The 71,703-nt window shown below is 41.9% G+C and overlaps 3 protein-coding genes across 3 annotated transcripts; 2 read left to right on the plus strand and 1 right to left on the minus strand.

Moving 5' to 3' along the window:
• Positions 1-800: 800 nt before the first annotated feature.
• On the minus strand, positions 801-25,249 carry shtn3 (shootin 3). Its single transcript, XM_084549970.1, has 16 exons — positions 25,189-25,249; positions 12,939-13,033; positions 11,852-12,050; positions 11,663-11,760; positions 11,464-11,545; positions 10,498-10,592; positions 9,349-9,495; positions 8,563-8,716; positions 6,942-7,116; positions 6,770-6,840; positions 5,930-6,033; positions 5,013-5,027; positions 4,680-4,745; positions 3,384-3,531; positions 2,072-2,342; positions 801-1,853 (listed from the first exon to the last, which is right to left on the minus strand). The coding sequence occupies exons 2-16, from the start codon at positions 13,023-13,025 to the stop codon at positions 1,733-1,735; spliced, it is 1,833 nt and encodes a 610-aa protein (XP_084406096.1). The 5' UTR covers positions 13,026-13,033; positions 25,189-25,249; the 3' UTR covers positions 801-1,732.
• A 7,056-nt stretch (positions 25,250-32,305) lies between these two features.
• gm2a (ganglioside GM2 activator) lies at positions 32,306-38,252 on the plus strand. The gene is made up of 4 exons (XM_084550202.1): positions 32,306-32,541; positions 33,249-33,401; positions 35,179-35,361; positions 35,471-38,252. Exons 1-4 carry the CDS (start codon positions 32,434-32,436, stop codon positions 35,636-35,638), a joined length of 612 nt encoding a protein of 203 aa, XP_084406328.1. The 5' UTR covers positions 32,306-32,433; the 3' UTR covers positions 35,639-38,252.
• A 9,771-nt stretch (positions 38,253-48,023) lies between these two features.
• pcdh12 (protocadherin 12) lies at positions 48,024-64,548 on the plus strand. Its single transcript, XM_084550141.1, has 6 exons — positions 48,024-48,078; positions 48,349-51,286; positions 54,307-54,398; positions 56,209-56,360; positions 62,227-62,397; positions 62,549-64,548. Exons 2-6 carry the CDS (start codon positions 48,416-48,418, stop codon positions 62,806-62,808), a joined length of 3,546 nt encoding a protein of 1,181 aa, XP_084406267.1. The 5' UTR covers positions 48,024-48,078; positions 48,349-48,415; the 3' UTR covers positions 62,809-64,548.
• The last annotated feature ends 7,155 nt before the right edge of the window (positions 64,549-71,703 follow it).

The following is a 71,703-nucleotide window of genomic DNA, read 5'->3' on the forward strand; positions in this document are numbered from 1 at the left end:
GTTTGGAAGTCACTGATTTGTGACTTTACAGCAGGTTTACATTCAGTTTCTGCTTTTCTACCACAAACGTTTCGCTTTCAGAGCTGGTTCTGCTCCGGACTGAGGGACCGAGGTGAAAACCATGCTGCATTTCCACCGAGCGGGACGTCTGACTTGGTTTTGCTCATCTAATAGGCTAAGGTTTAGACTTCTGGGCTACGGCGCCAAACATGATGTGTTCCATCTTTATTGATCCAAAACATTCAATTCGATAATGGCAGAGATGGAGAAGCAGCCGGAAATACTAAAGCAGAAATACGGTACTACCGAGTGGACCAGTCTCAGCTCTTGTGGTCAGTGCGTAGTTACATTTCTAGCTGGGTGCACCTTAGTTACGGCATTAGGGTCCATGTAGGGTCGACTTAACGCAGAAGTCTAGACGGCCTATAAAAGAGTTCAACGTTTTACTGCAAAGACTTTCTTTCTTACGTTTCTACGTGCAGGAATAAACAGTGTGTCAAAGTTTTTATTTTTCTCACGTCTCAGAGGAAGGACAGGATGTGGAGACACATGGTTTGGTTGAGTTTTGTTTCATTTACCTTTTCGTCTACTCTACTAGCATTCACCAACACACACACACACACTAGAACCACTACTGACTGCACACTGGATTTGATTCAGTACAATAAATTAACTTTATTTAAAAGCTGTAATGTTGGGTCTCCACATTTAGCCCCTCCTGCAGTGGGCGGGGGGGGGGGGGGGGGGGGGGCTGTCAATCCTCCATCAGAAGTAAAACTATCCAGGATTTAACTCCACTTGGATCTAAAGTGCTGATTTTGTGAATTCTTTACGCGTTCCTAACCTCGTTTTAGAAGTCGGTGCGTTTAATGATTTGGGATTTATCTGCTTTTAGAGCTGGTTCTGTTCTGGTTCTGTTCTGGTTCTGTAGGATCCATCCTGCATATCCACCAGCAGCTGAGCCACCATCACTACTGAGCCTCCTCTGTTTCTTTCAACAGCGTCTGTTCCTCGTTTTGTTCATCTACAAGCTTCCAACATTTTACTGTAAAGATTTTCTTCAGCGCTAAGCTACACGAGCTACTTATGGATGTTGTACGTGCAGGAATAAACGGTGTGTAAAAGCTTTTATTTTTCTCACGACCCGTCTCAAAAGAAGGACACGTGAATCTTTTAAATAAAGTCTCTCTTCTCTCCTGGACTGATTTACTGGCTGCACGTTTGATTTCATTCAATACAATAAATGAACGTTATTTAAAAGATTCATGTGCGTTGTTTCCACATTTGAAGCTGCGGCGTCGATTCGATTCTTTGAGCTGAGGATGCTTTTGACGAGACATACAGCCGTGATCATTATAGAGACAGATACAGGTTGGGTTTGTGCAGGTGGGGTTTCTACAGAGGCGGGACATGTTCCTGTGTGTTTCTTTTTTTTTTGTTTTTTTAGTTTTTCTTCGTGTGTATTCTTGAGAGTTTCAGGAAGTCGTCTGGACGGAGCGTCCAATAAATCAGCTACTACTGTGATAGTTGTACGTCTTGGTTGCAGGCTCTACGGTTAGTGTAAAAATCTGAGAAACGTAAAATACAAAAGTACAACAAAGTCAACTTTCCGTTCTGGTTCGGACCCAGTGAACAAAAAGGCAAAGGTGTCGTCTGTCGCTCCGTTAATGCTCCGATCCCATCGCTACTCAGGTCGGATTAAAGAAAAGCGAATCCTCCTCGGAGTCGGTCCCTAACACTCGGCGTCTGTACTGCCGTTGACTGGCTCGGGACAGACGGCGGCGAGGGTCAGGTCCTGGCGGGGCTCTGCGTGGTCGACTCCGTTCGACTTCATCTGATTCTCCTCCTGGACGCTGTGGAGACAAAACAACCTCAGTTAGATACTTGATCAGTTTGGGATCTAGTGAATTTGGAGGCCAGGTCAACACCTCCAGAAGTGTCCCAGCAGAACACTGAATTGTCACGAGATGGTTTAAATGTTATTCACTTCTCCTGTCAGTGGTCACAATGTTGTGGCTGATCGGTGTATTGAGGCTTTATAACTCTGGGACATAACACAGTGATGCTCCACCTGTTGATGCAGCCGTTGACCGGAGACTCTGCCGTTTCCTTCTCCGACAGAGAGCTGACCGACCTCCTCTCCTTGCCCGTGTCGGAGTTCTTCCTCCTGGCCACGACGGGAGGCCCCGACCCCCGTCTCTCGGGGCTCACCCTGGGTCCCGCCGGCTCGGAGGGGACGCTCAGGCCCCCGGGTCCCTCAGGATCCTTGCCCGAGTCGCTGCTGCTGCGCCCTCCTCCGTTCAGGCTGTCGGAGGAGGAGACGTGGCTCATCTGGCCTTCGTCTGGAGATAAGAAGGAGAATTCAGAATGAACTCAGGCAGCAGAACAGATACAGACACATAACGTATGACCTCCTCCTCCTCCTCCTCCTCCTCCTCAGACCACGTCAGCAGGCAGCGGTGGTTCACTCTGCAACATGAGGTCAATCAATGGTGGAAAAGCAGATAAACGTGACCTCGTGGTGCATAGCGCCCTCTTCTGGACACAGACAGAAACAAACAGCTCAGATGCATTCAGCCTGAACACATCCTCAGCGGGGGTCAAACCTCTGACCTCTGACCTCTGACCTCTGCAGCGTTCGCTCCACATGTCTGAAAATCGACCGACGCTGTGACACGATGATGAACAGCAGGACTCGCTATGATCCCTCTGATTCAGACCAACTCAGTGAAGCCTGCGTCTGATTTCAAACCTGCAGCAGCTTCGTCTCTGACAATAGGCGCCAACTGCTGTGTTATCTTCACGTTTAATTTAATGAGAGCGCTGGCGAGATAATTAATTAAACCTGTGAACGTGTTCTACTCGACAGCTTCCTCTGAGAGCCTCGAAAGAATATTCAACATTATAAAAAGAAAATCTGACAGAGGAAGTATTGTATGAATTATTACTGATAAAAATGTTTTCATGTATTATTTTATCACTTAAAAATTATTATATAATGTAGTTATTTGAAATTACAATCATGGAAAACACCATGAAATATGTTATTTTCTCTAAAAAGACGGTTTTATTGCAAAAAAGACTAAAGACATTATATAAATTATATTGCTCAATGTTTATTTGGTAAAATAAAATAAAATAAAATAAAATAAAATAAAAAACAAAAATAAAATAAAATAAAATAAAAATAAACATTTTAAAGTTTTGTTTCAAATAAATTAAAATTTATAAAAAAAATAAATAAATTAAATTAAATAATAATTACCATAATATATGGACTATAAATTAAAGCATTTTGCCACCTGTATTTAAATATGTTTTCTAATTTTTTAAGGTTTAATGACAGCTTGTTAACAGGACGCCTCCGTCAGGTCGGTGTTTACCTCCAGACCCGGCCTCTCCAGCCTTGTTGCGTCGGCGTCTCAGGATGACCTCCAGCTCGCTGTCCTTCTTCCCCGGCGGCGACGGCCCTGACGGCCCCGACGGCCCCGACTCCTGGGAGCCTCGGCTGGGGCTCCTCTTCACCGTCTCCTGGAGGAGAACACAGACGTCACTGCTGCAGGAGTTTATTACAAACTAAATATCAGAACAACGAAGACTTTACATCGGGATGAGCTCCAGAAAATAAAACTCTTTTCTGCTGGGGTGGTTTTAGAGCAGCTGTCAGTCAGATGTACTTAACACGACAGAAACAGATTTAGGGAGTAACATGAAGGAGCTTTAACATCTGACTGACTCTGCTTTCTTTTTCCTTCCTTCCTTCATTCCTTCCCTCAGTCTTTCTTTCCTTCCTATGTTCCTTCCTTTCTTCTTTTCCTCCTTATCTCCTTCCTTCCTTCCTTTCTCCCTTCCTTCCTTCGTTCCTTGCTTCTTTCCTTCCTCCTTCCCTTCTTCCTTCCAACCTTCCTGTCTTCCTCCCATCCTTCCTTCTTCCTTTCTTCCCTTCTTCCTTCCTTCCAACCTTCCTGTCTTCCTTCCATCTTTCTTCCCTTCATTCCTTTATTCCTTCCTCCTTTCTTCCCTTCTTCCTTTGTCCCTTCTTCCCTTGTTCCATCTTCCTTTATTCCTTCATCCTTTCTTCCCTTCTTCCTTCCTTCCTTCCTTCCCTCCCTTGCTCCTTTCTTCCCTCCCTTCTTCCTTTCTTCACTTCTTTCTCCCTTCCTTCCTTCGTTCCTTGCTTCCTTCCTTCCCTCCCTTGCTCCTTCCTTCTCTTCCTTCTTCCTTTCTTCCCTTCTTCCTTCCTTCCAACCTTCCTTCCCTTCTTCATCCCTGTCTTCCTTCCTTCCTTCCTTCTCTGAAATAACCACCATCATAAATAAATCAGATCTTAACATGTGAGAGTCTTTCCATCTTGTTCCAACATCTGGATCATGTCTCCAAGTCAACAAGCAGCTGTTGATGGTTCTGATCCAGCGGTAGGTAGAGATCCATTAGAGACAGCAGCTGGTACAATATTCTACTGACCACATGATGGCGCTGCTGATTTACAGACACACAAACTGAGATCAGATCTCAAGTGCTGGCTGTGGACGCATGTGGAGACACATTTATATTAAGACCAGGTCTGAACGGGTCCTTGTTCTTCAACCGGCCCTCCACCAGGGGGCGACTGAGCTGCTGGAAATGAATCTCACCCTGTAACACATCGTTATAATAAGGCAGATAAAAGCCTGTTTTACCAGGATTCCTTTCAGTTCCTCCATGGCGCTCTCCTGCGGTTTCTCCTCAACGACTACTGGAGGCGGCTGAGAGAAAAAAAAGAAAAGAAAGAAACATAAACAACAATTATTATTTTGTTTTTCTGATTTACAACTGATCAGAGCAGGAGGCCGGCAGAGAAGTCAGCTGTTAAACATGACGTGTGTTTAACTGATTAAAGCCAGGGTCTGCAGAGTGTGTGGTGAATTAACGGGGGGTCAGAGGGAGGGAAAGGCCCCCTCCCTCTGACCCCCCCGGAGAGCAACGACGTCGACTTCACATCTCAAGATTGATGCAAACGTCAATATACTCACTTTTACTGCTATTCTCTGTGGCAGCACAAAGGAGAGACGAGGAGAGGAAAGAGAAGAGAGCAATCAGGCAGAGTGCATTCAGACTGCATGAAATATGGAGGCCTGACGCATTAACACACAACTTTACAGGAACCACCAACAGGGAAGTCTTCTCATGGTCTGAATCTGCTTTAAGGTACAGATTGATTTTTTTTTTTTTCCGGATCATTTAAAAGGTCACAGGACATCAGAGAAAGACTCTGACTGCTGACCTCTTCCTGTCGTTGCTTTAGAAATAATGAGCTCTGACGACAAAACGAACCCTCAGAGACAAAAAGGAAAAACACAAAAACAGAGAACAGACAAAACATGACCACAAACAGAGGCAAAACTACAACAGAGGTACAAAAGCAAACGGAAAAATTACCATAACAATGGTAAAATGACACAAAAACCACCACAAAGTGAAGGAAAGGTGCAGCAAAGAAACACACAATTACAACAAAGACACAGAAACAAAACAAAGAAACACAAAAATGAAAATAAAGAAACACTAAGTCGGAGAAAACGACCAAAAAAATAGCAATAAAAGGAAGAAAAGTGACACAAAACAACTTCTAAAATGAAGGAAGACAAGAAAACAAAAACAAAGAACCAAAAAAACACAAAAAAAACACTCAACAAATTACTACAAAGATGTTAAAACGACACAAAGAGACTTTAAACAACTTCTACGTGAACCTAAAGTCACAAGAAAGGACAGGAGACACAAAAATGAGACACAAATAACATCTCTCTGTGGCTGCTTTAGCAAAAACATAATATGACGTCTTCTCCTGTCGTCTCATCCTTTGTCCATTCTGAAAATATGGTCCGAGTCCATTTAACTTGAACAAAACTAAACCAAATAACGTCTGTCCCTCCCGTCTCGTCCTCACCTTGGTGTCCTGACTCTTGACAGGCCGCAGGACGACGCCATGTTTGATCCGCTCCATCATCTCGTTCACCGCCTTCACCTTCACATCGTCCACGCCCTCGGAAGCTGAGAATCACAGAAATTAATTGGACAAACTGAGCACGTGGGACATTTCTGTCCAAAATACGTCTCATTTAAACCAAACTATTCTACTTTGGTCTCATCTGTCCACTAAACATTGTCCCAATAGTCTTCTGTCTTGTCCACATGATGTTTAGAAATGTTCTTCTTGGAGAGCAGTGTCTTTGTCCATCACACCATGGTTGTTCAGTGGATTCATCAACATTAACATCAGCCAATGAGAGAGAGGCCTTTAGCTGCTTAGAAGTTCCCCTGGGTTCCTTTGGGACCTCTCAGACTATTATGGAGTGATCTTTGTTGGTGGACCACTCCTGTGGAGGGGAACAGTCGTCTTCAATCTGTCTGACTGTGGATTATTTGTGGGTTCCAAACTCTTTAGAGATGGTTCTGGAACCTTTTCCAGCCTGATGAGCAACAACAACTCTTTCTCTGAGCTCCTCAGAAAGCTCCTTAGTCCACAAACATGTGTTGTGAAGATCAGACTGAGACAAATCCCTGATTTATTGAAACTGAACCAGGAACTGAACCACACCTGAGTCTCATTACATTGATGGAAACACTTCTGAACACATGGACTCTGATTTAATCCTAGAGGAGCTCCTCTCTGATATGTAATATTGGCTCACTTTCCTGACTAAACTAATACACTATGAGTTTAATTGGGTTCTCTTTGTCTACTTTTAGGACTAGGTAGCTCCAAACAAGTGTAGTAAAAACTCACCTGGAGGCTGCTCCGCCTTCACTGAGGCTTTGGAGCCCTTGGAGGACTTCCTCATGATCGCTATCAGAGAGCTGAGGCGGAAAGACGAGAAGAGATTTATTTGAATGAGCGGACGTTAAACCCTCCGCGTGCTGCATCTCAACCAAACGACGCATGCGCTCGTCATCCTCACCTGAGGGGGTTGCATCTGGAGGGGGGAGGCGGAGGAGGAGGGGGCGGGGGAGGGGGCGGCGGCGGAGGCGGCTGCGGGGGAGGGGCGGGAGGCGGGGCGACCCCAGGTGCAGGGGGAGGAGGGCTCGTGCTGGTCGTCATGGTGACCGCTTTCTGGGTCTCCTGGAGCTCGGCGACTGGAGAGGATGAAAAAAAAACAATGGAGACAGTTAATGATGCTACAACACCTGCTACTGCATTATGGTCTGGACACCGATCACCAGTCAAAGAGGCTTCTGTTCTGTTTTTGTTTAAGGGTTGGACGTCGGTTGGTGGTTTTTGGCTCTGACCCATTTAGAGCTAACTGACAGATGCTTCAGGAGAAAGTCTGCACGCACACGGGTCTATAAATCGATAATATCAAACTCTAACTACTTTTTTTAAGATGCGTCACCTTTATTTCAAACTAACTTTTGCAGGTTTCCTATTAAAACGAGCCTCGTTGTGCTAATTTCATCACGGGCGGTGGGGTGGTGGGGGGGCTTGCTGTCGGATCTAAACGCTGTTCGTTTAGCTTAGTTTTCATATCGTTGCAGCTCAGTTGGCGTGAGGGAACGAGGTCAATCAACGTGCGCCACGCTGGGTGTTAAAGTATTGTCATTAATGGTGCGTATCTGCCCACGTGTGCAGTGAACATGTGAATAATAACACATGTGCAGGCCGACAGGGCTGGAGTCGACTCTCCTCAGTATTCTCAGTATTATCAGAGTGTAAATTAAGATGCATGATGTAGATATTCTCAAAACCTGACGTTACTCAGTGTTTTAATTATTTGTGCTAGTTACTGCACATTTGACTTTTGGGGTAAATGTGCTTCAACTATGGGTAGAGTTCCTTTGTAGCTGTCGTAGCGCTGGGACCTTTAATTGGTGAGGGACACCTGGAATGCACATGTTGTTAATTTCCATTTAAAATCAATGCAGCACTTGTATCTGGATCTCTAATCTGTATCTAATCCCTCCAGAGAATTTTAGATCTACCCCGAGTTCTCCTCCCACCAGGCCACACCTGGTTAACTTCACCAGATGTCCGAACCACCTCAACTGTCCCAGAAGCATCTTCTCTGCTAAAAGTTCCTCAGTTCATCTCTAAAGCTTGGTTTATACACGTGAAAGTATTTCTACCTGTGCACTGGTTTGTCTACACAGTTCTTTAAGTACACCACTAGTGATGCACAACTATAAATTAGGAGGAACCCACTGACCTCTGTCATTACTCCACGTTCATGACCATAGCTGAGGGCTGGAACGTACTAGATGATAAAACGAAAGACTTGTCTTACGCCTCAGCTCCTTCTTTACCACGACGGTTCAATAAAACGTCTGAATTATTGCCGCCGTCTCTCTCTCTTTACCCTAACATACTTAAACTCCTTCCCTTGGGGCAGGAGCTCACTCCCAGCATGGAGCCATCGGGGTCGATAATCGTTCATTTCCGTGTCTTCTTACCAGAGAAAAAACGCTCAGTTTAAAGCGTTTTACATTCAGTTTACTCATGATTGATTGGATACCTGCCAGCAATTCAGAATGAGGCATCCTCTTTTCTATTTCCTGTCATCCTCAACTCCACCTGAAGTTTCCCACCTCTGTTCTCCAGCTCCTCGTTCTTCTTCTCCGCCCGCTCCAGTCGTCCCTCCGTCTCCTTCTTCTCCACCTCCAGGAGCTCCAGCTGCATCTGCAGGGCCTCCAGCTGCTTCTTCACACAGCTCTGCTCCAGCTGGGCCTCCAGACTCTTCACCTACACCCACAACACAGAAGGATTAACAACTCATGTCTCACCAGTCATCGAGACTCAAAAAAACTAGTGGCCTGCAACTTATTATGCAGACATACACCGATCCGCCACATAAATATCCCGTAGGTCCTGCAAGTTGCAAAGGTTGGGTGTCCATGGATCAGACTTGTTTGTCCAGAACGTCCCAAAGATGTTGGATTAGACTGAGATCTGTGGAATGTGAAGGCTTTGCAGAAAGAGGCCTTAACCATCAGGGAATACTGTTTACAGGATGGTCTGCAACAATTGTCAAAGTGACATCCACATGAATCTCAGGACCTAAGATCTCTTAGGAGAACACTCCCTCCACTGGCTTGCAATCGTCACAAATTGCATCTTGGTGCAGATTGGAAAGTTTTAACTGTTTTAATTTCAAAAGCAGCAGAAAAAAAAGGTAATGGGAGGAGAGAGAGGTCGCCGGTGTGCAGAAAAGGCTGCAGGCTAGAATCAAACCGCCATCAATGCAGTGAAGACTACAGTCTTCGTTTATGAGGCACCCTATCAGAAGTTTAACTTTCTGGTCACGAACACGCCATCAGCTCCACCAGTGCAAACGTCACCATCTTGACAATAAAAGCTCTCTGTCTGGGTTTTACCTTCTGCTGATGCTGCAGACGCTCCTCCTCCAGGGTTTTGGTGATGGCAGCGACGTCCTCCAGAGCTTTCAGAAGCTGAATGCTGGGCTCAGCACTCTGCAGCAGCAGCATGCTCTGCCTGTTGGCCTCCTTCTGCTTCACCAGCATCTGCAGGAGACGAAAGGAGGAGGAAGAGAAGGAAGAAGAGGCGTGAGGAAGTCTTTTACGTTTTTCCTTATAACAAAACATCCAAGGTTGTCCCTCGCATACGGCGTCTGCTTTAATCCTGCAGGCTTTTCCCTTTTCAGGTCAGTAAACACCAGATTCAGGACATTTCATTAATCAGCCATGAGGTTATTAACACACACATCAATTACCAACACAGAAATGCAGGTCATTGTTTATCAGTGAAGCTAACAGCGGCCTCACTCTGCAGATTTCAGTTCGATGGGAAAGCATTTAGTTTTATCATCAGACTCGATGTGTTCAGAGAGGTGAGGAGGAAGCTGCAGCGTATGATGAGACAGCAGCAGTAACAGGAGCATTACTAATCAGCTGCTAAAGACCCAGACATTTCCCTCAGGAGTCAGCAGAGAACAATTACAGAGAGTAGACATCAGGTGGACACAAACATTAGTCCAGTACGAGCTTAGTATGTCTGGAGCTGCAATATGTAGTTGTTTTATGATCTGTAGTAGTTTTAGGTTTGCTCATGTCTCTCTGCTCAGGCTGTCAAATTTAACACATTAACGCAAATTCCTTTACATCACAAACTTAATGCATCCACATTTGTTATTATAACCTAAACCCTAGTTTGGGAAATCAGGAAGCAATTGAAGCTTCAGTAACGCTGTGGAAAGCAAGAAGTGCAGTCGTGCAGAAATCCCAAAAGAAGAAACGAAGCAGAAAGAAACGAGCAGAAATGGACTTCTAAAAGAGTCCTCTGGATGATTCAAAGTCCTGACAGACGCTTCCCTCAACAACAACAAAGTTATCTGCATTTATTGTTGATGTGAACGAAGTTTAAAACATCTCAAAACTTTGGAAATCATGCGATCAACCACAATTCAATATATTAATCTACTGGGAGCCCCGGTTCTCTACACTTGCATCGTGCCGTTACGCATGAATTACGCTACAGAGCAACGATTTCATCTTGACCGCTTTTACCTCGTGTGCGTACGTCTCAGCTTTGACTCTGAGGTTCTGCTCCAAATCCAGCTGCTCCTTCATGCCCTCGTACTCCTGAGTCGCCATCATGGAGACTACAAACAAGAGGGAGTAGTATGGTGAGTAAAAAAAACCAAAAGATAAAACATTTTAAACTCTAAATTTTAACTCCCTTCTCCGACTCACATGGCCTGACCGCTAGCTTGTTACCCATGAGTGTCTTGAGCATCTGCACTAGCTTGGTGAGTCGCGATATGAGTCTGGTAACTCTTCATCTTGATTTAATTATGGGGCGTGTTTCAGGTGATACAGAGAAAAACAAAAACACCTCTATATGCAAATGGATGGTTCTCCAACCAATCAGAGCCATTGTGTTGTAAATGAACTCAACTCCACGGAGCTCAGCTGATGGTTTCCAGCCCAAAACCCACAATAAACCACCCAAAATATTAGATTGATATTTAGTTTAGTACGTTAATCACCTAGATTGCTAAAATAAAGCAGCTTAGAAATCATTCAACCAATTACACTCATCTGACTACTACAAAGCCACTTGGTGGTGTCATGTCTTGGGAAGAAACTGAGGTGCTATTTTATATTTTTATTTTTTTAACAGTGTGGCTCAGTGAACATGTAGATAAGTCGGTAGAAACCAACTTCATTAGGTAGTTGAAGGGTTTCTGTGAGCAGTTTTACATTTTAGATGCTTGGAGAAAGTGGCATCGAGGCTGAGTGGCTTAATAAAACATGCACACTGACTAATTTTGAGGAACTTTCTGCACACACACACTGTCTCATCCTCTTTTTATATTTGTATCTGATAAGTGCACTGACTTTTTTAATAATCTGAGAAACAGAACCTTGTGTGAACCTTAAACTGATCAAAGCTCTCGTCTAAAGTCTTTTAGTTCTTATTTTTCTAGATCTCTGAGGTGGTTTCTCTGGAGGAGACTCGTTGCGACTCACCTCTGTTAAATCTCTTGATGGTTTTGCTTTGCTGCTCGACCGTTTCGTGAAGCTGCTTCATCTCTGTCTGATCCTTCTCTGACTGCAAGTGGTGAGAGAACAGAATCAGCATCACACGAAATATGAAGAGGAAGGAATTAGGAATCGGCCTTGAGTGGCAGCGTTCTTCCTCAGCGTTCTTCCTCCTCCTCCTCCTCACCTGTGCCGTCAGCTCTTCTATCCGTCGCTGCTGTTCGTGAATCTGACAGACAAAGTTTTTCTTCTCCTCCAACAAGCTGTTCACCGTCTCTCTCAACTCTGAGAAAACAAAAGAACATCAACATTACATCCTGAAAATGAAAATGTGTGCACTCATGAAAAAACCTGAATATAATTCCACGTCTGGTACCTTTAACCTGCTGCTGGTACTGTGTGAAGGTGTCGGGGCTCCTGTCGGCAGCGTCCGGACCGTCCGGAGCATCCGAAGCGTCCGGAGCGTCCACTTCGGCCTCCAGCACGATGCAGTCAGAGATGCTGGGAAGCAGCTCGTCCAGACAAGGCCGAGACGACAGGCTCAGGTACTTCAGCTTCCTGTTCTCGCAGTTCAGCTGGAAGGTCAAAGGTCACAATGTTAAGAGCAACTGAAGCCGCGTACGTCCTGGTTCTCAAAGTGTTACCCTGAGAGTGAGGAGGAGCTACTATTAGCTGGGAGGCTAGGAGACCTACTATTGGCTGGGAGGTTAGGAGAGCTACTGTTAGCTGGGAGGTTAGGAGAGCTACTGTTAGCTGGGAGGTTAGGAGAGCTACTGTTAGCTGGGAGGTTAGGAGAGCTACTGTTAGCTGGGAGGTTAGGAGAGCTACTATTGGCTGAGAGGCTAGGAGAGCTACTGTTAGCTGGGAGGTTAGGAGAGCTACTATTGGCTGGGAGGCTAGGAGAGCTACTGTTAGCTGGGAGGCTAGGAGAGCTACCGTTAGCTGGGAGGCTAGGAGAGCTACTATTGGCTGGGAGACTAGGAGAGCTACTATTAGCTGGGAGGCTAGGAAGCAAGAAAGAGCTACTATTAGCAGAGAAGCTATCAGCTGGACTACTATGAAACTAGATAGAGCTACTATTAGCAGAGAGGCTAGGAAACCAGAAATAACTGTTAGCTAGGAAGTTGGGAAGAGCTACTATTAGCTGTTCAGGCTACAAAGACATTCTCCTGATTTCACTGTTCTTCACTTGTAACTGAGTATGGTTACAGCACTTTCATTTAATGTACTATGTTTTCAAATGACTTTTAAAGTCTGCATCTTCCTCTAAACATCATTAAAGTTTCATAAACTCAAATGATTCTTGCTGTGGAGATAATGCACTCAAATCGTCTCTATGCAGCGTCATCCTGACTCAGCTCTTCACCAAATTCTCCTGCTAACGCCAGCTGGACGGTGATGATGCTAATTTATAGCATTGATTGTTAAATGTGTGTGTGTTTGTGTTTCTGTGTTTGTCTGACCTTTGTGGCCAAGGCCTCTGCGTTCTCCCGACACGACTTCTCAATCTCCAGCTGAGTCTGCAGAACGCTCACCTCCTCAATCACCATCTGAGACACTGAAGGACCACAACACACACACACACACACACACACACACAAACACACACATAAACACACACACAAACACACACACAGTCAGCTGAGAGGACACTACATCCACTGACATTAATTTCTTTGACACTTAAAGCCGTAAATGCATTTTCAATTATAACTGCACCAATGGACTGAGTCCATTCACTGCACTTACTTTATTATTGTGATTTGACTCTTTTTCATTTCTCTATTTATTTATTTATTTATGCACAAATGAATGTTTGCTTCACAGTCACAGAGCTGGTGGAGACAAATAAATAAATCTCAGAAGCCAACTTGGAAGCCGACTGTTTTTTTAATTATAGTTTTATGTATGTTTCTAAAATTGCAGATTATTATGGTTTAGGTTTAAACATGAAACATTCAACTAAAACTGTGACGGCTGAATAGATCAGGAATTTTAGGATGTTATTCTTTTCGGATTGGCGTCTTGACAGGATCCTGATGTATCTGCAGAGATAAATCATAAGCAGTTCAATATACTGCATTTCACAGATTTTATACAATGTCCGTGAGTAGAAATAGTTAGAAGCAGACGTGTATGCCTTCTAAAATAAACAGAGGTTTGGTTGCAGGTATTTTGATATAATCTTGCCATCAGTCTGTTTCTGTGTTAAAACCCCAACAGCTAAAAAAATAAATAAAGTGAGCCTGAGGTTTTTAGACGCTTGCAGCTGTCGAACTTGTCACCAGAGCTCAGCTACAGCTCAGTTATTTTAAAATGACCCAGATATGAAGACTTTGAGATAATCTAGTTAAAAATAAGGATCTGCTCATTTCCTTTTTCTTTTCTCCTGCTGCATTTGTGTCGATTTCAGGCAGATCACAATAATCTAAATCCTTTTTAAATAGACACTCTTTTTTCTTAACTCTGCACCGTGAATCTAAATAAATTGGTGTGTTAAATTGAGTCTATGCTCAGCTGAGCTCTGATCCTCTGTCTTCATTCATTGTTTCATTGTGGTGACACTTGACTCTTTCAGGCAGCTGAGGCTGGATGGTATTACAGCCAACAGGAAGCTGCAGCTTACAGCCATTAATACGGCCCTTCTCCTGGTCGATGCACAAGCCCCAAATCTGATTATAACGTTCACTCACACGGCTGAGGGCAGAAGGAAACCTGTGCCGCAGACACCGGAACAACGTGGATAAATATCATCCTATAATGTAATACCTCTCAGTCACACAGGTCACAGAATATCTGGAAAACTAAGCTGACAGAACAAGGTCACCTGGACTTGTAAAGTTTCTTGAAGATGTTTCACCGCAGAGGAGATGAACTTGATGCTACTCTCTTTTTAAATAGAGTGAGCGGGGAGAAAGGCTAGTGGGCAGAAAATCTGTGTCAGTGAGATTCCACCGGTGACCCTGATTTTACCTCACCTGTAAGGCAGGTGAAGCTCGCAGGCAAACAGGACTAATGCTACTCTGTCTGCTGATGCAGCCTGGACACGGTTAGTCCTAGAAATGCTTTTAGAGAGCAGACTGTCTTCAGGACATCACGTACATTTGTTTGAGAAAACTGACCCAAGTATATTATTTCATTTTCGACAAACGATGCATTTGAGATTCTATACCATCCCCAACGTGCACAAACCTTTCATATTTTTTTGCCATTTTTTTATAGCAAGTCTGAGCATTTTTCTTTCCAAAAAGAGATGATCCCAACCACTCAGTTGTCAGTTCATTAGGTACATTAGTAAAAGCACTGTAATGCAACATTCCTGCACTAAAGCTTGATATTCAGCATTAGATTCAAATAACTTAGAGCTGTTGCTTCAGCTTTTCATTTTGGAAGCTGAGGTTTTTTGAAGAACTATTGAACTGACACATGTTCCTATACTTTTGATATTTATCTGAAATAAAAGTGACTACAACAGACTAGGCCTGAAAAACTGAAATCTTTCTGATGCCGTTTTAACGGAAACTGAACATTAGAACAGTCATGAAGGGTCATTTGGTACATTTAAAGGTTAAATTATAATGCATAGGTCTTCACTAGTGTACCTTATGTTTTGGCATGTGAGTGTATATCGGTACAGCTGCTGTATTTTATAGTCTCATCATTTTACTACCGTCCATTTAGAGGATGCTGGGGAGGGGGCAGAGGAAGAAGAAGGAAGTGCTCCCAGAGGAGACGTTGCAGTCATCGCTGCAGTCATCTGATCAGTGCGTCTGACTTTATAGTTCGGGAAAAGAATATCTCATGAGTGTGACAACGTATCCTACGATCAATTTCTGCATAGCTGCAGTCTGATTGAGTACAGTGCTCAATGAAGGTTTGAATGAATATGTGGAGTAACATGAGTACGGCTCAGCTAGAAGCTCCATGCGGACGTACCATAGACCCAGCTAAGCGCTAACATCAGCATGCTAGCATTCATCTCATCTCATCGTTTCTTATTGCATGTTATACATTGTATCGTATATCGTATCTCTAGTATCATATCTCATTGTATGACATCGTATCCAATCGTATCTGATGGCACCTGATCACATTGTATCGTGTCTCATCTCATTGTATCATATCATTTCTCATCACATCTCATCTCATTGTATTGTATCTTATCTCATCGCAACTTATCACATCTCGCCACATCTTATCTTATCGTACGTCATCATATCACACTGTATATCAACTCATCGTATCTTATCTCTTGTATCATATATCATCTCATCGTTTCTCATTGCATCACATCACATTGTATCTTATTTCATCGTATCTCATCTCATTGTTTTTCATCGCATCCTATCACATTGTATTGTATCATATCACAACATATGTAATCTCATCCCATTGTATCTTTTCTTATCTCACTGTATCACATCATATATCATCTCGTTTCTCATCGCATCTTATCTCTTGTATCATATCTCATCTCATTGTATCGTCTCGTATCGTATCTTTTCTTATCTCACCACATCTTATCACATCGTATCTCATTGCATCTTATCGTATGTCATTGTATCACATTGTATCTCATCTCATTGTTTCTCATCGCGTCTTATCACATCATATCTCATCATATGTCATTGTATCACATCGTTTCTCATCGCATCACATCACATTGTATTGTATTGTATCATATCACATCATATATCATCTCATCCCATTGTATCTTTTGTTATCTCACTGTATGAGATCATATATCATCTCATTGTTTCTCATCGCATCTTATCACATCGTATCTTATCTCTTGTATCATATCTCATCACGTTGTATCTTATCTTATCACATCATTTCTCATCTCATCACATTGTGTGATACTGCATCGTATCGTATCGTATCTCATTGTATTGTACCTAACCCGGTACATGGACCACATGCCAACAGGTAGAAAAGCACAATATAAATACAAGACCATTCACCATCTCAGCTACATTAAAAGGCAGTATCCCTGCCTGATGTGTTTGCTCAACACTTCCCTCGCTTTAAAGCCCAACTTCTGGAAACAGATGAAAAGCTTAAGCTCCATCAGACATTAAACCAAGTGACATTTGAGAGTCTTGATGGTGTTAATCTAATAGAGGCTGTGGGTTCGAATGAGGAAGCAGCAGTGAGAAAACTGAGGCTGATCCAAGAGAGGAGGAAGAAGAGGAGGAGGAGGAGGAAGGCTCCTGGATCTATTTTTAATCCCTCATTCAATGTTTAATGCTTCTGGATGGGCCTTTGGTGGTGTGATTCCCTCCCAGCTGCAGACTCAGTTAAACCCTCAGCTCTCTCAGGGCTACATTAACCATCCCATCAACCCACATGCCACGGCGGATCGTCCTCTGCACCGCTGCACAATGGTTCAACTGCAGCTCTGTGGGTCAGAGGCAACACAGGAGGATGAGACGGCGGACGGGAGGCCACACTCCGCTATTAATAGCTCTGTTTTTATTTGACTCTTTTTACTAGAGAAACCAACAGCTGGTGCATCTCTGGGGAATAGTCCATTAGATGAAGATGATGATGAGTCAAAGTCAAGCCTCTTTTCCTGTTTAACTCCCCTTTATCAAAAACTAATACATGTTTTGATTATTTGTGCAGATTTTTATTCAAAAAACTCTTTCTCATGAATGTTTCTCCTAAAATTGTAAAGATAAATGAAACGCTAGACACAACCAAACTTGGTGCTGTTGTCCCAGTTTATTTGAATACCAATTCATGGTGTCCCTGAGGGTCTGAGTGGGTTTTTGTCGTGGGAATTTCACCATCAAAACATGTCCACAGGGTCTTTAAATATTTGTTCATATTGTCTGTGTAGACGCTTGTTTTGTGCACGGCATGAAGTCATATTATTAGTACTGTACTCTACATCCTACATCCTATTCTACATCCTCATTCCATCTGTATTTCATTTTTAAAAAGTCTGCTTGTAATTCTTTCTCTACAACAAACTCTAAACAGCTCGCTTCTCTGATGGCAGCCATTTTGTTCCCAACGGAGAGACTCCAGACAAACTTCCACAATATTTTGTGGTCAGGGAAATTCGGGCTAGCTTCCAGGCTAGCTCAGCCCAGACTGGACATTTGGTTTTGGGTAGATCATCTTCCTCAAGTATTAAATGGACTGCCATGGAATATGATTTCTAGATTCTCCACAGAAAACTCTGAGGTCAGTATTTAAATTTGACCAATTATTTCCATCACTTACACGGTAACCAGTACAAATAAACGTTAAGGGTTATCACGAGAAGTTTGTTAGCATACCGACATCAGCATTAAGCTCACGTGCTAGCAGCTCATTCTCATTTCTTCTAAAATCTTATCCTGATATTAATTTGTGATTCTTTGAAAGATTCTTTCCATTATTGACGGCTATTAACGGGCATTAACTTCCAACATTCCAAAGGTCAAATCGACATACTTAAATTGTGTTTTATCCAGTTCACATCCCAAAGCATTTAGTTTAATATAGATTATATATATTTTGGCATTTCATTCTCTCTGAGATATTTTGTCCCACAGGCCTCTATCTGTCTCCTGTCAGAAACTGTTCCGGGACAGAAACGAGTGGCCTCGTGAGATGAATGACAATGCCCTTAAACCCTGCGATGATCCGACAGGCTAAAACCAGAACCCCACTTTTGTTTTCCAGCAGCTGGAGAAAAGCCTCTTTAGTGACGACCCGTGTCATTAACAGATGATTTGGAGGATTAGCCAACGGTAGGCGCCATTCATCCGCAAGTAATGGTGGTGAAATCCCTCCTCGGAGAGAGTTAAAACAGAATTAGACAGGGAATTATAACAAGACGAGGGAGCTGATGGTTCATGTGTTGGCGAAGGATTCTGGTAAACTCGACGTTCAGCAGTTAATATGAAAAGTTCTGGGGAACTTTGTGACACATTAAAGATGGAGACGAAGGATTTACATTTAAAAAGACATTTAAAAAAAAAATATGTCAAAGCTGCAACATCAGCCCTTTAAGCTGTGAACAATAGAAGTAAAAACTTCAAGTGGTTCTAATAGAAACTCTTCCTAGCATCCAAGCTAATACTAGCTCTTCCTAGCTTCACAGCCTCCCAACTAACAATAGCTCTTCTTGGCTTCCCAGATAATATTAGCTCCTCCTAGCTTCTTTGACTCCCAACTAATAGTAGCTGTACCTAGCTTTCCAGCATCCCAGCTAAAAGTAGCTCTTCCCAGCTACCCAGCAATGAGTAGCTCTTCTTAGCATCCTAACATTCAAGCTAATAGTAGCTCTTCCTAGCTTCCTTGCCTCCCAACTAATATTAGCTCTTCTTAGCTTTCTAGCATTCCAGCTAATGGTAACTTTCCCTAGCCTCCCAGTTAACAGTAGCTCTTCCTAGCTTCCTACCCTCCCAACTAATAGTAGCTCTTCCAAGCTTCCCAGCAATGAGTAGCTCTTTATAGCTTCCTAGCATTCCAGCTAATAGTAGATCTTATTAGTTTCCTAGCCTCCCAGCCCAAAATAGGTCCTCCTCGCTTCCTAGCCTCCCAGCTAACAGTAGCTCTTCCTAGCCTCACAGCTAATAGCAGTTCCTCCTAGGACAGTGCTAACCACTGCACCACGTTGTTGCCCTTGACCAAGAAACAGTCCAAAACAAAAAAAAAAAATCCAACAACATTCAAAATAACCTGTCAACTTAAAAGGGAATAATCAATTACTGAGAAAATAGAAGTTTATTGACTTTTAATTGAGGCATCTTTAGAGCAGTGGTTGGTCTGGGCCACATCACGTCGCCGCGACGACTCTCAGGGATAAACTACAACTTGGCTGGACACATGAGCAAGATTGTTAGTCCAACAACACTTGAGTGCAGGGAAAGTGCAGCCACGGGCTTTTATCTAAGTACAGTAGACTGGATAACTGGGCTGCGTGAGATAGCAGCACTACAGGGGATCATTTTGTGAAGCTGAGTGATACCACAGTTCGCCTCCAGCAACATTCAGCATTAGATGATGTGCAGCACTGATGCAAAACGTGGACACTTCACTCCAGGGAACAACTAATTCACTTTCTGGCTTTTTGCTCATCTCACTGTAGTCTGTTTTCTTGTCTTGACATCTTATTTTTTTTTTTGCATATGTTTTTTACATTCTCTTAAACGGCTTCTGTCTCTCTGATCTGAATCTCCCGATTTAGGCTCAGAGGAACGTTTGTTTGACACTCGGCTCCCTTGCAAATAACTTGTTCTGCTCTGGCAGAAAATTACAGAGTATGAGACATCAGCTCCGCCTGCCTCCTACCAGCTAGAAGCCTCTTGAACATCAGACAAAAGACACAGCTTCCACTTTAACACAGAGGTGTTCAAAAAAAAAGTATGCAAAACACTTTCACAGCAAGGTGGGATCAGCGTTTCATCAGTATCTCTCTGTTGCTCCTGCATATGTTTGCATATGTCGATTCTATCAATACATTTATGGAAATAATCTTCCACTTAAACCCATGAATACTATCATGACATCTCTATGTATGTACCAGAGACAGATGAAGTCATCATGTCACAGGAACTGGGACGGTTCAATCCGGGTAGAAATGACTCAGCTGCTGCTTCTCCACACTCGATGTGGTCGTAATGCAGCATTTTGATTTTGATCGTATTTTGTCTGTTTGAAAAAAATTGCAATCCAATCTGGAAATCGGGATGTGGATACAACTGTGAATCAACAACCAAAAATGTGGTTCAGTGGCACAAAAAGTAGGCCTTCATATAATCACCTGAGATGAAACTAGACCGTGGAGTTTAAATAGCAGTTTAAATAGCACGCCACGTAGCTTCCTCTGTTCAGAACAGAACAATAGACGAAGAGATTCGAACAAATGAAACAAATGTTATACTTGTGTATTTGTTAATTCTTGGAAATGAGGCAATATTACATATCAGTGAGCTGCAAGATAAGTGCACCTTTAGGATTACATGTTAAATGTCAAGGCTAAATTTGAGTCCATCTGTTCAGAACCATATGGACAATGCGTCCCCACTTCCTGTCATTGGCCAAACTGACGCTATTTTCCCGGGGATATGGGCGGCGCCATCTTGTGAGTTTGAAGCCAGAGTCTGATCAGTACGGTCTGAGGGCGGAGCCACGTGGAGCCGTGATATCGATGTCCCGCCCACATTTCCTCCAGACTCACTCATGTTTTAGTTTAATTAATACTACGCTCTGCTCTACCGCCACCAGTTACAAGGAAATGTTGGATTATACACTTAATTACTTAATTTTTTTATCTTTTCTGTCCAACTCTCACAGGCTTTATGGAGCGGTTGGCATGGCAACTGGTAGACGCCATTATGTCAAATCCTGTTTCTATAGCATCAACAAAACGAAACTTATCCAAAAAATTGCCACTTGAATATTCATCAACATTATATTAACTACCTAAAATGACAGAAACCATCATTGAAAAAAAATATTTGACTTGTATTTTGGTGTTTTAGTTTGGTCCAAGTCCCAGAGACGTGCTGCGTGCTGATACCTATGCTGCAGCCAGACACCAGGGGGAGCTCTACTTGCTTTGGCTTCCCATTCGAGGAGCTGTTCCTCTGTCCATCTTTATACTGTCTATGTTCAGAAGTGTTTCTGTGAAGCAAGCAGTTCATGTGAGGAAACCCACCAACATCTCAGAACTGAAGTGGTTCTGTTCTGAGGAATGGGCTAAAATTCCTCCAAGCTGCTGTAGACCACTGATCAGCAGTTACCATAAACATTTAGTTGATGTTACTGCTGCGCCAGGAGGTCACAGCATCTATATAATATGTCTGTTTTCTTTGTTTGATTGGCTCCTCTTTTATGTTTTGAATCATTTTTATGCAGAAATGCAATAAATTCAAAAACTTTTAAAGAGAGATCTGGCCGGGTTGGCAGAATTGCAAGTTTTGAACAGGACAATACAACATCACACATCCAAATATAAAAACAAGGTATACTAAAAACACAGTATTGTGAGATGATTCAATGAAATTTATGCAAACAATTCTAAACTTTAAAAAAGGTTAAAATGAGCTCAAATAAAGACGTTTGAGTAACTACAGTGTGAGACTTGTTTGCCATGTTATTAATGTATTCGATTATAATATTAAACTTTATTGTCGTGTGGATTTGTAACCATTTGTGGGGCTAGACAAAGAATTAGGATTCATCATCAGTGAACCTTTTAAATACCAGATCTCACAGATGACAGTCCAACAGTGGCCTATTTACTTCACTCTTTCTGCCAGTGTATTTAAATGTGATCATCCATCATCGAGGGGAGTGTATCATCTCAGGTCAGGTCATGTTTTCAATAGTTAATCTGTGCTGAACTCGCCTCCTCAGGCCTTTGAGATTCAAACAAGCCTGATATCAAGTACCTGCCGACGAGTGTCCCTCATTAAAGCCATTAAAATCAGATGTGGAGGAGCAGGTAGAGAGGCCCTTTAAAACAGGGCCCCTCCCACCCACACACAGTCATCCCCCCCCCCCCCCCAATTTTCTGCTGCTGAATAATTCATACCAGGAGGCTTTAATAATTCATGGGAATAACATGACCAGAGCGACGGCTGTCCTCTCTGGGGGGAAGGCGGCGAATGAATAAATGAGTGAATGAATGAGCGGCTGGGCGTTTTTTTGATAAGAGGAGGAAGAGGAGGAGGAGGAGGATCAGCGTTTCTGCTGAGTCTGCAGAGGATTTTAGGTCCAGTTCTGCTGCTGCAGACAAGTTCTGATGCTGTCTTCCAGCTTTAAAGCTTTATAATGAAACCTTTACCAATAGAGGAAGAAAATCATCTTGGATCTGGCTGTCATCTGAATTTACAACTTAAGTATTTTGGTCATTTCTGTGACCAAAATAATATTTGGTTGCAGATGTTCTGACACTGTTTTTTCATTTAATTTCATTGCAATTTGACTTAATTTTAATATTTTAATGATTTGCATATAGGTTTTTCTATTGGTATTGGATTATGTATGGTATGCTGGGTGCCTGTACTTTGATGCTGCAACAGGGAAATTTCCCACTTTGGGATTAGTAATCTATCCATCTATCTATCTAAACATTAAGTTTTCTTTGTATTAACTTTGTATTAATTAGCAGAAACAAATTAGTTCAATATAAACTGGAATACACGTCCCTCCACCTTCTCTTACATGGAATCAATATTTAATTTCAGTGCAGCAAATATTCAGCAGCATTGCAGTGAAACAAAGTATGAGATTATTCAAGACAGGCGGTAATTATGTCTAGCAAAAAGATAAAGTAAAAATAAAAGATATCTCATCTGTTTCAGAGCCCCAGTAAGTTTTTGAAAAGCAGCGGAAACGTCACACCGAGGTGAAGCTCCAGATGGAGAGCGCCTGGTTCTCTTGTTACCTTCAGAACAATGAGAACTCGCTCAAGTGAAGACGAACAGGTGACCTGACTCTACAGACCTCACTGATCAGAGAAAAAGGTTTTTATGTAACAGTGAAGGAAATAAAAATCATTATCTGATGCAAAATAGCTGCAAGATAAATTACTTTTTACTTTTATTTATATTATTACTAATTGCAGTTTAACCCGTCTAAATGAGCACACGTGGAGCAGGAAGTAGTTTCTGTTAAAGATGCTTTCTCAAGGCGTCTCAGCTACAGACATAGAGGGGATTAAAGCTGCTTCTTAAAACCACAGCTCCTTCTGAAAATAAAAACTGAGTTAAGAGACATTTAAACAACGTGCCTCTAGATCCTGCAAGCTTCTTCTATTTCCCCTCTGACAAAGAACCAGTTGATTATATCCCAGACGCTCGACATCCAGCAGCTTCTACACCTGATAATTATCGATAGAATCGGTTTTCTTACCTCTGTGAATAGTCATGACGGACGCAGGAGCCTCAGCCTCATCAGCTCCTGACTGCTAAAAGTCGGAGGTTAAACTCCCTTAAAAACACAAACCCTCTCCTGCTATTGGCCCTGGGCTGACATAGGGAGTCGTCACGGCAACGGGGGCACCACTCAAACATCAACCTGTCACCCGCTCAGAGGACGAGACGTGGGCGGCGTCATGCCGACGCAGGTGAGGAGGACAGGTGTGAAAGGTGAGAGGGAGGAAGTAAAGGTGTAGGCGGAGTGATCACTGATACCTGGATATGGAGCTGAGTCTTTAAAAGCACGACATGTTTTAAAAAGATAAATATATTTAACTATAAATCTACAGGAGCGTGACGAGAAACAGATGATTTATATGTCTTAAAAATGACATAGATTACTAATCTAGTATTTTATACAGTATTTATATATCCTGTAGTTTCATATACTTATATACTTACTTATAAATATATAGTATATATATTTTTATTTAAACATATCCACTGTGTTCTTTATTTTCTCTATCATTATATACTTTACTGATATTTACACATATATCTTATAAAACCACATTTCTTCATATCCATACTGCATATATATTATATTCCAGTGTATTGTAAATATCTTTGTTTTTTTAAATTTATTAATTTATGTATCTTGTATATTTTTATGTATTTTATTTTATATATACTTCTTCTACCACTATTCTACCTCACTATACTTCTATTTTTTACACTTTTTGCTGTAATTCCTCTTGTCTCTGTGTCATGATGCTACAGAATATTGAATTCATCATGGGATAATATTAAAGCATAAAGTCTGGTCACTAATGCGTCTATTGTGTCTTTATGGGCGATGCTAACTCCGTGTTTGTGCAGCTTTTAAACAAACTGGATTTTTTCGATTTTAAACATGTTAAAGTAAACACGGTTGTTTTTGCTCGCTGCATTAGGTTTGCATTAGCAAAATGGTTGTTCCAGGCAGCTCATTTAAATTTCATTACAATCCATTCCACATATCAGAAGCTTAAAACACCTGCCCGGGCTCGTGTCGTGGGAAAACACATTCAACAGCAGGAGGAAAAAAACGTTGGCAATGCAAAGAGAACAGTACAGAGTTAAACCAACTCCACCAATGGGAACAACTGAAGATCCAAAAGTAGAGTTCCCCAAACATTTACTTGTCCGACATTTTGGTTCCTACCACCAGGTTCACCGTGGTGACAGCGCTAGGCTTGGAGCGTTGGTTGAACCCAGATGGAGCAACAATGGTATTTTCTTTTCAAATAGAATAAGAGTTAGAGTTAGCTACGTTCATACACTAGAAATAGTTTTAATGTTCTGCTTGTTTCACTCAGAAACATTTGGGGTTCTATCTATCTATCTATCTATCTATACAAGAGGGTTACCTAGGCAACCAGAATCTGGAGGTTACGTTGGTTAAGAGACAACTTCCATAGACGAAGGTTCAACGAACGAACAGTTTCTGGATTTATTGTTGGTGCAACCAACTACACAGCAGTGACAAAGTGTGCAAGTCATTTAAACTGGTTTTCTTAGACCATTGCCGTCTTTGCAGTTCACAGGATTGGTTTCTGGACGATGTGTTGGCGATGTCAAGTATAGACATTCACCCTAAACTACAACAACCATATGAGGACGCTTGTTGAAAGTCCAAATTAATACAAAGTCCTCTGGAGAACACAAGTGTCTGTAAAGAATTTCATGGCAATCAAACCAACATATTTACTACCTACCACACTTCTAAAATCAGTCCTACACCTTCATCCTGAACCATACCCTTAAAATATGGGATGGAGGACGTGTCCGAGGACGCGGGACTCACCTCTCTTGATGTGCTTGAGTTGTCTCTCGGCCTCGTCTCTCTCCTCCGTCAGTCTGTTGCACTGCAGGAGCAGACAGCAACGTCAATCCATTAGATCAAGTTCCACAACAGACTCAACATACCGGTCATCGACACCGGCAGAGTACAGTTACAGCGACACACTGAGCCAGTCAGACTAAATCTACACACTCCGCTGTCACCATAAACCAGTTTTATCCCAGAAAAAAAAAAAAAATAACTTGATGAGTGCTGCAGTGAATTATTAATCTGGTAATATAAATTAATAATCTGCGTCACTTTAACGGATCCTCCTTCCTTCACACGTTAAATAACTACCATACTAGCATCGAGCTTTGGTAATCTGTGAGAGCTAATAATACATTTGCAGCAGGATTTGGAAATGTTTGCAGCTAACACTTCTCTGACACTTCTCCAGATAAACACTCATTTTTCATGATCCCGATCCGTGCTGAAGGCTTCCGTCGTCTCAAAATGTCGCCTGGCCTTTTGCAGTAACACCGTCATGATTCACTCTGCTCCTGCTGACTTGACGGCGGACCCTCCACAAACAAAGGCCAAAAAAAGGCCCTAACTGCTCGTTTTCGCATCCGAAGGACCAGATCTAAATATCCCTTCTTGTTGTCCTATACTTAGGATGAACAGCTGTGGAGAAGTCTGGGTTTTGGATGTTGGAGGCATGAACCGTGGGCAAAACATAAACTGAGGAAACTTGGCTTTACTCTGACAAAGGGAAAATAACTGATAACATTTTCCATCATTCTTTCCTCCCTCTCATCCAACCTCAACTGAAGAATGATGATCATTATTATTATTTTTGACCAGAATTCAAGTTGAAACCTTTTCTCTTTGCAGGACAGATGCACAGTGGCCCTCTGAATGACCACAGTCAATAATGGAGTATCTGCAGCGCTGCGGCGCTCTGCGCACGCTTCGTTTAAAATGGTAATTGGAACTCGTAAAGTATTCAGTGACCTCCTGCATAGCAAAAATACAACAGTACACAGACAAAGAAATCTGTCCCTTCGGGTTTAAACAACCTCCAGAGGACAGACTCTCTGAACGCACAGTCTTTGTTTGCATACATGGTAGATTATACTGAGTAGCTCCAAGCACGTGAGCAACGCACTGCAGCAAGATAAACAGAAAGAATGAAATAGGAGTGATAAAGACTGGCTTCAGACTGCTTGATTTGATGTTAAATATGAGAAGACAAAAGGCTAGATCTCTCAAAGTTAAGTTTGTAAGAAGTTAGCGTCACAGTTTTAAGATTAAAAGTTAGTTTATGCAAACAGGGACGTCTGCACTGAGGCTGCCAGGGTGAGCGGTCCAATTCCCTGTGTTGCCCTGTGAGTACTACACTTTGTTCTTTTACCTATAAGACACATAATCCCCCATCCCACTTATCAGATCTGAGTGTACGGACTGGCACAGGTTACTGAATTATCTGTGACAACTTAAATACCGGTAATAATCTAATAAGATGTAAACGACAGACTGAGCAGTCGGTCCAGGTGAGTTGAATCTTCCTTTCGGCCAAACTCTGCCCTGCAGGCTCCTCCGAAGGACTCTGATCAGGATGTCTGGACTAACATACGAATGAGTCGTGTTCAGTTATAAAAGCCACAAGACGTTGTGTCCTTTGTGACCTTTATTATCCGGCGGCCCATCAGCTGTTTATTAATTCATTCAGACAGTCTTTATCTGCCTTTAAACCCAACGAAAACACCCCGCAGTGACCATTCATCTGGTTTGTGTTCAGGTGGTCGGTCGACGGTTAATGCTTCAGAACAGGAGGACTGGTGACACAGCAGCTGAGGGAATAAACCTGAACATGTCCATTACAGGTTGTAGCAGACGAAGCTAGGCTATATAAATTTAAATTAAAACTGTATTTTAGTGCAAATTCCAGGTGACAAACCAACTTTTGGCATCATGAGTTTTCATGGAGTGTATAAACGATCCATTAGCTTTAGTCTCATTTGCCACATTTATACCAAGTATGAACCCAAGTCAGAGCATTTTGATTGTGCTTGATCTTAATATGCTTATTCGTATAAGGCATGACACATTTCTGTTGGTTATTCACAGAGCCACAGCTTCAGATAAAAGTAGGGATCTCTCAAGTGGTATCTGGGCCGATCCAGGCATTTTCAAAATGAATGGATTGATAAATGAGCAAAGATGACATGGGACCTGGCTCAAATTGTTAGATTTCTATCTTTACTTATTATCTGAAGTGAAAGTGTAAAATTAAATTGATTTAATTCATAATTTGATTTGTGTTTTCATAACTTTTCACGCAAGGTGGCTTGAAAATCGATTTCAGTTTTAACTCTGCACTGCACTCAGCTGAAGATACAACAAAGAATGTTGTGTGTTTGGAACAGCTCAGCTCTTTTTGGGCTGCAGCCTTTAACTGAATCTTTAGATATTACAACTTAACGACAGACGTGTCAACTGAGTCTGATTTTATTAATATTTAAGTCCCGGAACTGCGACAAAACGGAGGCGATGTTCACAGACAAGAAGGACGAAGAGGACGTTCTGCATCCAGCACATCTTGGCCCACTTTTTTTTTTTCCCGGTTATACCTGCAGTCTCACACACTGTCAGCTCAGATTTCCCTGAGGAGTACAGCGAGGCCAGCGGGTTCACCGGCACACTGCAAGGCACTGAGGCTGCCAGGGTGAGCGGCGGTCCAATTCCCTGTGCTGCCCTGTGAGTACTACACTTTGTTCTTTTACCTATAAGACACATAATCCACCGCCCCACTTATCAGATCTGAGTGTACGGGCTGGCACGGGTTACTGAATGCTTTGCAAACTGCAAAATCAAAGTGTCAGCAGCATGTTAGGATAAAATTATTACCTGCTGAGCAACAATCACCCAAACCTTTGTGTTTTTAAACTCTTGTTACCCAACTCAGGTGTATGTCATGTGACCCAATTAAAGTGTGGGCCTGTGATCATGTGATATCACCTGACTGTGAAGGTCAGCTGTAATCTGTGACCACCTGAGAGACCTCTGATTGCCGAATGAAGACCATGAAATGCAATTCAAAGCCATGAAAGCTGCCACCAACTCTGCTTTTTCTTTGTATTGGGGGTTTTCATCAATCACGGGTGTCAGGGAGAACAGTTGCTCCGTTGCTCAACTAATTTTTAGAATTTAGCTAATAAAACGTGTTTTAAAAGATCAAGCTGATTAAGTTGATTGAAAACAGAAAAAATGGGTTATTAACTTCCTAGAAACAGAAAAAAAATAAATGAATCAGCTAAACTATCATTAGCAAAGGCTACTTCACTAGCTAGCTTTAACTAACCTCAGTACAGTCGCTGCAGTTTGTTGTTTTTTACCTTTCCTTTAGCGTAAATATACTTCTAGGTCTTTTATCCCCAAACTATACATTTGATTGTAAAATAAAAATCTCATGTTACGCTCAATATTTTGTAGTAAATTAATTTATACATTAGTTAAACATTTCAATCACTGGTACTCTGCCACATAGGCTAGTTAGCAACATTAAGCTACTGATCTGTTGTATAGGAAAAACAGGTTAGCTACATTAGCTTTGGCTAGCTCTCTAGCTAGCTTTAGCCATATTACAGTCACTGCTGATTGTTTTTTTTTTACACTCTTTTATGATAAAAAACGTATGATAAAAAAAAATGTTTTGATACACGCTATATTTTAGACAACTGAAAAGAAAAACATTGTACAAATGCTTGCATACTAAACGCAACTGCTATTCTGCTAGTTAGGCTAGCTAGCATTTAGCTGTCCCCTTTTCCAGGAGACACGGAAAAGACAGTTGGCTGAACTAGCTTTAGCTAAAGCTATCGCAGCAGCTAGGTGTTAATTAGCCTCTAGCTACAAGACTTAATATGACATAATATGAACACAGAAAATTAAACATTTGATGGTTTATCTCGTAAGGAAGGATTCAAAACGATTCTGGTGTTTTCACATCTTTGATCAACATGTCAACGGTTTAATGCTAATGGTTAGCCTCTCACTTGGCTAATAGCTAGATGATAGGGAGCTGACATATTTTCTTAATAGGCTGAAGTTTCGGTTCCAGATTTCGCTATAAATTGCACGTTTAGAAGCCAACAATGGAATAATTGAGGTCCCTAAAGCAAGGCACTCGCCCTTAAAGAGGTCTAGGGTCCACTTCCTTCTGAATCCCCTGTTCTATGTAAAATCTTGAGATTTCAGCTTAAAACGTCAGATCAAATCTGATTCGAGGCTTTTATTCCTGTTTTTTTTTTTTTTTTTTTTTAATTAAATGCATTCAGACATTACAGCTCAGAATCTTCACACCTTTGTCTCCATAAAAAATGATTGAAATCATTCATAAATCCTGCAAAATCCCCGTTAAAATCGGCATTAGAATGAAGCTGCAATATAAAATTAACAGATAAATTTCCTCTCTGCGCTTAAATGGCGAGAGGACCGACAGATTTAGGGAGGGGTCCGGCTCTTTCATGTCTACAATAACCTCCAGGAGAAGCCGGCCGGCGAATTATTCCTTCTAAAATCAGCCGGCAAATCGTCCCATATGAGCCGAAAAGACGCACACACGGACCCCTTTGACACATTTACACGGTTTCCACGCAGGATAGCCTGTTTTTAAAGGAAATAATATTAGATGTTTTATGCATTTTCCTTTCTTTTTATCGTTACCTCTGTTTGCATGTGTGCGTCCCTCTCCTCCTCGCATCCCTCCATCTGCGCTGATGATGAGCAGGGAAGCATTTCACGGGGGAAAAAAAGGAGTGATCAAATATTCCCACTTGTGTTTTATCACCAGATTATTTGGTTGAAATGAAAAGAAAGCTACAGAGTTGATAATCTAGCAGCACATGTCTGAATCCGAGCCCATTTTCTTCTTTCAAACACATGGGATGGAGAGCAGCTCGGTGCTGCTGCTGCTGCTGCTGCCGGCGGACAGGATCCTCCTCCTCCTCCTCCTCCTCCTTTCACTGACAGCAGCATCATCTGGTTTATCTGAACCCCCCTCTCTTCCTCCTTCCTCATCTTCCTCTCTTCTGGCACCGCCTGCCTAAACCATTTATTTGGAACTGCAAGAATAATACTCGCTTTATGTTTCAGTTAAAATTTGCTTGCAAATTTTGGAACAGTGAGACGTTCATTGGGAAGCTAAGGTGAGTTCAAGTGCTCATGGAAGAGTCCGACATCCCATAAAAATACTGAGACCGATGTTGCATTCATATTCAGGTTTGTTGCACGAAAAACTGCAAGAAAAAGGTGTCTTTTTGATATTTGGCATTGTTTATACGTGCAGGAGATCACAAACTGCATTTTACACATTCATACACAGTTGACTGAGACAAATCACTAATTATTTATTTATTTATTTATTTGTTTTAAACTAAACAGGGCACCGAGTTGCATCCGATTCTCATTACATTGCTTGGGCTTGAAATTAACTTGTAATCCTAGAGGTGTACTGACTTTTGCACCTCACAAATATGTAATATTGGCTAATTTCCCTGAATAAACAATAGCCTACTTCTGTTTGATTTATTTGATTGGGTTATCTTTGTCTCCTTTCAGGACTTGTGTGAAAATCCGCTGATGTTTTGAGTCATTTTCATGCACAAAAGCTTTTAAACTGCACTGCATATGCTCTAACTCATTATCCGTTTTATACACCCCGAAAAATAACTAATAGAAGATGCACAGACTGTTAGAAATAAATACAGTATTATATTGTAATGTTAAAATATCTGAATATATACTCATCATTAGTTTAATTATAGTTACAACCATAGCTGTAGCTGTCCTACACCACCATCTACAGGTGATACTCCGTAACTACAGGAAACATTTTTTCTCTTCCTACATTGAACAAAATTGTCACAACAAAATAGCCAGCTTCTAAAATATGAATACAATCAAATATCTCTCCCATATGAGCAGTATTAATCAAATAAGAACAATACAAAACTTTTAAGACGTCCAGATTACTGCATTTCTCTGTACACCTATCACAGTCAGGCCGCCCTGAGCCTATGATCGGCTCAGAATATAGATTCCAGAACACTTATTGTGGATTTATGATGAATATAATTGAGATACACCATTCTTCTATGTTTGGGATGCACTTATTTTTCTCTTTTATTGCATTTTATTAATATTTTTGGCTTTTTATCAAAGTATATATGTAACTTGTTGCCATACAGTGCTGTATAATTAAATAGAGTTATTTATGAAGAAAAATATTCTAGCTAGACTGTGTGTTTACTATATGAAAAGACTAAATATGAAAATATGAAAAAAAAAAAATTCTATATGTTTAGATAAGCCTTTTTCAGTATTACCAGTAATTGCTGAAATTATTTAATAAAAGCAAGATTTTTTTTATGTATTTAGTTTTGCAATTTTTTCAGGGGAACATTCCAATGATACCCTAATTTGCTGACTACTCCTACAAAAAATGTGTCAACTAATCATTTCAGAAATATTGATAGGAGGGCAAATAAAAATACTGATGCAAAAAATAAATAAATCAATTAAACACACTTACTTAAAGTATGGTGAATGTCTCAGTCTGGAGAATTTTAAAAGGAAAGATAACATGACTTAAATCCCCCGTTTGTGCTCCTCAGGTATTAGCCACATTGGAGTCATACAGTTTATCATTGATTTTCCTGAAAGTTTTAAAATTGACAACCTCAGAAAACCCCAAATCATCATTGACGGTGGCTGATCCGATATTTTCAGAATCCTTAAAGACTTTTCTAAACATCGGGGTTAATAATTAGTTCGTCCGCTGAACGACAGACACGTTAATCAACGTTTCTGAAATTGTAGTTGATTGTTTTTTGTAAGGTATCCGGCTGGCCGCCATTTTTGTTTAAATCCGGAAACAGAGGAGTCGTTTTTTAAATAGATTAAACGTATATATATATTTTTAATACTTTAAGTTTCGTAATATTTTTAATCTACGTGACTAGATAATGCTTTGATGATTCAGAAAATATAATTTATACATTTGTTTTTAAAAACGAAAACCAAACCGTCACCTGACTCAGCAGTCACGTGACAGACCGCGCACAGTTGGTAAACACGGAAGTACAACATCTGCAGCAGCAGCAGCAGCAGCTGTAGAAATACCGTCGGTTTCTCTGAGCCAAGGGTCATTTTCACAGCTCTGTACTGCGGTGAGTTTCTCCTCCGGTGTTTCGAGGGATCACGATGGACAAATATTTAACTCTAGCGGTCACCGTGAGTTTGGTGGTGGCGGGACTTTCAGCTCAGGTTGATGGCAGCTCCTCAAGAATGAGGAAAGTCACTAAAGCACAGGTGAGTGATAGTTGATTTATTGCTGCTTATATGCTCCACATTACACCAAGATCTGATTTTATCTTATTTAAATCTTTAACAGGGTGGAGGTGTCAGTTTGTAACAGGAAGTAGCGTATTAACACAGACACATGTTCAAGTTACAGTCTTTAAAAGGAGGTTAAAAAATAAGGTTTTATTTATATGAGAGTGTAACAAAGAGCATGTAATTAAACTAATCAGGTTTTAATCTTTAAGATAGCTGATAAACAACTAATCAGCTGTAGCCTAGAAGTCTTTCATTTAATGGAAGATAAGTCTGTTTACCAAATGCATTATACTACTGTGAACAAAACAAGATAAGGTGATTACTTTATAAATTCACAAATAATTAATTTGAAAATTAACAAACAATGTTTTAATAGTTGAACGTTATTTTTTACTGATGTTTGCATCTGCCAGAGTCATTTTAAATGATGGTTTTGTCACTAAAGAACAGTTTTAAAACAGTTTTTTTTATAAAAGCCAACATCTGTGCTTTGCGTGAAAACCAGACGTGTGATGGATTCCTTCTCTCAGGTTTCAGGTTTGCTCAGGTTTCATTTTCTTATCTTATGAAAATGAGATCAAACCGGTCTGTAACTGGCAGGAAACAAAGATTAAAAGAAAACCCCCGACTCTGCCAGATAATCTGGTTTGTAAGTAAACGCTGATTTGTGTTCTGTTCAGATTTTGGGTTTCGACTGGAAGAACTGCGGAAAGTCTGAGCTCCCAGCCGTGCTGAAGACGCTGTCCTTGTCTCCGGACCCGATCGCCATCCCCGGAAAACTGACGGCCTCCGCATCTGGAGCCACATCTGTCGAGCTCTCTGCTCCTCTGGCTGTGAGTACATGTACAGTCCTGTCCCACCGCTCCTCTGTGTGCTATAAGTCATCATCCTACCGAGGAAGGAATTTGACAACTTGAGTTTCACTTCAGATGGAATAATAAATTCCACAGTTTGGTCCCTGCAAAACTAATCAATGCGACGTGCTGAGCAGAAGTGGAAACTAGTTTTACTAGTGTACTGAACACAGAATAATGGTAAGGAAAAAGGTGTAAGGCTAGATATTTATCTGGATAATGTAAAATAGATGGAAAAAGTCAGATTTATGAGACATTTTTAACGCCTAGCCAAAATAATTCCGTTTATTTAACCTTTTATCTGAGAAAAGAAGCCAAGAGTGTCACAGAAACACATTTAATTCAGTCAGTAAACAGCTTCCTCAGTAGGTGGAGTGCAGCCGTCTTCAGTGTCTCAGCAGAGCGGTTATTAAGCTGCTGGGTATGAGACTGTTGACAACGGTTTAATTGTCAGGTTGTTGCTGCTGATGCTCATGTGAGCGCCGCGAGATCAGCTCGGTTCACAGAGGTTTTTACGTCCTTTTATTTCTTATTATAGGCAAGAAAAGAAAACTCAGAGAAACTCAGTTAGAGCAAAAACGGAAACAAATAAATGATGTTGATGTTTTAAATCGAGGAGTTAACTCAGCTCCTCATGTCTTCAACGTGTTTTAGAGCTTTTAGTGTTGTCTGTTTCAAATCAGTCAAAAACGATAAATCAGTTTTACTTTCCGTGTCATCGAGCAATAAGAAATTCACAATTATGACCTGAAACAGTGGCTGCATTTTAACTGTGTCTGCAGGTTTTTATTTTATTCTGCACGCAGCAGAATTAGGTTTATTGTTCGGTGTTTAGTGTTTTAGGAAAAGAAACCAGGGCAGTCAGCAGACGTCATGCGTACAGTTAGTTATCTATGGCCACAATAAAAACCTTTCTAAAAAGTCATCCTCCTTAAATTTGAAGACGATGCTTTGTTTGAATGTATAAATGCACAGATCAAACTTTGAGGTGTTTTAAATGCAGGATGAGAATGAGTTTGATCATTTTATTCGGCTTTAACTTCAACTCTGCTGCATTTCAGAGGGAAATATTGTACTTTGTGACACCTGGAAACAATAAAAGAGACCAAACTAAGAGTCTGATCTGCACAGACTCACAGATGTTACCAGCTTTAGTGTCTTTTTCTACTTTCTGCAGCTTTCTCCTCCTCGTTATTTTTTTATTTCTTGACGCCGTACGTCTCCTTAATGTGTGTTATCTCTCTACTTACTGTGCCAACTTGGCTTTCTAAAAAAACTGATTTCAACACGAATCCTTTTAAATGTACGTTCTCATTCAGACTGACAGTAAAGACAGGAATAAAGCTGCAGGATTAAAGTGAAAGCAAAAATAAATAAAAGCCACTTGTGAAGCCGTCACCACAGATAGAGGATCTGTTTAACTTCCTGTTAGCTGCTGTGTAACATGATCGGAGAATAACACCCTCCCCTCCCTCTCTGTACTTCCTCAAAGCTCAGCTCTTATCATCCTCATTTTAAACACTTTATTTCTTTATCACTTTCATGTGTGTGTTTATTGGGTTTTATCTGTTTAACGTGTCTCATGTTGACCTCTAAATTGAGTATCTCATGGCATCTTTGCCATCTCCTCCCTGTTTTTTTGCACCTTAAAATGTCTGTACTTGCACGTTAAGCTGCTCACTTGTGCCTTAAATTGCCCCCCGGGGACAAATAAAGTTTTCTGAATCCTCCTCCTCCTCCTCCTCCTCCTCGCCAGGTGAACTTGACTCTGGAAAAGGAGGTGGCCGGTTTATGGGTGAAGATTCCCTGTGTGGAAGGGTTCGGCAGCTGCGACTACAAGGACGTCTGTGATATTCTGAGCCAGGTGATCCCTCCTGGCCAGGACTGTCCCGAGCCGCTGCACACCTACGGCCTGCCCTGCCACTGCCCCTTCAAAGCCGTGAGTCTTTCATTTTTCACTCAACAGGAAACTGGGGCTCGACTCTGACTCGAAACACAGGATTAGTTTGAAAATTTTAACTCCTCTGTCTCTTTCTTTGCCTCCTCAGGGCTCGTACTCGCTGCCTCAGTCAGACTTCTACTTGCCCACATTGGAGCTGCCGTACTGGCTGACTAACGGGAAGTACCGTGCTCAGGGCGTCCTGGGCGGTCAGGGCAAAGAGCTGGCCTGCCTCCAGGTCACTCTCTCCATTCATTCATCCAATCATCTTCTGTAACCGCTCATTCCTGTTAAGGTTCGCGCAACCAGCGAGCTTCGAGTTTTGTTTTGCACAATCGAGTGAGCAAAATCAGGAAAAGAAAAGCAGACGTTGCACACAGTTTTCACTTCACTGGGAGAAGGAAAATTTGGGGAACAAAACAGTGATAATATATTTTGTTAAAGAATAGCAGAACCTGAGTCAGATTTTTTGGAGCAAACGTTTTGTACAGTTACAGTTTTTCTACGCGCATCAGGATCCAACAAAGCTTCATCTTTTCTAGAGTTTATGTTCAGCAGCTGCTTCACTTTTCCAGCTGCAGCCGATCATGCTGTCATTTAAGGGCTGGTTTAAAAATCCACACTCAGCAGAAAACAACTTTTGTTTTTCGTAATTCTGATAAAAAAAAAAAAAAAAAAAGTCCTTATTTTTAAATCTGCAGACGACTTTTCTCTTTAGACTCTTTTGCAGCAACTTATTTCTGTTTTCTGGATCTGTCTCTTAACCCATTCAGGCCTAAACACTCTTCTGTAAACCCCCTCTCAAAACCTGAGGTTTTTCAGAATATGTCAACACTAAAACCTTAATTTCTCAGGCTCTGTAGCAGATAAAAACATGAGATAAAAAGCATTTGACAGCTTACTTCTTTGGCTTTCAACTTGACTGACTTGCTAGGGCATAATCTTCAAATGCATTTTTTTAAAAATCAATAAACTCCAAAAATTTTGAAAATTTTGAAAATCAGTAAAGATCTATTTTTCCAATTACTTCGTCAATATCACTTCCTTCACTTGAGTCAGCCGTGACGGATCGCTAGCACGGTGTTTAAAATTTTCGATCAAAACATACTCCACGTGTAGGCTTATTTCGACCAATCACAAAGCGTTTTATTAGTCACATGAGTTTAAAAAAAATCCCTAAGCATCTCTGTCACTCACCCCAAGAATATTTCAGCCAATCACAGTGCATATAATTGGCCATGTGCCTCGAAAAAGACGCTCAAAATGACACAGACGCGTTTGCCGGCCTTAATGGTAACTACGCACAGATGCGTGATCCGGTCTGAATGGGTTAAGCATCTCCAGTTTTCCTGAGCTGAGTGTCACAGGTTGAACGTTAAAATGTACGAATGAGATAAATGTGAAAAACGAAGCTACAGAAGCTAAAAGGTGGAGGTGTCTCTGGTCAGGTTTCTATTCAGATCTCTCCACCAGTGAACAGTTAAAACTATTTTTACTCTTGTCGTCATTTCTATATACAGTATTTACACTTATCTTCCAAAACATTAGGTACAGAAAGGTGGTAATTCCAGGACAATCATGTTGGGTGGATACAGTTTGTGGTGCTCTTTAACAATTTAGCCTAGTGACCAAAGTGTCAGAATAATAGGGACACGTGTCAATTGAGTAGTTGTAGAAAAGACAAGATTTAGTGCAGAGCTGTTATAATAGAACTCATTCACTAGTGTACCTAATGAACTGGACACGTGTTCAGAAAACGATATATTAACGTAGGATTTTCCACTTTGGTTTTTAAGTCAGTGTCGCAGATCTGAAGCCGATTGGACCGTAAAATGAAAACTGTCGCACTGGGACAACGGAAAGTTGTGTTTTTATTTATTTGGACGAGTCACAAAAATGAGATGTTTGATTTTAAACCTCATTACAAAAGGGAAAGACCGTCTTAGATGTTAACGTTCACTCATTTAAGCCAAAAAAGACAAAGTTTTATCCACGTAAATGAGGAAGAATCCAGATAAAAGACAATTAGCTTCAGGAAAAAAAATACAGAATCAAGACGACACCGGGCCTCTACTGAAGTGGGCCTCTACTAGAACCCATCTAAAAATGTTCATGTGGCTTTTTTCTATCTTCATTTACTCTGACCTAGTATTAACAAGTATTATCTTTAACTGTAAGGAAAAAATATCTGCTGCTCAGAGTTTCTGTATTAGAATATAAAAGTAGAGCTTCTCCTCAGATTTCATGATTTATTTTTTTTCTTTTGAGCTTTTGCAAATATTTGAACTCTTAGTTTGTCTCTTGAAAACAAATGTGCATGTGTCCAAATACGTTTCATTTCATTCACAAACCGTTTTAAATAATAATCTGATCAAATGGTGATGACGGTCGAACAGGACGTGGGACGGGACGCTGGTTCGGTGCAGAACTTCACGGTGAAACATGAGATTTTCTTCGTCAGTAAATACACTGGTACAAAAATAAAGAGCTAACAGCTTCAGTCTGAGCCTACGTCAGTGCACATATCTGGGAAAACATGATGCTTAATGTTTCTTTTAAGATTTATGTGATTTATGAATGTAAAGCACCATTTGGCTTTTCTTTTATTGTTAATTAATAATACGTTTAGCTTTTTAAAAGTGCTTTTTGTTTTGCTTTGTCTCATTTTTCATGAACTATTTTTAAAACCACTAAGTTGAGAATATAAGAGGTAAAATTAGAACTGCATTTGATTGTTTTATTCATTTCTAAGTGCCTGATTAGAGTAAAGATGACAATGAATCCAGAGGTAGATTTGTTTTAATGATGATATAGTTCTTTTTTTTATTTTTATTTTTTGTATGGCAATGATTCAACACTGTTCATGGTTTTTAATAAACTTCATTTCATGACTTGTCGATTGTCTTTTTCTTGCCTGCGGCTTCAGCATGCATCAAATTCCTCTTCGCTGTGATTTAAGTTTATTTTAAAAAGGTTTAATTTCAATTAAACCCTAATTTCATTTATTAATTCAGTAAAAAATAAAGATTAAACTGCACAAGAGTTGAAATTTCTCAGAAGAAACATGGTCAAACACAAAAGGGACAGGTTCACTTTTCACCACTAGATGGCAGCATTTCATATCATCTAGACATCTAGTGATGCTTTAAAACTAAATTTATTTTGTGCACCTTCAGCATCAACAGATAAAACCTTTAGAGACGATTCAGAAATCAGCGGACCAAAAGCAAAAACATCTGTTTCCATCTGCAAAGCTAAACTAAAAGCACAGAGGCTCTGTCAGTGGAGTCGTCTGATTTCAGGTCGGCGCGGCCGTGAATGTTAACAGGAAGCAGCAAAGAAAAACAGAAAACAAAAGGAGGAAAGTGAGGAATTACACTCAGACGGGGCGAACAAATCCAGCATGAAGGATGTCAGGACGTGACTGAGCATCGGTAGCGAGCATGACGCCGCAAAACTGCATCGAATTACAGCACGAAATAAAACAAATGGATGCTCTCAGTCATCCAGGTCGTGGTTTAACCAAAGAACCAACTTGTTGAGTTTCTGAAAGATGATGGACTGGTAGGGAGCTGGGGTTTCAATCTTTAAGTCAGGATTCGGAGGTCTATCTTCGCCTTAAGGACAAGGGACCCAGTGGACTGAGACAAACACAGTCTGAACATCTGTCCTCAAAATGTTTTACCCCACACACAGTAGCATTAATTGGAAACAGGATCAGAGCAGATTCCTGCAATCACAGGTGAGTATCTGGTCGGACGAGTGAGTTACTGATGAGCAACACCTACATTACATTCCTAATAAAAACCTAAACTCCTCATCAAACTGAAGAAGCTCCTCGGCTCGTACGTCCTGGAAAAGTTTAATATTCTGAAACTAAACAGAGATGTGAAGACTTCACACGTGTTTTTTCAACCTCCATGATTTTGAGGAAATGAAAATGAGAAGTAGCCCTGTGGGTCTGGAAATGCTCATTATGGTTTGTTCTGTGGTTTTACTGTTAACCAGATGAAAGAGAGAACTAAGAGTTTAGAGACCTGAAACCTGACCTTTCTACCAGGACGCGTCTCTGCCTCCACTATCAGGAAATATATGGTTTAATTAAAAATGGAGATGTCCCTGAAACGTCTTTAAACACTACAATGACTCGTTAAAAGATGCTACAAGGATTTACAAGTTTTATTTTATTGTTTCCACCGTCATATATTATAGTTTTAGTTCTTTTACCAACAGCCTGGTGGGTTAATGAGCAGATCTCTACCAGAACATGATCAGTTCCCAACGGAGAGGCCGCGTTTCACTGAAGCTACCGTTGTGGTCACAGCCCCCTTTATAGATGTGGGGCTGAGTTTGAAGAACAGCTGCAGACCACTTGTCCTCGGTCTAATCTCTGACAGGAAGTGCAGCAGCTTTTTAACCAGAGAGGCTTCAATTAAAGAGGAACCGCAGCATGTGGAGCCCAGATACAAACACAGATACATGAACTCTGATTACGCTTTAGTTATTATTTAAATCTGACCACTAGGGGGCAGGAATAAATCACTGTGATGTCCATTTAAATGTCCTCTCTAGACTAGACTAGCAACACTATACACCGATCAGACACAACATTATGACCACTGACAGGAGAAGTTAATAACATTTAAACCATCTTGTGACAGTTCAATGTTCTGCTGGGAAACTTCTGGACCTGGCATTCATTGGTGTGGATGTTACTTAGACAGCCCCTCCCCTCAAAGGAGTTTTTACTCCTCTTTTTTAAACCATCTGTCTTCTTTGGCTATAGTCTGGACATTGTTGTCTTCAAATGAGTGTCCCTTGTTCTTCAGGACCTGTAGGTGGACGGCTGCCTGAAGAATGAAAAGCCAACTCCCCACCAGTCTTTCAGAACTGAAGACCTTTGATGAAAATGTCTTTAAGAAACCCTGCAAGTCCAGTTCCCCTCGTTTCAGCTTGGTTTTCACTGGATATACGAGAACCTTCCCAGACATGCATCTATTCTAACTTTGCAGATCTATGAGCAGTTTTATCCTTCTGATATATGAATAAGTACACGATAAAGTGCACAGAGAGTGAATATCTTCTTCCACTGCTAACACAAGTTGATGTCGAGAAAGCCTGCTGCTTCGTCTGCGATATCCTTCTGGAACCTTCAGGTGCTCTCGTATTTCAAACAGCTGATCGACTGCTGCAGGTCGATTTAGTCGAACGAGACTCTGATGAGTTGATCAAATCCACCTGAGACTCATCTGCTTGAGGAAATGCATCTGATCCCGGAAACACTTCTTTTTAATTTTAATCTAAACTAAAATTTTTTTTTGTTGTATATAAAAATATGACACACATTTGATGAACTCAACTATAAGTGCAGCGATATAAAAGCACACAAACTTTAATTTTATTGGAGACGACATTCTTTGAGAGGATTCGTCGGCTTTTCACAGAGAGACGATTTAATCTGAGAAATTCCTCCAGAAATCTAATAAGGATGCAATAATCATAATCATATGATGAAAAGTTAAAGGTGTAAATTCCTTTCTAAATGTGATAGAAAGCATCCTAAGACACAATAAAGAGGCTCCAGACGGAAATTAAATCAAAATCCTTATTTTGTTGCTGATCTGATTCTTTATTTTTTTTTCAGATTCAGACTTTGGAACTGGGTTAAAGTCAAATGTGCAGAAATGAGCTGAGAGTGAGGATAATGTTGTCAGAGCGTGACTGAGTCTGAACACGTTGTATCCGGATGCTTCTCTCACAGCTCAGTGTGCAGTTTATTCAGATTTATTTTATCAGAATTAAAGTAGCTCTGTGGAAACCAACCAATAGAGATATATACTTTTGTTTTTATTTTTATTTGTTCCTGATGCCGTTACGACCCAGATCCCTACTCAGGGAAGCAAGATTAAAACCAGATGTAATGTGTTTTTCGTGAAGGTTTATTGTGTTCAGTGGTCGAGTGGGACAAAGTGCAGCACTGAGGCTGAACGAGAGAAAGAAATTAGTAAAACTAAACTAAACTAAACATACACGTAAGTGTGAAGCCCAGCTCTTAGGACAGGGGACTGTCCACAGGGGACTGTCCTGTCTCCATTTCTGTTCCCCTCAGATCTCCAGTCCAGCTCTGGGTCCTGCCACCTGCAGAAGTTCTCTGATCACTCTGCAGTGGTTGGGTATTAGTGATGGACAGGAGGTGGAGTACAGGACACTGATAGGAGACTTTGTGGAGTGGTCCCAGACAAACCACCTAGTCCTTAATGTGGACAAGACCATGGAGCTGGTCATTGACTTCAGGAGGACACCAGCAGAGCCCATCACCATCCAGGGCCTGGAGGTGGAAGTAGTGGTCCGCTATAAGAACCTGGGAGTCCACATGAACAGCAGACTGGACTAGAGAGACAACAGTGATGCTGTGGACAAGAAGGGACTGAGTAGACTCTACTTCCTGAGGAAGCTTAGGTCTTTTAATGTCTGCAGCAAGTTACTGGAGACTTTCTACCAGTCTGTACTTTGCTAATTGATTCTCTAACATAAGTAGATAAGATGTTCACACCTCTCATTAACATCTGTCCCGGGATAGTGTCCTTGTTTTATTTCCTTCTCTCCTCCTGTGTCCTCCCCTTTCTTGGTCTTTCCTCATCTCCTTCTTTTATTACCTTTTCTTTCTTCCTCTTTCATCCTGTCAGTTCATTTCGTCTCATCTCCTCTCAATGCCACTCCTCCATTTCATATCTTCTTCTCTCCTTTCCTCTCCTTGCTTTTCTTTCTGATTTACTTTTCTTTCCTCTTCTCTTCTTCCCCTTCTCATCCTCTCATTAACTCTTTTATCATTTCATTTCATCACCTCTCCTGTCCTCGTTTCCTCTCCTCCTCTTTTCCTCTCTTTACCTCTTCTTTTTACCTATCCCGTCCTCTTTTATCCTTTCATTTTCATCGCCTCTCCTCTCCTCGTTTCCTCCCTCCCTCCCTCCTGTGCAGGACATCCTGTGTCTGACCTTCGCCATTGGGCTGTTCCTGCCACAGGAAACTCGTCCACAGAGGCAGGAGGGGGGAGGCAGAAAGGAGAGAGGGAGGGGAGGAACGTCTGCCTAAACGTTAATGGGTGGAGAAAGAGGAGGAGGAGGAGGAGGAGGAGGAGGAAGGAGCACAGAGGTCAGAGGGCAATGTGTAAACAAATGAAGGAGCAGAACAATAGAGGAAGAGGTGAACGGGTTCAGCTCTGTCACTGATTGGACTCGTGTCATCACCTGTTGTCATGTGGGATCGACCAATGAGACGTCAGGAGGATTTCCATTGATGGATTTGTCTTTCACCAAATGATGCAAATGATGATTACCCTGAGCGACAAAAAAAACGGGGTTCAGCTGAGGTAGAAAATAAAATTGTTCATACCAGCAGGTGGCGATAGTCAGTGTTCATCGTTCTAAAGGGGAAACAGAAAGAGCTACTGTTAGCTGGGAGGCTAGAAAGCTAAGAAGAGCTACTGTTAGCTGGGAGGCTAGAAAGCTAAGAAGAGCTACTGTTAGCTGGGAGGCTAGGAAGCTAGGAAGAACTACTATTAGTTAGGAAGCTGGAAGAGTCACTATTAGGTTGGAAACTAGGAAGGGGCTATTAGCAAGGAGGCTAGGAAGCTATGAAGAGGTACTATTAGTTAGTAAGCTGGGAAGAGCTACAGTTAGCTGGAATGCTAGGAAGTTTAGCGCAGCTACTACTAGCTGGAAAGGAAGCTAAGAAGAGTAACTGTTAGGCAGGAAGTTAGGAAGAGCTATTAGCTAGGAGGCTAGGAAGCTATGAAGAACAACTATTAGTTAGGAAGCTAGGAGGAGCTACAGTTAGCTGGAATGCTAGGAAGTTTAGAGAAGCTACTACTAGCTGGGAGGCTAGGAAGCTAAGAAGGGCTACTATTAGCATGCTGACAATTTTATGTTTGTGGCAGAAAATTGCAGGAACCTCCCAAAGGGATTAATAAAGTTGTCTATCTATCTAGAAGGTTTGTCTGGAGTCTCTTTGATGGGAAGTGATTCAGCTCCGGCAAAGATCTGCTAAGACCAGAATATAAACATCTCTCAGATCGTCCTCAGACAACAGACAACATTTAGTCTCTGCTTCTGGGTCCTCCTCTGAATTCTTGAGTTTTGACAAAGCCTGAACATTTCTGACATCCAGCTTCTGCTCTGGAAGTCCGGATCCTGACCAAACTCAAGACCAGATCGCAGGTTAGGTACCTTTAACTAAACAACGGTGAGTTGTTTAACAAATAAGAATTTAGTATATTGAGCATAAAGGCTTAGTTTAGCAACCTTTATGCAACGAAATAGAATTGTCATTCTTTCAGTGCATGTTAAAAGTCAGTTTAGTTTAGTGCGCAGCTGTCAGGGTTTGGACTCTTCAGGTTGGAAGTTTTTACTGTAAATAAATAGAGAAGCTCTTCAGACTGGCGACAGCGGCTGAGGAAAACATTTCAGCTGTAAATTAGATTTGGTGAAAACACTCATTCAGTTCAACAAAGCACACACACACACACTCACACAAACATCTTATCTCCAGCGGACAGTGTGTGGTATTTGTCTTCTTCCACTCCGATCCTTATCAGGCAACATGTGGGTCAGCAGATCAGCTACATCCTGCTTTTAAACACACACACACACGCACACACATACACACACTCGGCTCGTGGAGAAGCTTTCAGCTGCTGCTTTCAGCTTCAGGCCAAACAAAAGGTGACTATACTGTGGACTAATGGGCGGCTAATGGGGTCACGCACAACATCAGGGGACGCTCTGAAACTGCTTCTACACAACAAACTTTAACATTTGTGTTTTTATGCCTCAGAATGAGATTCACATGCTAGTTTTGGGTACAACAACAACAGCAACAACCTCTGTAGATACAATATTGATCCATGGATGATTGCTGCAGAGCATCGTATGGAACTTAATATTTGTGTCATGCATATTTGACCTCCTGCAACATGCTCTCAACAAAGAGGTTTAATACAAACAGAAGTTGCATGGCCAGGAAATAAAAGGCCCCCTCCCCTCTAACTACTACCCATCTAAACTAAACCCTAATTGTAGGAGCCAGTAATCAAACAATAAAGACCCTCCAGACCCATCACACTAATCAAAAGCCACAACAAACAGCTGCAGGAAGGAGATGAGGGAGATAAACTATTCATCCTCCTGATTAATCTGGATCAGCTTCAAACAAATTGATTGGCTCGGCAGATCTTTGCCCAACGGACCAAACTCCAGACCAACTTCCTAGGAGAAACTTTTTAGCTGCCTTGATGCAGGAGGGCCAGAGAAAACCAGAGAAGAAGAACCCAATGCGTTTGTCACCACCATCCCAGAATGCACTTTTCTAAACTTAACAAGTCCAAAGTCAAGTTTGGGGTTTTCTTCTTTGTCTTTTACACTGAACAATAAAAACGGCACACTACTGCCACCGTCAGTTAGTCACTGACATAACAGCGTTTCTATGAAGTTCAGGTTCACGTCCTTCAGAGAGAAAAACGTCTTAATTATTGCAAACAGATTAATTAAATCTGTTTAACAATAACCTAAGGGACCAGAATCAAAGGTTTAAACTTTTGCTTTTCCTTCCTGTAGTAAACTTCCAATCAGGGATGGCGTTGACTCCACATTGTCTGCAGCTGGACGGGAGTGATGGTAAATGAACGCTGGAAGAGGTACAGTAATGTGAAACAGATTAAACCCAGCAGAAAACGTGCACACAGGAAGACGGACGGTGTGTAACGTCTTACCACACACACACACACTCACACACATACTTCCATACAGGTGGTAGATGAATTGGAAGCAGACGTGTTTCTGCGTCTGCAGCTTATTCTGCGGGGGAATGTGGTCACACACACACATGGTGTTAGCTGATTTGCTGCAGACAGATGGTCGGCGCTGTTTGTTTTGGAGATAAGCGGCTCTGATTGGCTGACCTCTGTTCTGCTCTGGATGAACTCAGGCTCAGGTTTTGGGAGGCGGACGGACGGACGGACGGCTGCAGACATCACGTGCGGTTAAAGGTCATTTTAGGTGTTCTGTTTCATTTAGGTTTTCTTTTCAGTGTCCAGTCTTCAACCAACAGTTAGAATAATGATTAATTTTGATAATAATGGCGTCACAAGTATAGTTTAGTCTCTTTATTGTTGATGTGAACCCCTCTCTTTTTGGTTTCTTTTTGGTTTCATGTTACTTTTTTTGCTGGTCAATAGTTTTGCTTCTACTTTTGATCATTTTACATTTCTTTCTTGACATTTCAATCTTTTTTTGGAGATTTTTGAGTAATTTTGCATCTCTTCATCCCCAACACCACAGAGTCAATAACAATAACCTCAAGATGCTTTACAGAGCCCACACTGTAATACTATAAAACATTACTGTATTCTTAGTACTTGCAGCAAACTCTATGAACCACATCAGTGCAGGGATGTTCCCCTCAGACAACTGGACCATAGTTGTATTATAAGAAAATCTAATTAAATTTGATTCAGTGTTGAGCATGAGTAGGATATAACTCCACTGCATATTTTATACACTCCAGAAAAATGAACATGTACTTAACGCTAACTCAGAGAGAGCAAGTAGAGAAACAATCATCTCTATTAATATTTGGTTTGTTTTTCTTCTTCTCCTTTCTCTATTTCTCCTCCTACTCCTCTGTTGTCCTTCTCCGTCCTACTTCTTTCCCTCTTCCTCCTCTTTCTTCTTCTTCTTGCACTTTTTCGACGGACAGCATTGTTTCAAATGGGAAGACGTACTGGTCATCTTACCTCTCCTCCTCCTCATCTACCTTCTTCTCCCATTTCTCCTTCGTCTGTTGAATCAGAATCAGTGTTGCCAATAAAAGTTAGGAATAAAAGCTTCTTCTTCTTCTACATGTTTTGATGTGAGCACATATATCTGATCAAATCATTTTATTTAGCGTCCACAGAAACAGTTCAGTTAAAATCTCTCCTCTTTCTCTTCGCCTCCCTCTGAGGCAAGAGGAAAACGATACGCTTGAACCTTCCTCGTCCTGATCCTCTGTCAGCCTGCAGGACATTGTGGGGACCAACGTAAGAGCTATGCATGCTGGGAAAGCTTTTAGTTTCCAGTCGGCTCTCTGTTTTCACTGGAAACTAAAAGCTTAGAAAAGATTACTCACCTAACTGATTAGATATTCTAATAAGTAGTCTGGAAAAGACCTCAGTGTTTATCTACCTACTGGATGTTTCATCTAGTTTTGTGTAAAAGTGCGAGTGACGGTGATCAGGGCTCCATCTTTGCTTCTATTTCATATCTCGTGTTTGAACAGCTTCAAGTCGGAGCACTGGGGCGGTTTCACCAACATTTAAACTCATCAATTAAGACGTGAGCCGACGGCCAGCAGACGACTTCTTTAAATTGGAAATATCGGTTTGGACTTTGTGGTGCAGCTGCAGTAAATTCCTAAGAATCCTGTTTCCCCCTTCTGATAAATTTCATATTTCCCACGTTCACACACAAACGTTGAACTTCTGATAGTCCTGATTCAGATCACTGATATCTTCATAAAGTATGTTTGGTTAAATTAAAGTTCAGTGATCATGTGAGAGGGAGACAAAAGACCTGGAGAACTGGAGGTCTGTGCTGTAATTTAAGATTTTTGTGAGCTATTATTCTTATTATCATCAATTAGAGACACAGAAGCATAAAATGTAGGTGTTATAATCTTAGTAATAATGAGATCAGTAATTTCCAAAAGCAGAAAATTGGTGATAAACCAAAGCATCTCAAAATGAAATCCTCATAAACCAGGATTTATGTTCACACGGCTCCAAACTCTCAGCTCTTGATGCTAATCAACCAAACCTTTAACTGTGGAGGAATGACAGAAATGAGCGTCCGCCGCGATCTGCTGGAAATGTTTTGAAGTCTGCGGCCGCGTGGTCGAGGACGAACGCTCCCGAGACCTTTGTAATTATATTTGGGAAAAGCCTGGAATGTGTCACATTAGAGACAGGCGTCTGGGATCTCTGAGCATTCGCTTCGTAGCTGCTTGAATCCTCAAGGATTAGTTTTTGAAAACATTTTTTCTTTTCCAAGGATGAATGACAAAAACTGCTCATAGGAGATGCAAGATGTTGAAAGCATACAGGTACAGTCTTCCTTTGCAAGAGAAATTTGTTAATTTAAAATCTTTAAAAGCTTAAAACCTGAGTTTAAAAAGTGCTCTATGCCTCATGATACATGTCCTGTGTTCTTAGTATTTAAAGAATGCTCAGTAATAATATTTAACTTTTAATACTCATACTTTCAGATTCAGTGACAGCTTATCTTCCTCATCTGTTTGTGTTTCTTCTGTCAGAATAGCAGACCACACGTCATCCTAATGGAGTTCAGATATATGTCTGGGCTACTGCAAATGGTTTCAGGGCCCGGGCTCCAGGTTGTGATGAGTTTATGCAGACCAGCTGGGGGGGGGGGGGGGGGGGGGGGGGCAGTGTCGTGTTTCTCTGAAAGCACTCCAGAGTTGTGCAGCAGAGTTTCCTTCGGGGCAGGAGGGCTTCTCCTTTTGTGTTGCTCTCATTTGCATACGATCCTCCTCCTCCTCCCGTATCTGATTGGCCGGGGCTCTGCGAGCATGTGGAAAACTCACTTCCAAACTTTCTCAGTTGGAGCACAACTTCCCTGCGCTGAGGAGGATGAAGTGAGCAGCCGGACGCCAGCAGCTGTACGAGTGAGTAACAGCAGCAGGCAGAAAGAAAGAGAGGATGAGATCTTAATTGTAGGCTTCTATATTTGTGTCCTGACCAGACTGGAGGTTTTTTCTTCTAGGTATTTGCTTTAGAAAACCAGCAGTTTTCTTGATGGATTTGTTTGTGGTTGTTTGTCTTGTGAAGAATATTTTGAAAGATCAATTTCTCTGAGATAATATTTTTCAGTTTGATTAAAAAATAAGGCATTTTAAAGTGATATTGAGGTTTAAAAAGTGTCTTTTTCTTTGCAGGTGAGGGATTTTTAGAAATGTCACTTTAGCCAGTATACAGAAGATTTTTTTATTACTTGACGTCACGATGCTGCTGGCTATGCTTCTGGTTCTGAGTCTTTGCTCTGAGACTCTGTCCTCCGAGCCATCATCAATAACCATCCCGTACCGGGTATGGGAGGAGCAACCGGCGGGGACCCGGGTTGGCCGCCTGTTGGACGACCTCCGGGCGAGAGACGAAGGTGGTCCTCTGGAGGATTTCCAGGTGGTGGAGCAGGGGAAAGCCCTTCCTTTCTCCGTCAACGCTCGGGACGGGGTTGTCACCACCCAGGGCCGGCTGGACAGGGAGGAGCTGTGCCGGGGGTCGGACCTGTGCGAGGTGGCCTTCAGCGTCCTCTACAGGAAAAGTGGTGCCGTGAACTGCCTGCGCGTTCGCGTGGAAGTGATGGACTTGAACGACCATAGTCCCAGCTTCCCCAACACTCTGCAGGAAGTGGAGATCTCAGAGACGGCTAGCCTCGGGTTACGAATCCCGTTGGACCGGGCAGTGGATCCCGATGCAGGGCCCAACAGCCTCCAGACCTACACGCTGTCCGTCAACCAATACTTTACTTTGAATGAGCCAGCAGCTCCAGGTGGGGCAAAACAGGCAGAGCTGGTGGTTATCAAAGAGCTGGATCGGGAGGTTCAGGCCTCCATTGACCTCACTGTGTTTGCATGGGATAAAGGTAACCCACCAATGTCTGGGAGCACATTAGTTCGTGTTAATATTCAGGACTCAAACGATAACAGCCCCAAGTTTGAGGACAACAGTCCCGCTGTGGAACTACCTGAGGATACAGCCCTGGGGACAACCATTATCAACCTCAAGGCCACTGACCCAGACCAGGGTGCCAACGGGGAGGTGGAGTACTCGTTCAGCAAGCACACACAACCAGAGGTTAAGAAACTCTTCTATGTGGACCCAGAAACCGGGGATGTGAGCGTAAAGGCGCCTCTGGATTACGAGGCCGAGTCGTTCTATGAGCTGATCGTACAGGCCAACGATCGCGGGCCCAACGCCATCCCCGCTCACTGCAAACTACACGTCAAGCTCGTAGATGTTAACGATAATGCACCAAGGATACGAGTGCACTTAACGCAACCCAACTCACCCGGCGCGACTGTGCTGGAGGGAGCGTCGGTCGGGACCTTCATCGCCATGGTGATGGTCTCGGATGCAGATTCAGGAAAAAATGGGAAAGTTGATGCACAGATTCAGGAAGGCTCCGGGCCTTTCCGCCTTAAAAAGCTTGATGGCCACATGTACACGATTGTAACCGACGGCCGTCTGGATCGAGAGAAGGTGATGCAGTATAACATCACGCTCCTCGCTCGGGATTTTGGATCTCCCTCGCTGTCTTGCACTGAACATCTGTCCGTCTATATTCTGGATGAGAATGACAATGCCCCGGTGTTCTCCTCCTCCGTCTACAAGGCTTCGGTTAAAGAGAACAACGTTGCAGGGTACCATGCTCTCAAAGTCGAAGCCCACGATGTTGACCAGGATTTCAGCGGCAGAGTGTCCTACTTCATTAGCAACTCCATTGACCAGGAAACCATAATCCAGTCTTTCTCCATTCACCCAAAGACCGGCGTCATAAGCGTCCAGAAACCCCTCGACTATGAGGAATCACACAACTACTCCTTCATTATCGAGGCGGTCGACCACGGACATCCACCTCTCACGAGCACCGCCACCGTGCTCATCGACATTGAGGATGTAAATGACAACTACCCGGTCATCAAGGAGCCAAAACCGAGAAAGGGGGTGGCCTCTCTAAGCGTACCTGTCAACGCATACAAGGGTGAGATCGTGACAGAGCTGGGGAATGGCATAGAAGAAGAGGAGGAAGAAGAAGCCGCCACAATAAATCACTCCGCCAGAGATGGACTCGTTGGATTCCTTGCGTCAACGATAAAAGCCGAAGACCTGGACTCAGGACTCAACGGGGAACTCCAGTATCTCATCACTGATGGAAACCCTTATGGCCTCTTCTGGTTGGATCAAGCTACAGGTCAGCTCTTTGTGAATACCACCAATGCCACTGAGCTCATCGGGAAAACCTTTAAGGTGGACATTGCTGTGTCTGACATGGGCGCACCCAGCTTGTCCACCAAGTCCACTCTGGAGGTGACTTTCATCAACCTCAGGGACCATCTGAAGAACTCCTCGCCGGGACACAGAGGGCAGCTCAGCTTCACCATGATGATGGCGATCTGCCTTGGCGCTACATGCCTGCTTCTTCTGCTGGCCATCGCTTTGGTGACGACGTTCTGCCGCCCCGAGAAACGGGACAACAGGGCGTACAACTGCAGACAGGCTGAATCGAGCTACACCCGCCATCCACGGCGCCCACAGAAGAACATCAGAAAATCCGACATCCAGCTGATTCCTGTCATCCGGGGGCGAAAGGAAGAGCCTCCCGAGGACGACAATGAGACCCAGCCGCTGACTCCACCTGCAACCTCGGATGATCAACAAACCGAGAGGCAATACAACTTCATACCATCGGTTATGAACACAAGCTTCCATTCCCAAGACTACCGAGACGGGGATGCCCCTCAACCCATCACCCATCACAGCAGGACACTCAGGAAACCTGGAAGCATCGAAATCGACGGGACCTTGCCTCTGACGCCCGCCACATCATACCGGACCCTTCGCAAAGCCAGAAACCCTTCATCGTCTTCCTCGGTCTCACACTCCAGCACCTTGAAGCGGCAGAAACACCTCGAAGGGGACGAACCGGAGCCACCGCCAACGCGATCACCATCTCAGGCGACCCTCAGGAGGCCGAAGACTTCAGGAATGAACGACAGTGCCGAACACCGACAGATGCTTCGGAACCTGGTCCGTCTGTCCATGGCGGCATTCGGAGACTCCATCGAGCTTTCCTCGGCTTCACCGGAGGTGCAGGTGAGTTGTGGCGTCTTACTTTATCCACAACATTTGACTTTCTGTGGTGCAGTCATGGTCCTGGTTTTTCTTTAGATTTGCCTTCAAGTGACAAATAATTCCTCTTACAGTAACACACACATAGACACACAATCTCTGCTATTTCAGCCTTCTGCATGATGAGTTACTCAGACAGCCTGGAGGCTACAGAGTTGGGTGGGGGAGGAGGGGGCTAACTATCTGACAGATCACTGTGAAGTCAAAAAGCAGCAAGTTTATTCAGGTGCTCATGTGTCACAGGAAAAAAAAAAAATCCCCCGAGAAACTCTTGACAGTTTTTTTTTTTTACTGAATATCACATATCAGATTCATAATGAAACCAGGAGAGGATGAAGAGGGGGAGGAGGGTGAGCTCCTCTTATGCTCTGTAGAGTGGGGGGTCTGAGGAGGAGGAGGGGGGGGTGACGGGGGTGAGTCCAGCCAAAGTAAGCTGTGATGTGTTTGTAGTGTAAGCTAACACCACTCTGACACGCTGCTCTGTCACTGACAAACGGCTTTAAAAATCACTTTTACTGAGCTGAGCTGCAGACGGGGGAAAGAACAACAGATCAGCCTAAAAAGAAAATAAAGGAGACTCAAGGAGACCGACAATTTTCATTTACATCCTTATGCCTATTTAAACAGACACTGAAAAATAAAATAAAATAACTGAACTCAAGCTATAAACAGGGACTTCAACTGGCCTTCACTTTGGAGTACAAGTTTCCACGTAATCTTTAAAAAGAAAGAGATCAACATTATCCTTGTATATCAAAATCTCTGGTGTTTTTTTTTTTTTGATAAATAACGTTACAGCCATTAAACCTGCGACAACAGATTATTATTTTTTTCTCTGAAAACAACAGTGTCGTCTAAGTATCAGCTGATTTAGCTAAACCTGCAGTTAAGAAAGCGGTCAATTGTTTCTTGACTTCCTTGAGTCCAACGGGAAAGGCAGGGCAACCACTTGGGGCCCCAGGGCTGTTGACTGGGGGCCCCAAATGGCTGACAAATTACAGCAGTGGTAATGTGTGAAGTTTTCAGTGACAACTCTTCACATTAAATCCATTTACATGTCGTGTCCATGAGTGATTTAGAGTAGTGAATCTGAATCCTGTTTAGGCTTAACTACAGCGGGACAGGCGTTCAAATAAAACAACTTCTACTAGCATCACATTATTTCATTAGTTCTTTCTTTGGCAGCTGAAGGAATCAAGAATAAGTCTTTTTCCTCGGGCCCCAATAGAGTCTGGATTCACCCTTTTCTTTTTTGTTTAGCTTTTGATTTTCATCTCCCATCTCCAGAGTGAAATTTCTGACCTTTTTTAATTTTTCCTGAAAACAAAACTACAACGATCTGAAAGTTAGTGTAAAGGAGCTGCAGATTTTCATCTTCCGAATTGTGGAACATGTGAAGCGTTAAAATTATATTGGAGGCGTTGCAGAGAGAGGAATGAGTTTAAAGGACATTTAACAACAACCAATGCACATTTCACCAAAGTTTTGGGGAAAGTTTGGGAAACGTATTGGTCTCCAGTGGAATTTGCGGTCCTAATGTAGAGCCATGCCTAAGTCTGTTGAGCTTTTAGAGAGTAGACAAAGAAAATTAAAAGCTGTAATAATAAAAATCCATTTTAAAAACCATCAAATAAGTTTCATAAACGTAAAAATCTTGCTGAGCTGCTGAAACACAGACCGGCATCCATCGTCATCATCATCATTGAGGCCGAAAGTCACGGCCAACGCCCAGCAGACGGAGAACAAAGACCACGAGCAGGTCCGACGTTCACGTGAATCCCATTAGAGAAAGGAAGAGGCCTTTTTTTTTTTTTAACTAGCTCCAGCCCCCCCGCCCTTCTACTCCCTCCTTAGTCGTCCTAGTTGGCACTCCCTCCGTCTTCAGATATTTCTCTCCCCCCTCGAGGTCGCAGAGGAAGAGGCCTGCTGGACGCCTGGGAGGCGGGACGGGTGGGGGAGTTTAGTGTTCACCTCCACCTCAACACACACACACACTCACTCATGGGCCTTGTCCACCACTCGTCCTCCACTCGTCCATATTTCTGCGTCCATCCTGGAAGGAAACCGGCCACAGAAGAATAGGCTTTTACGTAGAGGCCATTTCCTGTCTCTGCAGCAGCATGCACGTGCAAAAACACACAAATCTCCGCTGCTTAAACAAAGTCATAAATTAGCGTGCGTGCACACATGCACACACTCACCTTTTCCCAAAGTGTGTGTGTATGTGTGTGTGTTTCCTCCCTGGCGTACAGTGTGTATCCGCTGTATAACAGAGCTGTCAGCAGAAAAGCTCCGGGCAGTGAGACGGACTCAGCTGCTCGGTTCTCACACTGTAAAACACAAAGACAGAAAATCACTTTCTACCTGAAATCAGCTGCACTCATTGTTTGACCAGTTAAACAAACAAGAGACACAAACTCACTGGTCCACGTCAGGTCAAATAAGAGAAGAGGACTTCATCGCTGAGCGTGCTCTCTCCAAAAACGCTTCAAACGGAGAGGACGCCTGGTTATACCACGACTAAAATGGACAGTAGACTGTAGACTCATTCCTTAACACAGTATTATTGCATTATATGTCATGTTTTCTCAGTAAAAATCCCCCTCGAGACAGTGAAGCTAACGCCTTACATGAAGCGTTTTTGTTCTGGAGTCACTTCGTTGGGAACTGATTCTGCTCCTGCAAAGATCTGCTGGGCCAATCACATCACTGTGGGCGGAGCTTTATGTTTCTCACGGGGTTTATCAGCTTTAAATGATCCAGGAATGATCCAACCTTTGTTCATTTCCTGTCTGTCCACTGCGATCTACCAAAATAACTGATTGAAACTTAGCCTCTTAAAAACAAAGACAGCCTTCCCTCAAAATATCTCTCACTGCACATAACGTGACTAATGTAATATAAAATAAATTGCTGAGGTTGTTTTCTGACTTGTCCGACCCTCTCTCTCCCTCCTCTCCCTCCTCTTCCTCCTCCCTCTGCAGCAGATCTCCCAGCTCCTCTCTCTCCTCCACCAGGGTCAGCTGCAGCCGAGACCGAACTTCAGAGGAAACAAATATTCACATCGCAACGGCAGGTCGGTCTGACTCTCCTCCTCCTCTTCCTCTTCCTCTTCCTCGTACTGTACATCCCTCCCTTCTCCAGCCTCCTCCTCCTCCTCTTCCTCCAAATGTTCAGACACAACTCAACCAAAACAAAAACTGAAAAACAGTTTACTTGAGTTTCTAAAAGTTCATTTTGTTGTCTGAGTGGCTTTTGTTTTTATTATAAAGAAAGAAATATTAACAAGAAATAATGGATATTAAAAATGAAATTAATAAGAAATTAATGAAGTAAATTACACTAATGTGTGCAAAATGGTAGTAGTACTATTGGACTGTATTGTGTTCCTATTATTTTGACATTTTAATCAGACTAGGCCAAATAACAGAAACACTTATCCAGTTGAGTTACCACCTTTCTGACGCCGTTTCTACATCAGCTGATCATTACAACTGTCATGAAGTTGACTTTAGTGCAGGACTGTTATATTAGAATGCATTCACTAGTGTACCTAATGATCTGGCAGGCGAGTGTGCCAACTGTAAGTTTACAGATCGGAGGAGGAGGCGTCTGCAGGTCGAGCTGCAGAAACAGAAAGTTTTGCTTTTAGCTGATGAATGTCTTCCTGTGTGTTTCTGACCGACTGACCCGCTGAGACTGAAATAACAGCAACACACAAACAGGACACAAAGTCAAACAGTCATTGTCACAGGAAGAGTGTCTCATAACCTCAGAGCGTCCAAGTGTTGGTGTAGGCAGGTTACAGCAGCTCTGTCTAAATGATTCAGCCCCCGACAGGAAGCAGCTACCTCAGCGTCCAATATGACAAATGTTGACGTGTCACGCCTCGCCGTTACCGCTCGGCCTGATTCTATCTTTTAGATGTAAGTCAATAAGACGTGTGCTACGTTTGCTTCAGTGATTACCTCACCTGTGAGCTCACCTTTATCTGTCTGAGCCTGGCTGTGGTTAGTTATCAATGGATTTGTCATCTGAAACCTCAGGAATGTTTTTATCATCGTGTTATCTCCAACACACTAAACATCTGGCTTCACATCGTTAGAGACTTGTAGGCCTACAGTCGTGTTTTCCTTTCATTCAGAAAATTCTTCTTTTTCAAGCTGCTTATTATTATTTCTTTTAATTTCTCACAAACCAAGGACTATATATATTTTATGCCCTTATATTACACAATCTCAAATGTTAGTTCTGCCTCGACCATAGTAGAAATGGTTAAGCTAAATGTTTGAAGGTTGTAAGACCGAGCTGCAGTACATAAAATATAAAATTACGATCTTTTAAGATGGCTAAAGGAGTCTTGGAGCTAGGCTAATTATATTTTAGCAAATGGTGTCACCTTTCTCCATTATAATTACATTTAGCTTGTTTGCCTGATTTATGTGACATGAATGAAATAGATCCTTTGTGTAATTGTTCATTTAATAGAAAGTAAACAGTTTGGGAACCACTAGCGTTATCTTAAGCTAGTCTGAGCTATAGCTAAGCTAACTAGTTTGAGTGTTTTATTGTTGTTTGTAAGTGATTTAATCACAAAGTCAGAATTTCAGATGAATAAATAATAAAAAAATGACAATACAGATGTTTTTAAAAATTAAAACAGGCCGATTCTGGTCTTAACTCAGTTTGGACTAAATGTGAAGTTAATTTTCTGCAAACTAAAAATCTCTTTTTGTGAATTTTGGTTATATAAATGGACTTAAAATTAAAAAACTCTCCTGCAAGAACTTTTTGTCTTGTATTTATGAGTCAAAAGTTGGCTCTGAAGCGAACATAGACGATGATATTAAATGCCTGAATGTGGTTTCGATCATGTTTGTGTGCAGATATGGAGGTCAGGACTGTTCTGACTGGCAGAGCACCAAAGACAGTGGACACGGCGAGAGTGAGGCTGGAGACGTGGACTGGGAACCGGGAAGAGACTCACCCATAGACCCCCAACTAGAAGAGGGGCTCAACAACCTGCTCAACCACCACGGTAAGCACAAGAAAACAAGTAACAAGTAATGAAAACTGTTTGCAAGTTGGGCTAACCAGCACCTAGGAAGACGTATCCTTCACCCAGGCGCTACCAAACGAAAAGCCCACCCAGACACTTGAGACATTTCCATAACCACAAGTTCTCTATGTAAATAACAATCATATCCAAGTAATTACGACTGGGAAATGTTTCTGAGAGCTCCAATTAGCGACTTGTTGCTAAAATGTTCGGGAAAGGTTTGACAAAAACAAGCAAACACGAACGTCTCGCTTCAGCCAAAGTCTGTTCTTAAAGGTAATTAAAAGCCTGAATGTAAAACATGGTGATATATATATTTGTATTTATGTGGAATGTCTAAACCTTAGTCATCCAACCAAACAATTTACTCCTTTCGAAGCCGTTTTCTTCATGTTTAGTCACATACACTGAAGGAACTTTGCACAATAGGTTATTTCTGCAAATAAAAAACAAAAGACACATGCAGAGTGTTCTGTATGGAGACTAATTGTTGTTGCGGTTCTTTAAAGTCTGCACTGTTTGTCCAGTCTATTTTTATTGTAACTCTACCATAAACTGACCCGGTGTCACCGGGTTTAGCGGCGACCTCCTGGTGAAACTCTCTGATTTGTGTCGGACAAAAGCCGGCGAACTTCGACCCCTGGTGAACATACAGACTGGTCACTTACAATGAACACGCACAGACAATTGTAGAAAAACAGGAAGAAAGCAGGAAATAACACAGTGGCAGGTTGTATGTCCACATCCGCCCACGCACTCCACTCATCTGGCTTTCTTACCCATAATATTTTGGAGATCGGAGCAGATGATAGACGTGTTTTTCTTTCTTTTTAAATACAAAATGATAATGAGCCTTATTAGCATGTTAAATTAGTTATTTGCTGTAATTACCACGGTGTTTAAAGCTTGTTTGTGCCTTGATCAAATAGTATAATTAAATTAGTCCAATGTTTTGACAGTGTCATTAGCAAATAAAGATTATTTTCACGTTAGCCATATTAGCCTCATGGTTTTATAAGCATCAGTATTGATGGTGTAATTTAAAGTGTTGATGTAGCTTGTTTGTGTAGCTAATATGTTTGTGTGGCCATTAGCATGTTTTAGCTGCTAGACGTCCTTGACTTAATATTATAATCATATTAGCTTGGTGGTTTGAATGTTTGTGTTGTTTGGTATTATAAGCCATACATTTAATTAGCATTTTTTTTAAGCTAACATTAGCATGTTGGTTTAATTATTAGATTACGTGGTTAGCATGCCAGCAGTATTTTCCAGTTATCGTATCGTTAGCATGTGAGAGTTGTTAGCATTTCAGCATTAATGTTGTTAGCTTGAGGATTTTGTAAATATATATATAATATATTAATTTGTTAGTAGTGGAGGTGTCATGGTGTAATTACCATTTCATAGCATGTTAGCATGTTATGGTGTTATTAGCATGGGAAGGTTATTATAAGATTATGACTGTTAGCATTTTAGGCTATTATAAGACTGTTCGGTTCATTAGCATGTGGTGTCTTTTACAATTATTAGCTTGTAGCATTAGCATACAATGACCATGAGTTTTACTGGCACGCTAGTTATGTTAGTGTTCGCTGTATAGCCACAGTGTTTGTAACTTGTTAGCATTATTAGCAGGTGTTACACACATTAGCAAAATTCTTCTAATGCTACTCAACACAACTGAGTTGTTTCTTAGCTTGTCATGTTATTAGCAGGTTTAATAGATGGTGTAAATCTACTTTGTTCAGTGTGAAATCAGGCTGTGCAATAACAGTAACTTCATATCTTGATTTTTATTACTGAACCTTGGGCTCCGTCTTTCCCAAACATTTTTTAGCTGCCAAAGCCCCAAACACTCTTGAGGTTCATTGTTTAGCTGGGAATTCCTCAGCGGTGTGAAGGCCAACACTTGCTCCGTGCAACGTCTGAGAGCGTACAGTAGGTGTGTTAAACAGTTTCTTCCTGGCATTGTGCTGCTCGGAGCCTCGGGGGGCGAGAAGAGGGGCTTACCGACGGATGATGGCAGAGCGAGCTTCGTTTCATGACAGGACAGGAGAGGGAAACAAAGAGTGTGTGTGGGAGTTTGTTGTGTGTGATGCTTGACTCACCTTCTAGCCTGCAGCCTTCAGCCAGTGTAACACACACCAGAGTAATGACAACTCAGTGTGTGTTGAGGCTTTGATGACACCGTCGAGGCAACACATTCCTCTTTCTGTGCCTTGTATTTCTGACCTGTATCTGTATGAATCACAGGCTTAAATACCAGCTTCTTTGTTCCTATCTGAAGATGATGTTATGTGCGTTGAGTATGAAAACAAAATATGTATAAAACTGTTGCTTCTTCAGTTGGTTTGGATCACAGTGAGACAAACTGTTTCTGAGGATTGTAAATAACTTCTAAGATAAAAACATTCTTATAAAATGGTCAAATCTTAATTCTTAGCACTGCTACTGGCTGCAAAATGCTTCAGTAGCACAACATGGCAGCGTCCATTTTCAAGATCTTTGGACTTCATTTCTGGGAAGATGTCATGTTATGGCAAGAGAGAGTTGGTGGTTTTCATGGACAAAACCAAGTTTCACACTTTACCCAGTTTATGAGAAGCGACCATATGAACTTGTGGTCTGTTTACTAATATTTTGAGAAATGGTGAATGGTGACTGTAAATTGTTGTGTAGAGTTTTTGTTGTTTTATCATCGTCAAGTCATTAGCTTGCTAAATTGTTAACCTCAGCTTGGTGTCGAGGGCCGGACAGGAAGCTTGATTTCATCTGCCCCTGGTCACTGCTGCTGTTTGCAAAATGCTTCATTAAGATGGTAGCGCCTATTTTATGGATATTTTGGCTTCATTTCTTGGATGCTGTAGCGACAAGACTTTTAAAGGAGTTTGTGGTTGAATGAAACCAAGTTACACAACCAGAGACCATATGAACTCTTGTGGTATTTACAATCTCATATGTCAAATACTTCCAGTTGATATGATATTGTAATTTAGTTGTGTTTATTTTTTATTTTTATTTTTTGTGGTTTTATCATATGTTTGAGATAAAGGTTGATAATCTTCAGCTATCTAAACTGTGAACGCTGCTAGCTCCTAGCAGCAGTCTTTGCAGCTGACATTTGGTCTCTAGTGGGCGTTGCAGACTCTAGTTGCCGACATAACCCCCTTGTATATTTCAGAATGAAACGATTGGAGTATAAAAATGTCATGTATTTGTGTGGATGGAGTGAGTTCTTCTTCTATTTGAAAAGAAAATACTTTCATCAGCCAAAGTTTTTTCTCATATAGTTCATTGTCTCTTGTCGTCACATCGCTGCTTGATGGACCTTGAGCTCAGGAGTTCTATTTGAAAGCAGCACTTGTTTTGTTTTTTGTGTTTATTTTCTCCTTTCTTCAATTAATCACAGAGTTTTACTCAGTTAGTTTTTCACACAATATGTCGAGAATTCTCCAGGAATGCTTCGTCTGTAAGAAGAACTTCAAGGGCAGGTGGAACAGAGGAGACATCTCTGCTTTGTCTCTCTTTATAGATCACAGATTTGTCATAATGAAATAAGTGGCTTTTATTTTAAGTGGTTTAATAGCTCATTAATCTTCATGTTTTTAGTCTTGATAGCTAAATATATTTGCAATGATAGCAGGCCTGGTAATGGTTTCTTGAGGAACACCTAGATGCTAAATTTGAGCTTGAACAACAACCTCTAATTTTATAAGAATAACTTTATGTCTTGTCTTTCTCTTCCTTTGGTCCACCATAAAGCAGAAGTTATACCAATCTTAAAGAAATGTATTTAGATTTTATTCTGCAGATAAAGAAAGGAGTAAAGTGGTTTAGTTTCCAGGCCAAACATCGTTGTTAAACAGACGACTGTTATCTCTGTGGGATCGGCTGAAACTCGACACGTTTAGTAATTTAAAGAGGATTTTGTGTTTGGAGGATCTGTGGTTAAAACTGCCAAAACAAAGGGAGGAAAGGGGGCGGATTGGGTGGGGGTAACTCTGAGGGCGGTCTGTACCACACTGGGTATAAACTGTGTGTGTGTTGGTATGTTAATTCCCCCATCTGGTTGTGGTTAGATGAAGGAGACCACAGCTCTCCATCAGACTTTCCTGAAAGTCAAAAGACTGCTGCAGCTCATCTGATGGATTCTGGTTATTTTGCAGAGCCGTATTTTACATTTAACTGAATATACTAAATCTGGAAGAAGACAAATATTGTATTCAAATGTGTTTTAATACAACTTAGAGTTAGTGGTTTAAATACTGTTACTTCTAGTCCTTAAATGTTTTTTTTGTAGATGTAGTTTATTTTTCTCATTGAAATGTCTCAATCAGGATGTATTTTAAGTAGGGCAATAAAGAAAATGATGTAGTTTGGGAAATGCAGGAAGATCTAAGCAGCAGTAACGCTGTGGAAAGCAAGCAGAGTCTGAAGTGCAGTTCAGTACATAATTTTACCCTACAGGGGGCAGTAACATGCGCTGTTGTGGCTAAACTGCCAAAAATCCCAAAAGATGGAGAAGAAGAAAATAGAAGAAACAAACAGAAACAAACAAACAGACATAAAGAAAGAAACTGGGCCGCTCTTTTGGGCCGCAAGTTTAGCGTCAGCGTCCTGCCAGATGCTTCCATGACAAGAACCGAGTTATCTGCATTTACTGTCGACGTGAAATAAAGTTATGAACTGAACAGGGAGCTTTCTGAGCAGCTGAGAACTTTAAAAAACATGCTTTCAAAAGGTACATTTAAAACAGATAGAGATCATATAGAACAGTTCATTTGTGTTATAGTGCTTTAACTGTGGAAATCATGCGATTAAATATTTTAATCTACTGACAACGCTAATTTGAAGTAAAAACTAAACAAAAGCTGCTTGTTTATGTTAATTTATTTAAATCCAACTTTTTTCTTATGTCAATTATAGTGGAAAAAACAAAGGCTCCATAACACTTTATATTTCAGACGACATAAATCCACCTTTGTGAAGCTGCTTTCTCTTCCTCACATAATCCGGTATAAACCTGAACTGATCCCCGAAGCATGTTGGAAAGATCTTCCACGTTTCTCTCTTAAATTAGATCAGAAGAAGCTTAAATAGTTCCGATGGGAAATCAAGTTGTCACACCAGGAAGAAGAGGAGATAAACAGGACGTGATGAGGATAAGAAGAGGGAAGTTTTTTATTTTTAAAACTCTGCAGCAGATGAAAAAGTGAAATGAGACGTATAATCATGTCAGCTCTGTTTGTTTGTTGGATAGAAAGTCGGTTTGCGTGTTTTCTCTAAGACACGCCCGGCGACCGGACTGTCAGACCTCAGGCGGCGAGCAGCCTGGAGGTTTTCTTTCACGGCGTTGTGGACGTGTTGTTTGGCGTGTGTTGGGAGAACGCAGGACGCCGTGGATGACAGGAAAAGCCTGTTTACAGCTTCCAGATAAAACCACTGTGTCGTTTCCTTCTCTTCCTGCCGCGTTCTCATGTAACAGTAGCAGACTTTTAGATTTTAGGTTTTATCTGGAACCTGCACCTGTGGAATATCAAGAACAGTTTCTGTTGCTTCAAGACAAATAAATCCTAAATACCGAATGATATTGAAAGATTCGGGCCTTAAACTTGGTTTTTATAAGCTCAAGATGTTCCCTTTGTCCTGGAGACTTATTATTAAGGTGTGTTCAGACCCAGATCTGGTACTGGCAGGGCTTTGAAGCTGAACTCGTCATTCCTTCTTCATCCATTTGGGTTAATCTGTCAGTAACTTCTCTCTGCGGAAAAAGAAACGCCTAGATTCAATACTGCTAAGGTTGTGCAGTTCAAACATGTACTGTGGATTTCTCTTCCTGCAGATGATGTTTTCTCAGAGGTCAGCGACCCCGCCTGGATGGCCAGACTCTCCCTGCCGCTCACAGGCGATTACCACGACAACATGTTTGTACCCACTGGCCCTCCGTCGCCTGAAAGCGAGCTCCCTCCTCGGGACGGCCTGGACTCCTCCTCCTCCTCCTTCTCCACATTCGGTAAAAACCAAAATGTTCAGCAACATTGTCCCTCTTGCATTTAAATTGACCCTTCAGTTTGTGCTTAATGTAAATCTTCCAATGAAAGATCAAGATGTTTTAATTTAAATATTTTACAGTAAGCATAGTTTATCCTTTTAACATCCTCCAGGTAAAACTCCAGAGAAGGACGGTCCTCTCGGTGGAGCTCTGCTGTCAGAGGTCAGCACCTTGTTCGAGATGCTGATGACGCAGAAGGCCGACGCCCACCCCGGCCCTCGGCCCGACGTCCTGTACCGACTCTCGGCAGCTTACCGCCGCTCTCTGGGCCTGGACGCCACCACCCCTGCCGCCACCGCGACCGCCACAAAGAACTCTGGGAACGTTGAGAAGAGGTCGGGCCTGGCCGCGCCCTCAGGACTATATCAATAAGTGTCAAACGTCAGTCGACTGAACACTGGAAAAGACTGTGATGTCTTCTGTTTGAGGAGAATGTTGGGAAACTTAGAGGCATTATGAGATTCAAAGATCTGAAACTGTAAATAATACCACACTGAATCTGTAGAGTCAGAAATAACAAAGGATGTGTCACTTTCAACACTTCTGAAGGTCTGAAGACACATAAAGAGGAACAGGAAATAGTATTTTTAAGATGTAAAAATTTAACTGCAACAGCATCATAAATATAAAGTCATTCTTTGACCTGTTGTGAAGATGGAAGGTGATTAAGTCAGCAGGCATGTTGTCTATAGGTGGATTTGTAATGTGGCTAATAATATCTGAGTTCATGTTGGAAGAGGCTAACTGGGCGATTGAGCACGTTGAATTAATGGCGTAATGAGACAGTAACAAGAAGTGAGAAGGAAGAGAGGTAAGTTCTTTAAGGCAAGCAAGTTTATTCAGATTAATAAGTCCCAGCACAGAAAGTCGGCGGTAGGCCGCCGGTCGGACTCCTGTCGGACTCCTGTCGGCAGCTTCTCAGCTGATTGAGCATGTTGAATCTAGAGCAGAATGAAAAAGGAAGTAGAAAATAAAACAAAACAGGATGATCTGGAATGAGATTCCTAGCTTCCTAGCATCCCAGCTAGTATTAGAACATCCTAGCTTCCTAGCTTCCCAGCTAATAGTAGCTCCTCCTAGCTTCCTAGCTTCCCAGCTAGCTGCTCCTATCATCGTTGCTTCCCAGCTAATAGTAGTTCCTCCTAGCTTCCTAGCATCACAGCTAGTTTTAGAACACCCATGCTTCCTAGCCTCCCAGCTAATAGTAGCTCCCCCTGGCTTCAAGCTAATAGTAGCTCATCCTGGCTTCAAGCTAATAGTAGCGCCTCTTAGCTTCCTAGCCTCCCAGCTAATAGTAGCTCTTCCTAGCTACAAGAAACAAGAGCAGAGCTCATTTCCAGGACCAGGATGTGGAAACAAAAACGACAATGTCTTCATGGAATACACTCAAAAACTATAGACAAGGGCAAAGAAACTATTTGCTCCATTTGAATTTCATCTCTTAACAACATTTATCCCCTGGGTGCTGCAGTGTTGGATGCCATTCTTATTATGTAGTTCAACTTTGAGGCTGTTCTTGGGATAAAATGTGTTTTCCATCATTGATCAGACAGAATCAGACCAGTCCACATGTGCATACAGATGTGTTGGAAATGACAAATCCAGTTGAAATGGTGCTACAGTGCTATTTAACCGTCAATAAATCAAGATGCATCAGTCACTTCAATTCAGGTTTTACAGTTAATTAAAGGAGACGAGCGGGACTAATTAAAGGCAGGACGAGAAATTTCAGTTTATTTATGCTACATGGAGTAAAACTGAATCTGAAAATGTTTCTGTTCCTCGCCTGAAAGCACCGAACCTTTACAGCATTGTTCTGAACTGGGACGCAGAGCGGGAGCAGAGACAGATGACGTCCGTCTGTCAAGATAATAAACACTGTTGTTGAGTTTTTGGCCGGCAGAAATGGGGCCAGAGGAAACGCTGCTTTGTCTTTTAGTTTTTCCTCAAGACTAAACAACAACAGGCTGAACGTAGAGAAGAAGTGTCTGAACGTAAAGCAGCATAAACTCTCTGGTTGTTTCTAACTTATTGGTTAAACTTTCCTCTAAAGTTGTCTCATTTATTGCCTAACTTTTAAAAAATAAAATAAATAGCACTTTGTACATAGTTTTGTCTTTTTTGTAAACTTTGACATTATGAAAACTTTTTTTTTTATTATTGATTGAAAACAACTTTTGTAACTTTTGCATTAAAATGTTCACCATATTTAAACTTCTCGTCGTTCTTTATTTGACGTGTAGAAACAGAACCAAACTTTCCACCTTGTTTAAGTGTCCGTGTGTAAACATGTGTCGGCGTGATCGGGGGTGGGGGTGGGGTGGGGGGGGGGGGCTCCACGTCTCTCATTTCAGTCTTCACATCTTATTTTGGGAAGGAAATCATATTTGACTTGGGTTAGATTGATACTGGTTTCAGATTGGGGTCAACCTCAAAGCAATACAAATGTTCTCAGAAGTGACAGCCTGTGTGGACGTTGACTCCAGAGGTGTTTTCTTGGTGCAGAGCGACCTCTGGTGTTTAAAAGACGCACTCACACTGGTGTGAAATTTCAGAAAGCTTCAACTCCACCTGCTGAAAGCTTCACATCTGGTCCTCCTGAGCAGATTTTTAAAATTAACTGAAGAAGATTTATTTATTTAGGAACAATACTGAACAATCGTTCTGATCAGAGATAAAATCTGATCAGATATAAATGTGTTTACATGAAAACATCTATATTACTGTAGAACTTTATTGATGAAGAGGTTCTGATGATGAGGAGCATCAAATCTACTAGAAATAGAACAGAAGAAGAAGAAGTTTTTATTTCCAGCTTTACCCACAGCACTGAACTGATGCAACAATCTGGAGGAAGAAGAAGAGGAAGGAGGAGAGGGTGCAGGAGGGGTAGGAGAAGAAAGTGGACTAGCTGGGGAGGAAGGAGGATGAGGAGAAGACAAGAAGAAGAGGAAGGAGGAGGAGAACATGATCTAGGATAAGGTGAAAAAGAAGAGGAAGGGGCATAATAAGAAGGAGGAGGAGAAGAAGAAGAAGAAAGAGGGAGAAGGAGTTAGAGAACGAGATGGAGGAGTCAGGCACAGAGGAGGATGAGGAGAGGAAAGAGGAGAAGAAGATGAGGAAGAAGGAGGAGGATTGAAACATGAACTAGGAGAAGGTAAAGAAGAGGAAAGAAGGGAGCATGGAGGGGGAGGAGGAAGAGAAGAAGAAGAGAAAGAATAATGAGTAGGAGAAAAAGGTGAAGGAGCCAGGCATGAAGGAGGAAGAGGAGAGGAAAGTAGGAGGAGGATTAAAACATGAGCAAGGGGAAGGTAAAGGAGAAGAGGAAGGAAGGGAGCATGGAGGAGGAGGAGGAAGAGAAGACGAAAAGAAAGTGAATACTAAGAAGGAGAAGAAGAAGGAGCAGGAGAAAAAGTGGAGGAGCCAGGAATGAAGGAGGAAGAGCAGAGGAAAGAGGAGAAGATGAAGAAGTAGGAGGAGGAAACGTGAACTAGAAGATGGTGATGGTGAAGAAGAAGGAGTAATGACGAGAAGACGAATGTGGAGGAGCCAGGAAAGAAGAGCAAAGGAAAGAGGAGAAGGAAGGAGAATGAGGACAAGAAGAAGAAGAAGAAGAAGAATGTTAGTCTCCAGTCCTGAATTGATAGAGTAGAAGAAGAAGACCAAGATGTTGATAACTTTTAGCCTCATATATAATTTATAGAACTTAATATTTCCTTTAATAAGAATAGTTCAGTTTGACTCATTTATGTTATTTTTAAATCCAGGTTCTGGTCCTCCTCCTCTCTCCTTTTTAAAGTTCTCTTATTGATTAATTCCCCCTCCTCTCTTCTTTCTAGTTAGGGGTTTCTTTTATTTTCTCTGAGCTGCATCGATTGAACTGTTTCTCAAAGTTTGTGCAGAGTTCACCTCCTTCTTAAAACTGCAAAAAAACAAACAAACAAAAAAAATAATCCAAAATTGGCTCCGGAGGCGTCCGATGAGCCCCGGGCCCTCGTAGCGATCTCTCAATTTAAAAGACAAACGGGTCCAGTTTAAATAAAAAACAGCAGACCAAACACTTTTCCTCCAACAACCAGGTAGAAGCAGCAGCCCTGTGGCAGGAAATACATCTGGAAGCGTCTAATGCACATTAACTGAGCCACCTGTGAGTTAGTGAATGTGAGAGGAACCAGAAAATCCAATAAAAACTCGATTAAAACGACGCCGGTGTTTTATTTGTGAGCTCCAGTAGTGCAGGCGGAGTAGAAACTCATTTCTGGAAGAAGTGTGAGCTGGACTGGACCGAAGAGAGGATCCCAGGAGGAAAGGGGAGGAAGGAGTGGATTCTCCTCACGGCTGCAGAAACAAACAGCGAGCAGGGCCTCGATGGAAATATGTAAAGGAACGATAAATAAAAAGCAGAAACGGAGAAACAGAGCTCGGACAACAGGTGTTTAATTTTGCTCCCGTCATCTCGGATGATGAAGGAGCCGGAATATCATTTGAAGGTACGGAAACGAACAAGAATGGTTTCATTTACAGAAGTTTTCTGATGGTTTAGTTTGTTATTGCTTCTCTAAGGCATACGTTAGTTTAGCAGACTATGGTTCAATCAGATCAGAGAAGAGATGATTTATTAAAAAGTTCCAATCCAAACAAGAACAATCTTAGAAGAAGAGGAAGCAGGACACACTCACATCTGCTTCTGAACGACGGCGTGGTGGCCAAGTGGCAAGGCGTTGGTCTCGTAAACCAAAGATCATGGGTTCAATTCCCATCCATGCCTTTAAGGTCAAACTATGTTATACTCCTCTCTCCTCTCTACACATGTAGAGGTGGTGGTGTTAACCTTTACTAACCATGTAAACTCTTGATGTTTCCATTCTCTCTGAGCATGTCTGCTCCACTTCGGGTTCACATCAGGTGAGGAGTTTCCAGGAGGAAACATCGGGGTAGAAAAACAAGATGAACCAAGATGGAATCAATGTGGATGGAGACATGAAGACATCTTGGTTCATCTTCTTCTACTAAGACTGGTTAATTTTCTTCAAACATGGTGGGCTCCACTGAAGAAGACCTGCTCCCCATGTAGATATGAAGGGCTCCTTCTAAGTTCATCAGTTCATTTCTGCCATTAGCCCCCTCCCTAAAACATATACCGTTTATGTGAAAGTAGCATTAGCACGTACTCTGTTACATATACACTAACTATACACTATCTTTTGTGCTGCAATTAGAAGAGTTCCAGCATTCTCATCCTCCTTTATATTCTCTTCCTCGTCCTCCTTCTTGCCCAACTCTTCTTGCAACAATACAATTTCCTAGTAAAGTATTCTGATTCTGATTTCTGAACTCCTCCACCTTCTTCTTCTTCTTGTTCTCCTTCTCATCTGGCTCTTCCTCGTTCTTGTTCATCTCCTCCTCCTCCTTCCTCTCCACTTTCTCCTCCTCTCCTCTGTCTTGTCCTGATCTCCTACTCCTTTATTCACCATTTTTCCTCCTTTCTCGCATTCTTCTCCTCCTCCTCGTTCCTGTCCTCCGTCTTATCCTGCCCTTCCTCCTCCTCCTCCTCCTTCATCACGTCCTCCTTCTAATGTCAGTGACTGATCAGGCTGAAGTCTTGTCATCCATGTAAACGTCAGTGTCGTCTGATCCCTGCGTTTATTTTCTCTATGTTGAATGTTTTTCTTCCTCAGCAGACATTTTTATCTCGACCAGATCAGAAGCTGATCAGATCGACTGCAACGAACACTCAGCCTCGATTGTACCAGTGTTACATCATGCGCTTTTTAAGCTCTTACATGTTACCATGCATTTAGACCCAACATCCCTGCTGCACATTAACACCTGACACCTGGTAAACTCTGCTGCTGCTGGTGTCGGTGCTCCGTCCTGCAGCTTGGCCGTAGGCGGCCTCTTTGTTCCATCTTTAGCGGTTTCGACTCCACACACACACACAAGCGTCGGCCGGTTGTGTGTGTGCAGCCCGGGCAGCAGTTATTGATTGCTCTGGCAAAGCTTGGGCCGAGCGGTGGACTTAAAGGGAGCAGATAAAAAGCTTGTCTTTAGACTGTAATTCACCTTCAGAGAAAGAAAGAAAAAAAATAAACTAAAAAGAAACTTCCAGCTGCAGAGAAAAAGCATTTATTGTATTTTCCTTTACATATTTTTTTCCTCGTATTTTTAGAGGGGACAGCATGACTAATGAGTCGTTGCACTTTATACGTTAACTTTGCTGAAGTTTTCTTCCAAGTTCAGCGAAGTTAAACTATATTTAATATTTATTCACATTCATTCAGCAGAGAGAAAGAGAGAGAGAGAGAGAGAGAGAGAGAGAGAGAGAGAGAAACCGTTTCAAGTATTTTCTGACGCTATTAAAAGGTTTGGTTTTGCTACGAGTGCAAGAATTAACACAAAAACTCTTTCGATTAAAGCCTCAAAGCTTCACATTCATCAGACAATCCATCCCTGATTAGTTATCACTGCATCAAAACAAAAGCAACAGATTCTCTTAAAACATCTGCAAAGGTCATAGATTAGAAGAGTAATGATAGAGTTCGGCTCGTACACCAAAAATCAGTATTGACGTCCCTGTCGGTATCGGAAAATCAATATCGGATCAGATCAGGGTTCAGCCAAGCCTTTAGTAGTTATTTATTTTAGGTCTACTGCAAACCAAAACCACGTCCCTGTAGCGTCAAACTGTCTTCTGCCTCTTCGTTGCCTAGCGTTAAAGTGGCCAAATGTTTGGTGAGGTGGTAGTAGTTGATCATCTAAACAGAATCCATGGAGTCCACTCAGGTTAAAGGCTGCACCCAAACAACAACAACAAACACTGAACGTTTAAAAGAAGAGAAAAGTTTCCTGGAGACAGCGTCAAGGAGAAACATCTTCCAGAGAGGGTTAGGGAGTTTATGGCAGCGTTGGATGACCAGAACATTTCTGGAGTAGAGAACACAAGGTACCAGCTACCCTCTCCTCACTACATTAACTTTGACAGAAAGATTTATTGGACTGAATCCAGTCGAGTCTAGGAGAAGACAAGGAAGACAAGGACAGACTTTAGGTGACACAAATTGATCTTCATTAGAAAGATCTGATATCGATCCATAAAATGCTTGGATTGATTATTTAAAATAAACGCTTTTTCCTGCATCCTCTCATTAGAGACGATGGTTTTGCATGAAAAAAAAAAAAAGGAGATTTGTCCACTTGTGAGTGAGATCTTAAACATGACAGAAGAGCTGGACAAAAGCAAAGACACTTCAGCCAATGACAATAGTTAGGCCTACGTTCGACCCCTCTCACCCATTCTGTGAATATGTGTTTAGTGGGGGGTGGCTGCATTTGAATGCATTTATTTTAGCACAGTTTCATTTGTGTGCGATGTTAATCAGCTGGAGCTCAGTCAGTGGCCTAAATGTCAAGATGCTCCACTGGAACCTCCTGAAACCTTTGCAGGAAACACTGGAGGGCAGCAGCCGCCTGCAGATGAACAGCTGCAGCTTCAGCGCTCGAGTCGGGTGAAGTGTTTCATCCGCGGCCTCTCCTCACACGGCCTCGGAGGAGGACTTCACAGGGAGAAAACCTCCTCTACCAGGAAGCTGCTCCACAGTCAGTCAGTCAGTCAGTCAGTCAGTCAGTCGGCAAAATGACGCATCAAAAAAAATAAATACATAAAAATAGAGAGATGCAAAAGGATGGAGCATTTCTGCAAAGCTGAATAAACCAACTACTACCTTTCCACCAAACTCCATTCAAAATAAACTCCATTTTAACAACGCAGCCCTCTCGGATGTTATCGCCGTTACCATGGCAACAAACCTTTCCTACAGGTGGTACGCATTGTCAAAAATAATTTTAGTTGGGAATATGTAATTTCTTTACATTTAGATAGACAGAACTGAAGTGGAATTAAATTCAAGCAACGTCCCCTTAAACTAATCTCAGCCCAGACCCTGTTCCACTTCAGTAAGTGGTTTTGTAAATTAATCAACAAATATATAACAACCAAATAAAATAAAAATAAACCTGAAGAGACGCAACATGATGAGGAGTGTTTCTGCAGAGCTTTCACCGCTAAACACTCCACTGCGACCTTCCACCAAACTCTGTTCAAATAAACATGCGTTTTAACATCACAGGCCTCTCGGATGTTTACAGCCGAAGTCCGTCACCATGGAAACGACATCACAATTAATCAGTAAATAACCACAAAATGAGAAAATATATTTATTATGTCAAGTTCAATGTGCACCGATATTTGGACACAAAATGACTTTTAAGCTACGGGACCAGATCAGCCATAACATTATGACCACCTTTCCTAATATCGTGCAGGTCTGGTACTGCTCTTGGCCTGCTGCTAAGGTGTGCTGGTATATCTGGTGTTGAGACATTGGCAGCAGATCTTTTGAGACCTATTTTAAGTTGGTGGAGGTGTAGGCATCTATGGATCAGGTACTGGATTGAGAAATGGGGAATCTGGAGGGCAAGTCAACACCTTGAACTCGTTTCTCAAACTATTCCTGAAGCAGGGAGCGATATCCTGGTGAAGGAGGCCATCAGGGATTAATGCCTCCATGAAAGGATGTGCACGGTCTGCAGCAATGCTTTGGTAGATCTGGGGAACCTGGAGGCCAAGTCAACACCTTGAACTCTTCATTGCATTTCTCAAACCATTCCTGAACAAATTTTCAGTGTGGCAGAGGCAGAAAGAGCCCATCAGGGGACTAAAGAGTGAAGATGGTCTGAAGCTGTGGGGAACCAAATGCAGACATGAGGGGAAGAAGAAACAAGAAATAAAGAACTTATAGAAGGAACTCTGAAACAAAAATCAAAAGCAAGACAAAAACTCAGGAAAGCACAAGAAGGTGAAGTGAAAAGGTAGGAAACAAGAAGGTCACAAACAGGCAGCAAGTAAGCAGCGAAAACTTGAAACAGAATTGTCATTGACAAATTGTCAAGGGACAAAGGCAGGACTATATATGCACACATGGGTTGAGGGTTTGACGAGACACAGGTGAAACTAATGAGGGCGGAGCCCACAAGGAGAAACCAATCCAAAAATCAAAGAACGAAACAGCAAGGAAGTAACTTTCAGAACAGAAAGCAAACATGAGGCAATAAAACATAATATCGTGTCACATGAATGGCAAGGCCCAAGATCTCCCAGCAGATCATCTCCATCTTCCCACAGTGCATCCTGGTGCAATGTGTTCTATCAAAAAAGTACAATTACTGGATGTGTTGCCTTCTCCTGCAGCGGTTTATCTGAGCCCTGTA

The sequence above is a fragment of the Chelon labrosus genome (genome assembly GCF_963514085.1).
Source record: "Chelon labrosus genome assembly, chromosome: 8".
Lineage (NCBI taxonomy): Eukaryota > Metazoa > Chordata > Actinopteri > Mugiliformes > Mugilidae > Chelon > Chelon labrosus.

Bases quoted from the DNA above. Each gene is read 5' to 3' on its own strand.
- shtn3 (XM_084549970.1), bottom strand. From the start codon at position 13,025: ATGGTGATTGAGGAGGTGAGCGTTCTGCAGACTCAGCTGGAGATTGAG. The intron at 12,051-12,938 runs GTCAGACAAACA...TTGACCTTCCAG, and splicing joins CAGAGGCCTTGGCCACAAAG to CTGAACTGCGAGAACAGGAA. The intron at 6,034-6,769 runs GTGAGTTTTTAC...TGTGATTCTCAG, and splicing joins GAAGGCGGAGCAGCCTCCAG to CTTCCGAGGGCGTGGACGAT.
- gm2a (XM_084550202.1), top strand. From the start codon at position 32,434: ATGGACAAATATTTAACTCTAGCGGTCACCGTGAGTTTGGTGGTGGCG. The intron at 32,542-33,248 runs GTGAGTGATAGT...TGTTCTGTTCAG, and splicing joins GGAAAGTCACTAAAGCACAG to ATTTTGGGTTTCGACTGGAA. The intron at 33,402-35,178 runs GTGAGTACATGT...CCTCCTCGCCAG, and splicing joins AGCTCTCTGCTCCTCTGGCT to GTGAACTTGACTCTGGAAAA.
- pcdh12 (XM_084550141.1), top strand. From the start codon at position 48,416: ATGCTGCTGGCTATGCTTCTGGTTCTGAGTCTTTGCTCTGAGACTCTG. The intron at 54,399-56,208 runs GTCGGTCTGACT...GTTTGTGTGCAG, and splicing joins TATTCACATCGCAACGGCAG to ATATGGAGGTCAGGACTGTT. The intron at 56,361-62,226 runs GTAAGCACAAGA...CTCTTCCTGCAG, and splicing joins CAACCTGCTCAACCACCACG to ATGATGTTTTCTCAGAGGTC.